At 44.4% G+C, this 72,089-nt stretch overlaps 2 protein-coding genes, 1 long non-coding RNA gene and 1 pseudogene across 4 annotated transcripts; 1 reads left to right on the plus strand and 3 right to left on the minus strand.

The window, feature by feature from the left end:
* Positions 1–16,547: 16,547 nt before the first annotated feature.
* LOC136454469 (endoglucanase 16-like) lies at positions 16,548–20,639 on the minus strand (annotated as a pseudogene).
* A 2,670-nt stretch (positions 20,640–23,309) lies between these two features.
* Positions 23,310–28,599, minus strand: LOC136449746 (syntaxin-22-like). The gene is made up of 7 exons (XM_066449910.1): positions 28,046–28,599; positions 27,425–27,518; positions 25,380–25,519; positions 24,466–24,540; positions 24,072–24,229; positions 23,871–23,971; positions 23,310–23,751 (listed from the first exon to the last, which is right to left on the minus strand). The coding sequence occupies exons 1-7, from the start codon at positions 28,267–28,269 to the stop codon at positions 23,686–23,688; spliced, it is 858 nt and encodes a 285-aa protein (XP_066306007.1). The 5' UTR covers positions 28,270–28,599; the 3' UTR covers positions 23,310–23,685.
* An 8,163-nt stretch (positions 28,600–36,762) lies between these two features.
* Positions 36,763–39,243, plus strand: LOC136449747 (uncharacterized). The gene is made up of 2 exons (XR_010758114.1): positions 36,763–38,766; positions 38,858–39,243. It is a non-coding gene; the product is annotated as an uncharacterized lncRNA (long non-coding RNA).
* A 5,259-nt stretch (positions 39,244–44,502) lies between these two features.
* LOC136451867 (protein ALP1-like) lies at positions 44,503–48,163 on the minus strand. 2 transcript variants are annotated; one of them, XM_066452554.1, is made up of 4 exons: positions 47,702–48,163; positions 46,771–47,280; positions 46,457–46,682; positions 45,750–46,366 (listed from the first exon to the last, which is right to left on the minus strand). In XM_066452554.1, the coding sequence occupies exons 2-4, from the start codon at positions 47,278–47,280 to the stop codon at positions 45,927–45,929; spliced, it is 1,176 nt and encodes a 391-aa protein (XP_066308651.1). In that variant the 5' UTR covers positions 47,702–48,163; the 3' UTR covers positions 45,750–45,926. The 2 variants fall into 2 exon arrangements, with proteins under 2 accessions (XP_066308650.1, XP_066308651.1); XM_066452553.1 differs by lacking the exons at positions 45,750–46,366; positions 46,457–46,682; positions 46,771–47,280 and adding exons at positions 44,503–45,304; positions 45,409–45,742.
* Positions 48,164–72,089: the final 23,926 nt, after the last annotated feature.

The following is a 72,089-nucleotide window of genomic DNA, read 5'->3' on the forward strand; positions in this document are numbered from 1 at the left end:
TTCTACTGTTTGTTTCCAACTCGTACTATCTCGGGTAGGCTATGCATTTTCTTCTGTCAAAGTTTCGACGATTATTTTGTTTAATCAAAGTGTGATGTGTTTAATAAATTTCGACGATTATTGTGTGCCAAAGTGGAATGCCTTTAATCAATGTTTATATATAAGTGAAAAATATGAAACTGAAGTACCGATCTTGACTGAGTACTCATCTTTCTAATTTTGATCAGTCTTGTAGTTGGACTTGTTTCCATTGGGTCAATGGTGGTACTGGTACCGAAGATTAATTGTTTGAATCAGTCCAGAGAGGGAGGAAGTGGATTATGGGAATTAGGGGGCTTAAACCCATAATGTCAGATAGGGGGACATATTACAAATGGTAATAAGTAATACACACGTAGTATATTGCATATTTCAGTTAGCATCATATGATATTGCTCTTGTAGTGCATCCAAACAAGTAGATAGGTTGTATTTAAAGTTTTATATGTGATATCTATTATTTGCTTGTTTTGGTCGTGCTATCATCAATTATATCACCAAAATATGGGAGATTGTATGGAAAATGGGTCTGTGATCCATTAAGTTGGATTTTGGTGTTTGGTGAACAACATGACCATTTGGATTAACAACATTTTCTAGTATAAAAGGTTAAGTTCAAATAGATGCAAGGTTGGCTTGGACTTAGGCAACATGAAAATTGAAGTGATCAACACCTCAAGCAAGACATTATAAGCCATGTTGAAGACCTGCAAAACATGCTAGAAGTCTAAGACACAAGAAGTAGAAGCCTTGATGTGAAGACACAAACGAAATTGAAGCCGAGATAAAGAGATGATGGCTAATGAGTTTGAAATATCTATGATTGAGGAGCTGAGTTTCTTCCTTGGTCTTCAAATCAAGCAATTGAAGAATGGTACATTCGTGAGTCAAGGCAAGTACATCAAAGACATGCTCAAGAAGTTTGGCATGAGTGATAGCAAAGCCATTAGCAGACCAATGGGGACAAATGGTAACTTGGATAGTGATGCAAGTGGCAATATGGTGGATCAAAAATTATATCGGTCTATGATTGGAAGCCTACTCTATGTGACCGCATCAAGGCCGGATGTCATGCTAAGTGTATGCATGTGTGCAAGATTTCAAGCCACACCAAGAGAAAGTCATTTGAAGGCTACAAAGAGAATATTGAGGTACTTTAAGCATACACAAAATGTTGGTTTGTGTTATCCCAAAAGAGCAAAGTTTGAGCTAGTTGGTTACTCCGACTCAGATTATGCGGGATGCAAGGTTGAAAGGAAGAGCACCTTAGGCACATATCAATTGTTGGGAAGATCACTAGTTTTATGGTCATCAAAGAAACAAAATAGTGTTGCATTATCAACCGTCGAAGCCGAATACATATCCGCCGGTAGTTGTTGTACACAAATACTTTGTATGAAGGCCACCTTGGATGACTTTGGAATCAAGTTCAAGAAAGTGTCATTGCTATGTGACAATAAGAGTGCAATCAAGTTAACCAACAACCAGGTTCAACATGCAAGAACAAAGCATATTGATGTCCGCCACCATTTCATAAGAGATCACCAACAAAAAGGGGACATTTACATTGAAAGTATTGGCACCGAAGATCAACTTGCTGATATATTCACCAAGCCATTAGATGAGAAAAGGTTTTGCAAGCTAAGGAATGAGTTGAACATATTGGATTTCTCAAATATGTGTTGATGCACCCCCTACTCATATGACATGCCTCTCCTTCGAGCAATCCAAGGTAAAAGTTGATTGGCATGTCATACATCCTTACTAAGGACATTATTAGTGCATCTAGTCATCTTTCACATTTACTAGGCTCATTCATGAAAATCAAATGAATTTGATGATTGTATGGTACCACTATTGCTTCTATTCTTGACTTGATCTAGTGGTAGCATATGACACATTTGTGGGCTTGTAAACCTAGTGTTTGATCTAGAAAATGAGCTCTAAGTGTTTAACTCAACATGGTATAAGATAACCCTTATTTGGAGGTGTGAAGAAGCTTGTTCTTGGATCAAACCGAGTTAAATATCTTTGGCAAGTATTCTAGATTGAACCATATTTGGGAAAATGATCCTCACCCCATTGATTGACATTGATAATCTCAACCTATCTACATTTTTAAGCCTTTGTGGTCATTAATGACAAAGGGGAAGAAAAACAAAGATATAAGTGATAGGAAGAGAAATAGTAAAAATTGACATAGGAGAAGAGAAATATTGTACAAAGATAGTGAAAAGATAATAAAGGGGGAGAAATTGACATAAGGGGTGAGATATGACAAAGTAAGGGATCAATTAAAATTTTGAGCACACAAGTAGGGGGAGCAAGCTCATAAACTTGGTGGATGCATTTGAATGTGCATTTCATATGTTTGCTTGTACGGCACAAGTTTTAACTTTCAATATCCATGCTTGTGTGGTGTATGCTAGTTGTAGGTTTGAATGATAAAATGAAAAACTAGCATGCATAGGTTAAGTAACTAGACTCATGCTCATATTATGAAAACTAGACCCTTGCTTCTAATGTTGATCTCATGGGGTATTCTAGTTTTTGTGTATGCCTAGTTACTCATGGTGCTAAGAATGGTATATTGGTGCACTCCGATTGGTATCATGCTTCAAAGGTCCATCTCTTATACCTTAGCATCATTTGGTAGACATTGTCTCCAATATTTCCTATCTAAGCATATGTGCAAGGTACAATCCAAACTCTTAGCACATATGTAGGGGGAGCAATTGCTACCATTTGGGGTTCATGAAACTTGTCCATATCTTTTTACACATGGTAAATATGCTTGGGCAAGCAACATGGATTCAATTAAATTTTAATTCATATCTTTGAGTAAGGGTTGTCATCAATTACCAAAAGGGAGAGATTGAAAGCACTAGTTTGGTTTTGGTGAATTGATGAAACCCTAAGTGCTAACCTAGTTTATCAAAGTGATTATGAGATAGGTAGCACTACTCCAAGTGGTGAAGCAAATGAAGATCATGACATGATGATGGTGATGCCATGGTGATGATCAAGTGCTTGGACTTGGGAAAGAAGAAAGAGAAAAACAAAAAGCTCAAGGCAAAGATAAAATTGATAGGAGCTTTTCGGTTTAAGTGATCGAGACACTTAGCGAGTGTGATCACATTTAGGATTGATAGCCATACTATTAAGAGGGGTGAAACTCATATTGAAATACAGTTATCAAAGTGCCACTAGATGCTCTAACTCATTGCATATGCATTTAGGATCTAGTGGAGTGCTAACACCCTTGAAAATATTTATGAAAATATGCTAACACATGTATACAAGGTGATACACTTGGTGGTTGGCACATTTGATCAAGGGTGGTGAAAATTAGAGTCAAAAGGAGAAGTTTCGTATTGACTGGACTCTGAACCCGTGTCCAGTCAGTGGCGCGCAGTGAAGGCTACCTCCGGGCCCTTGACCGGACGCTGAAGAGAAAGAGGGACCGAACGCGCAGCGGGTGCGTCCGATCACCTAGTGACGTACACTAACACAAGCAACAGAGAGAGGCTGAGTTGATCAGATGCAGACCTGGGTTCAATCATGAGCCACCGGACGTGTCCAGTCGTGAAAACCGTCTCTAGAACCTTACTGGAAATGACCAGACTCCAGTGATGGAGTGTCCGGTCACTTTGAGCAGCGCGTCCAGTCACAACAAAACTCATGGCGCGAAGTAGACTAGCCGTTAAGATCAGGCACTCAGCATTTGAAGCTGATGACACATTGGCGATCATTAGAGGACCGGACGCTGGGGTCCTACGTCCAGTCGCCCTGACTTTTCAAGGAATAGAGAGCCAACGGCTCTATTCGTGGGGGCTCTCTATTTAAGCCCCATTGCCGGCTCTAGCTCACCCGCTTGGCCATTTTGCATTGAATAGCAACCTTGTGAGCTTAGCAAAATCTCTCTCACTCATCTCCATCATTGATTCATCATCTTTGTGAGATTGGGAGAGAATCTAAGTGCATTGCTTGAGTGTTTGCATCTACAGGCACTTGGTGTTCGTGTTTCACTGAGGGATTCACTTGTTACTCTTGGTGGTTGCCGCCACCTAGACGACATGGAGCAGCAAGGATCGTCGAGTGCAGGTTGGTGATTGTCCCCGGCTCCGATCGTGGTGATTGTGAGGGGTTCTTGACCTTTCTCCGGCGGAGAGCCAAAAGGTACTCTAGTAAATTGCTCGTGGCTTGTGTGGTGTAGGGTCGAGATGGCGGACTAGAGGGGAGGTGAATAGTCTTTTCTAAAATTAATCGCGTCAGCTAACCGAAACAAGTGCGGAATTAAAACGATCGGTCTAGCCAAGACTACACCCCTCTATCTATGTTCTCTAGCACCTTCCAAAGATACCAATCAAGCAACAAAGGTGCCGGGTTAGCTAGAGCTCACGTAACTGATTCTAGGAGCAAGGTCACACAAACCTATGCCACTAGTACTTTAAGCAACAAGGGAGCTCCTACACATGCTAGTAAGCAAAAGCACAAAGCCTCCTAATGCTCACTAGCAATGCTCAATAACAAGGCAACCAATGCCAAATTAGAGAGCGCAAATACTTAGCTACACAAACTAAGCAAAGTGACTAACAAGGTTACACAAACCAAATTAGCCACGCAAGGGAGCTACTTCTATGCTACGCAAGCAGGAAGGTAACTAGTAAGCTACACAAGCTAACTAATTACAAGAGCAACTACACAAGCACAATGTATATGAAAGTAATTACAAGCTTGTGTAACGAGGAAGCAAACCAACGGGAAGAACAAGGTTGACACGGTGATTTTTCTCCCGAGGTTCACGTGCTTGCCAACACGCTAGTCCCCATTGTGTCGACCGCTCACTTGGTGGTTCGGCGGCTAATTGGCATCACCCGCCAAGCCCGCACGTCGGGCGCCACAAGAACCTACCCCGGAAGTGAGGGTAGCTCAATGACACGCTTTACTAAAGTTGCTCTTTATGGCTCCCGCGGGGCGAGCACAATGCCCCTCACAAAGCACTTCTCTGGAGCGCCGCACAAGCTTCTTGCGGGCTTCGATGGAGACCACCACCAAGCCGTCTAGGAGGTGGCAACCTCCAAGAGTAACAAGCACCATCAGCTTGCAACTCGATCACCTAGTGCCACTCAATGCAACCTCACGATGCAATCGCACTAGAATTGCTCGCTCACACAATCGGATGATCACTATCAAGTATGTGTGAGATGGAGGACTCCCAAGCACTACCACACAAGCCACCAAGGCTCTAGTGTGCTTAGCTTATCCAAGCTCATGGCCAAAGGCCGACCACGGTTTCTATTTATAGCCCCATGGGCTAAACTAGCCGTTACCCCTTCACTGGGCGTTTTTCGGGTCGACCGGACGCAGCACCGGACGCTGCACCGGACACACCGATCATGAATACAAGACGTGTTCGGTTGCTATACTGGACGTGTCCGGTAGCTGCTAGATAGCCACGTGTCCCACTGTTGCCTCCAACGGCTCTCTGACAAGACGACCGGACACTCAGCACCGAAACGACCGGACGCTCAGCCGCTGTGTCCAGTCGAGTCTAGTAAGCCTCCAGGGCCGATCGGACGCGACAGTTAGAAACTGACTGGACGCTGAGCCTCAGTGTCCGGTCAAGTACAGTAAGCACCCACGGACGACCGGACGCGTTCGGTCACTCCGGACCGGACGCTGCCAGCGTCCGATCAACTGTTCCACCGAACACCGATTTGCTGATTCACACCGGACGCGTCCAGTGTGGCGACCGGACACATCCGGTCGCTGAGTACGTCGCCAAATACTGGACGTGTCCGGTCACCATACCGGACGCGTCCGGTCACTCTGTAACCAGCGCGACTAACTCGTTTTCAACTCTATCTTCTTCACCCTTGCTCAAATGTGCCAACCACCAAGTGTATCACCTTGTTCACATGTGTTAGCATATTTTCACAAACATTTTCAAGGGTGTTAGCCACTCAACTTGCCACGCCACTCGATCCTAGCGACGATGCAAAGTTAGATCACTCGAGTGGTACTAGATGACCGATATGCAAACAAGTTTGCCCCTCTTGATAGTACGGCCATCTATCCTAAACCCGGTCATAAACTTCTCTACACACCTATGACCGATAAAATGAAATGCCCTAGGTTATACCTTTGTCTTGCGCATTCCATTCCATCTCCTCCAATGTCGATGCAACACATGCACCAACACGATCAACAATGATATGATCCACTTCATATCATCACGTGATCATATTGGTTCATCGATCTTGACTTCACTTGCTTTTCACCGTTACCTTCGTCCATCGGCGCCAAGTCTTGCTCAAGCTTCACCGCCACGCGGTCCATCGCTCCAAAGCCTCCGACTTACCCTTCACGCTTGCAACCGGTCCATCAAGCCAAGTCTTGTCTTGATCTTCTCCACCTTTGATCACATGACTCAATGTCATGTCTCATGTGCAATGAGCTTCTTCATCTTCACATGTGTGAGCTTTGTAACATCTCCAAGCCATTTTCACCTTCATGGCATATGTTGCTCACACACATGTATCTGTGGACTAATTACCTGTATATCTCACATAAACACAATTAGTCCACCTAGGTTGTCACTCAATTACCAAAACCACACAAGGACCTTTCAATCTCCCTCTTTTTGGTAATTGATGACAACTCTACAAAGATATAGAAATTAAGCTCTTTTGGATTCATGTTGCTTGCCCAAGCAATTTTACCATGTGAAAATGATTTTGGACAAGTACCACAAACCCGAGATGGTAGTATTAGCTCCCCCTACATATGTGCTAGAGTGTTTGTTTTGAAGCTCGCACATATGCATAGATTAAAATTATGGGAGAGTAATTACTACAAAATGATGCTAAGGTGTATAGAATAAACCTTTGAAGCGTGTACCAATCGGAGTTGCACCTTTAAGTTTATCCTTAGCACCATGGTTAGCTAGATATCACTTGGAAATAAAAACACTAGATACCTTGTGAGATCAACATTAAAAGCAAGGTACTAGCATTACTTGAAAAGCATACCAAGTGTCTAGCTATCATCCTATACATGCTAGTTATCAAATCATCATTCAAGTTCTATAATTAGCATACACCACACAAGCATGCATATTGAATTTAAGAACTTATGCAATGCAAGCATGCACATGAATATGCACATATCAAATGCAATCAATCAAAGTTCATGAGCTTGCTCCCCCTACTTGTGTGCTTCTCTTGTCCAAGAATTTTGATCCATCTCTTTTCTTCAATGTTGCTCCCTCTTTGTCCATGTCCATGTCCAACCTCTACTTCTTTGAGCTTTTATATCTTATCTCTCCCCCTTGTACAATCTCAATCTCAAAGCTTTCATATCTTTGTACAATCTCTCCCCCTTTGTCATCAATTTCCATAAAAAGTGTGCTTCTCATTGATGCAAAGGTATATGTTTGGGGTAGATGGTTGAGGCTTGAATCTTGCATTTTTTATGGACATCACTTGATTGTTGGAATGACACCACTTGTAACTTGTACTACTTGTATCTTGTGTAGGGCTTCTTGAGATACCACACATAGAATCTTTGATCTTGATATCAATTTGTGTGACACCTCCTCCTATGTGATAGCATGGGTCATCCATTTGATACACTTGAGCTCTTGTAGGTGAGGGATGCATTCTTCATTAGATGATCACTTAAAGTTGAGGATCACTTATGGAACCATTTTCTTGCATGATATTATGTGTAGATGTGATATCACTTGAAAGAATCTTCTAGTATGGAACCACTTGTTGGATTTTTTAATAAAAAACATTTCTTGAACATTTGCTATCTTCATGAGTACCACTTATAGGATATCACTTGTGAGTTGATCTAGACATTACTTGTAGATTCTTGATGAAATACTTGAGTCTAGATACCACTTGTAACAAACAAACTAGATACCCACTTGCATTGTTGTCTTGTGCTTGTACTTTTATCACTATCATGAGCTTCTATGGTTAGCTTGAGCTAAATTGATTTGCCTAAGCTTTCAAGTACGGTTTGAACCAATGACAAGCTTCTTCACACCTCTTGCAAGGGTTATCTTGCCAATGTTGTACTTGTCACTTGTTAGCAATCCAAATTAGATCAAGTACTTGGGATCACTAGTTCATGAACAAATTCATATACTAACCACTAGATCAAGTAATAATTCAAGCAATAATGGTAGGTTATGAATTTAAATATTTCATTTGTTATGCATGATCCTATAAAGCATGTACTATATGCACTAACCGCATACTAGTAAGGGATGAAATGATCATGCACATTACAATGATACCTTTGCTATGTTGGAGTAGAGGATAGTCACATAGATTTCAATTCATTACTCCAATAGCAATGTGAAGTCCAATTATAAGCTTGGTGAAGACCAATAGATACCATGTTGAATTCCATTCTTCACCCATATGAAATGAATACCACTTATGATCAAGTGCACTTTCTTGTTGTGGTTGGCTTGCTTCATCTTTTGATCAATGCTTGCATGAGAGCATCAACGTGAGAATACCACTTGAAATATTATGACTAGCTCTCTTTTGGGTGTTGCTTGCTTTTCTTGATCAACCCTTTGATTGCTTCAACTAAGCATCTCAAATGTTTCTCGGATCACCACTTCCATGTTAGCCTTCCAAGTACCACACTTGGTTCACCTACACATAGGCGGCAAGCCCCTACACTAGGGAGAAGTGACCTCTCTCTAAGAATCATTCTTGATACTCACTTGAAATGACTTGATTGATTGATCCAAGTGATGGACTTAACTTGGTGAGTAACCTTGATTTCTTCTTGAAGTCCTTTTCTTTCTTCTTGTTTAAGTCCCTTTTTTACCAAATGATTTCCAATAGTCACTAGAACTTAAACTTCAACTTCATCTTGAGTTTGATCTTGATCTTTCAATTTGAGTACCGAATGTGTGCAAAGTACACTCCACAATCAAATAGCTTTGTACTCTTTGCTTGTCATGCTTCTAGATCATCTCAAAACCAAACTTAGGTACCTCAAACACTTGTAAACATGTTTCCAATTCGAGGACCTTTCAATCAAAGTGACTCTAGATCAATCCAACATTTGTCACTTTTCTGACAGATTTTGTACCCTTCAAAGAAATAAGCATATCTCCCAAAGTACAAATCCAAATACCACTAAATTTGGTGGAGGTGTGCAATACTAAGTTACCTAGTGGCTGTAAAAATTTTAGCTTCATTTGACTTCTAGATTGCTACCAGATTTCAATCCTTCCACTACTGCTACATGCTGAAAACAGCTGCACTATAGCTGACAAGATCCACTCCAAAACTGAAGCATTTCTTATCCAATTCTCATGAAAATTGTACAGAATCTTATACCATAAGTCTAGAGCATGTACACCAATTTTTATGCCAATCCAATAAGTGTTGGTTACTCAAACATGGCTAAGATCACAGCTCACTCAGATTTTCAATATAGGACAGATTTCAATCACTTGAGCTATACTTCATCAAATATGAATCAAACTTGAAACTAACTCGTTTGAATACTTTTACAAGACATAAATCCATTCAAACCACTTACTAAAAGTCATCTCATAAATTTATCCAATACAAATCAATCCAAGATTGATTACTAATCAATTATCCATTCAATCATCTCATAGCAAGCAACATTGCATATTTATCCAATTCAATCAACTCATATGCACCCAAATAAAATGATCAACAAGAGATATACCTTGGTTAGCTCATGATCATTCAACTAGCAAGCTTCAACTCAATTATTTGCAAGTCGTCAAATATATCCAATGAATCACTAACAACTTGAATTATAGCACTTGTATGTTGATAGCACTTGGACTTCACTCAATTTGCACTTAGCATTGGGTTTGGATGCGCACTAGGCTTCATATCTTGACTCAACATATGATGATCAATATGAAATCAATTGAATCAAGTCTCCAATGCCGATGGTACCTACAATCAGTCATCCACTTTTTGATGGTACCCAAACAAGTTTGGGTCCTCTCAAGTTAGGAGCAACATACTTAGGCATAGCCTTAGTATGAATAGCGGGATGTTTTGCAATAGCAACCATAGAGGTACCATTACCACCCTTTCTAAGCACATTATTATCAACAATTGAAATATGCTTAGAAATATCACCTAGGGGACATGAATGTGCCATGTGTCCCCTTTCCCGGCATGAGTAGCACTTTCTCTTTGCTTGAGCCTTCTCTTCTTCTTTTATCTTCTTGAGCTTCTCAATGTTAGGGCAACCACTTGCAAAGTGTCCCACTTCATGACACCGGTAGCATATGGTATGAGAGAGCTTTCTTTGTTGTAGCTTCTTCATCTTTCTTTCTCTCTTTCTTTCGCCCTTTGTCATCTTCTTCTTGAAGCCAAGGCCACACTTGTCACCATAGTTTCTTTGAGTCTTCAACATGTGCTCAAAGGTGACTTTTGAGTTGTAGCACATCTCTAACTTATTGCTCAAATTCTTCACTTCATTTTTGAGCTCATTGTTCTCCTTCAAAAGGTTAGTCTCACAAGATATAGAAGTAGAACAAGCATCTATATGTGAAGAGCATGGCATATCTAATAAATCATCACAAGAGGTGGATACATGCTTCTTGCCTACATCACAAGGGTTAGGAACAATTTGTGATTTATCATTTGATCCATGTGATGAGCTCTCAATATTTTTAAGTTTCTTTATAAACATTTTAATGAGAGAAGCATGTTGTTCTAATAATTCATCATGAGATGCAAGTAGTGTCTCATGATTCAATTTTAGCTCATCATGTGAAGATTTATAAGCATCAAGTAATTTCTTATGTTCTTCATAAGAGTTCTTTAGAAATGAGTTTTCATTTTCTAATTTCAATGTTTTAGCTTTCTCATTTTCTAAAGACATGGTCATGCTAGCAAGTCTACTAACAAGCTCATCATATGAATCAACATGATCAACCACATTATCATTTGTTACCTTGGTGTCACCTTGTGACATGAAGCAATGTGGTGATGTAGTTGGAGAGCTTGTAGTAGCATCTTCATCAAGGCTTGAGCATGAACCATCATCACCATCAAGTGTGCATGGGGTAGCATCATCACTTGCAACACTTGTGGCATCATCATCAACCTTGTCAAGTGAACTTGTGGTAGATCGATCATCATCATCATCATCACTTGACCATGAGGTGGAGCAATCTTCCACAATCACCAAATTGTGGTTATACTCAACACACTCATGTGCCTTCATCTTGGACTCATCATCATCATCAGAGACTGTTCCATATTTCTTATTGAGATAACTCCAAATCTCATGGGCGGTCTTCATGTCAATGATCTCTCCAAATATACAATCATGCAAAGATCTATACATGATATTAGTAGCATGGATGTCGAGATCTAGGCATTTCTCTTGTGCTTGAGTTAGATTATCTTCATCCAACACATGAGAAAAGCCTACATCTACCATCCACCACATTTGAGGGCAAATAAACTTAAAATTGCATATCATCCTATTTTTCCATCGTGTAAAGTGTGTGCCATAAAAAATGTATGGACAATCAACACCTAGCTCATAAGTCGCCATCCTCTCGGGTCGGTGAAGACCACAAATGAGGGACCTAGCTCTGATACCACTTGCAGGGTCGAGATGGCGGACTAGAGGGGGGTGAATAGTCTTTTCTAAAATTAATCGTGTCGGCTAACCGAAATAAGTGCGGAATTAAAACGATCGGTCTAGCCAAGACTACACCCCTCTATCTATGTTCTCTAGCACCTTCCAAAGATACTAATCAAGCAACAAAGGTGCCGGGTTAGCTAGAGCTCTCGTAACTGATTCTAGGAGCAAGGTTACACAAACCTATGCCACTAATACTTTAAGCAACAAGGGAGCTCCTACACATGCTAGTAAGCAAAAGCACAAAGCCTCCTAATGCTCACTAGAAATGCTCAATAACAAGGCAACCAATGCCAAATTAGAGAGCGCAAATACTTAGCTACACAAACTAAGCAAAGTGACTAACAAGGTTACACAAACCAAATGAGCCACGCAAGGGAGCTACTTCTATGCTACACAAGCAAGAAGGTAACTAGTAAGCTACACAAGCTAACTAATTACAAGAGCAACTACACAAGCATAATGTATATGAAAGTAATTACAAGCTTGTGTAACGAGGAAGCAAACCAATGGGAAGAACAAGTTTGACACGGTGATTTTTCTCCCGAGGTTCACGTGCTTGCCAACACACTAGTCCCTATTGTGTCGACCGCTCACTTGGTAGTTCGGCGGCTAATTGGCATCACCCGCCAAGCCCGCACGTCGGGCGCCACAAGAACCTACCCCAGAAGTGAGGGTAGCTCAATGACACGCTTTGCTAAAGTTGCTCTTCGCGGCTCCCACGGGGCGAGCACAATGCCCCTCACAAAGCACTTCTCCGGAGCGCCGCACAAGCTTCTTGCGGGCTTCGACGGAGACCACCACCAAGCCGTCTAGGAGGTGGCAACCTCCAAGAGTAACAAGCACCACCGGCTTACAACTCGATCACCTAGTGCCACTCGATGCAACCTCACGATGCAATCGCACTAGAATCGCTTGCTCATACAATCGGATGATCACTATCAAGTATGTATGAGATGGAGGGCTCCCAAGCACTACCACACAAGCCACCAAGGCTCTAGTGTGCTCAGCTTATCCAAGCTCATGGCCAAAGGCCGACCACAGCTTCTATTTATAGCTCCATGGGCTAAACTAGCCGTTACCCCTTCACTGGGCGTTTTTCGGGTCGACCAGACACAGCACCGGACGCTACACCGGACGCACCGATCGTGAATACCGGACGTGTCCGGTCGCTATACCGGACGTGTCCGATAGCTGCCAGACAGCCACATGTCCCACTGTTGCCTCCAACAGCTCTCTAACAAGATGACCGGACGCTCAGCACCAAAACGACCGGATGCTCAGCCACTGTGTCCGGTCGAGTCTAGTAAGCCTCCAGGGCTGATCGGACGCGATAGTTAGAAACTGACCGGACACTGAGCCTCAGCGTCCGGTCGAGTACAGTAAGCACCCACGAATGACCGGACGCGTCCAGTCACTTCGGACCGGACGCTGCCAGCGTTCGATCAACTATTCCACCGAACACCGATTTGCTGATTCACACCGGACACGTCCGGTGTGGCGACCGGACGCGTCCGGTCGCTGAGTACGTCGCCAAATACCGGACGTGTCCGGTCTCTATACCAGACGCGTTTGGTCACTCTGTAACCAGCGCGACTAACTCGTTTTCAACTCTATCTTCTTCACCCTTGCTCAAATGTGCCAACCACCAAGTGTATCACCTTGTGCACATGTGTTAGCATATTTCCACAAACATTTTCAAGGGTGTTAGCCACTCAACTTGCCACGCCACTCGATCCTAGTGACGATGCAAAGTTAGATCACTCGAGTGGCACTAGATGACCGATATGCAAATAAGTTTGCCCCTCTTGATAGTACGGCCATCTATCCTAAACCTGGTCATAAACTTCTCTACACACCTATGACCGGTGAAATGAAATGCCCTAGGTTATACCTTTGTCTTGCGCATTCCATTCCATCTCCTCCAATGTCGATGCAACACATGCACCAACACGATCAACAATGATATGATCCACTTCATATCATCACGTGATCATATTGGTTCATCGATCTTGACTTCACTTGCTTTTCACCGTTGCCTTCGTCCATCGGCGCCAAGTCTTGCTCAAGCTTCACCGCCACACGGTCCATCGCTCCAAAGCCTCCGACTTGCCCTTCACGCTTGCAACCGGTCCATCAAGCCAAGTCTTGTCTTGATCTTCTCCACCTTTGATCACATGACTTAATGTCATGTCTCATGTGCAATGAGCTCCTTCATCTTCACATGTGTGAGCTTTGCAACATCTCCAAGTCATTTTCACCTTCATGGCATATGTTGCTCACACACATATACCTATGGACCAATTACCTATGTATCTCACATAAACACAATTAGTCCACCTAGGTTGTCACTCAATTACCAAAACCACACAAGGACCTTTCATGTGGTCCTCATCTTGTGTTGGTTGTGTGGCACCCTATTGAGGGTTTGGTGTGTGATGCCAATTAGCGCGTGAACCTCCAAGTGAGTGAATCACCACAACGAGGACTAGCTTACCGGCAAGCAAGTAAACATCGGTAAAAAATCATTGTGTCATCATTTGATTTCGAGGTGATTGGTCTTCATTGGTATTCAATTCTTGTGATTGATTGGTTCATTCCTCGACTCAGCGGTATAACCTTCTTGCTCTCTCTCTTTATATTACCGCAAACTAGTTGTCAAGCTCTTTAGTGTAGCTAGTCATGAGAGCTTGTTAGTTTGGTTAGTGTGGCTCTTTAGTTAGCCTTTGAGAGCACACTAACTTAGTATAGTAACATAGCCATTATGTGGATAGAGACTATAAGAAACTAGAATTGTGTTAGGTGGCTTGCCTTTTAGTAGGCTAGCACAACACTCACTTCGCCTTATATTTGTCTAACCGGTTTGCTAAGTGTTGTTGTAGAAAATTTTAATAGGCTATTCACCCCCCCTCTAGCCATTAGGACCTTTCACAGGGTCAAACGAATACCCACCAGGAGAGAACGACAACGTCACACAAGGCACCTCGTGCGTGGTCCAGGGCTTCGAGCACGGACGTGATCCCCACGTCGAGGCTCTCCCGCTCCATGCTCTCTGCGGCGTCGTAGAGAGTGAAGAGCGTCGACATCAGATCCTCTGGACTCGCCCACCGGAGCAGGGGCTCGCCCAGCACAGGCAAGTCGCTGCCCACCGACATTAGGGCTAGGGATGGCTCCCCGCCGACCCCGATCGCCATCGACCCTCCTCACCGTGATGTCCCCGCCGGGACACTCCCTCCAGCGACGAAAGGGGTCAGTGGTACGGACGCTGACTCCACTCCTAGCACCACGACCTCTGGGGACCCCTCGGTCGCATCCCCCTCTGTCCAGCCCATGCCAGACGCCGTCACCTGGGCCGCTGATGGTGTGGGTCACGCCAGTTCCTCAGGTGCCGCCACGATACAACCTGGCTATGACCCGCCTGTCACAGCCGCCGCCACCTCCGCCTATGTCGGCGGGGTCCTGACCGGATGCGTCGCGCCCGCCACTATCGGCGCCACGAGCACGGTTGGCAGCGGTATTGCCGCCATCGCTGACTGTTCCGCGACCTCCGAAGGCGTCCCTTGAACCCCCGTGTCCGCCCGTCCCACCGAGGGCACAGGCACCACCATGGGCGGTGCCTGATCGGCCGGCGATGCAGTCACACTAGCGTCGGTCCCGCCCAAAACGGGTGCAATGCCAGCCAATGGCTACCACCTCGCTTGAAGGGCGACACTCTTCTTTGGTGCCAGCGCCAAAGGATTACGCTGCCTCTCGACGCTACAAGGGACGAAAAGCATAAGTCATGATGAAATCTAACCAAAATAGAGAAAAACAGAGGAGCTGATGACTCACCTCAGTGTTGTCGGGCGGTAGATACGTTTGGGTGGCGACCCCCCGACCTTAGCTCCGCCTCATCGGGGCGAGGCCGTTTCGAGCCCGCCCCCTGCTCATGGCTAGAGGGACTCGCTCCCCTTGGATCTTGGGGCACGATGGCAGAGCCACCTGCCTCTGCTAGTACCTCGGGCATGGCGGCAGAGCCGGCCGCCCCTATTGGCTCCTGGGATAGGCTGACAGTACGGCTCATCTTCACGCGGCTCCCTGAACGTGCCCTCCCCTCCATGGAACAGGAAAGGTCTTGACTCCTGCAAGGATGAACTAATACCTATTAGCACATCCTCGTTCTCTAGGTCACCCCACTCGATGTCCTCGACTACCTTGTCATCGTCCTCATCATCATCATCATCGTCGCTGTCGGTGTCCTCCCCTCGCCCCCGCGCCTGCAGCTTCCACCGCTTCTTCTTCCTCTTGTACTCGTTCGCCTTCCTCAGCCGCTCGCCCTTAGCACGATTAGCCGCCCCACACGGACGAATCCCTTGGCAACGGCGCCAGATGATCTGTGAAGATGAGGTCCCTCAGCTGGTCCCGTCCCTCTCAGAGTTAGTATCAAGAGGTCGGGAAATCAATTGAAGAGGAGGTATGAGGAGGGGAAACTTATGAAGACGACATGGCCTGGTTCTGGCCGCATCGGAGGATGTCCTGGGACCGGGTAGACGAAATCGAGAGGGCGCCCGTGTCATCCCATGAAGGCTTCGTCGCCTCCTTAATGTGTTGCGTGACCTCAGAGTCGGGGAGCGCTCCCTCGGCAAGCACTATTCTATCGAATGACGCCTCGGGCGTCATCGCGTACAGCGGGAGCACGCACATCATCAACGGCGCCACCCTCCTTGCATGGTAGGCCCCGATGATGCCTGACCCCTTTAGGCTGCTCTCCCTCAGGATGTGGATGGCGGCGATGTGGTCCCAGATCTTCTTCTTGTCCTTCTCTAGAATGCCCCACTTCCTCTAAGACTCTAGGGCCTCTTCGATCTGGCATTCGGTGAACTCCGACAGAGGGGCGGCGGCGTTGTTCTTGAGGTAGAACCACTGAGAATGCCACCCCTTGTTAGACGTTGACAGCCGCATCGACGGATACTCGCCGACCCGGTTGTTCCGGAGTTGGATGCTGGTGTACCCCATAGGCATGTGCAGGTCCTGCCTACCGCTCTTCTCCCTCTTCTTCTGGAGGGTGATGGCGAAGAAGTACCTCCACAGATTAAAATGGGGGATGATCCCCAGGAATCCCTCGCATAGGGCGATGAACGCCGCTATGTGCTAGATCCCATTGGGGTTGAAATGCTGCAGCTCGATCTTGTAGTAGTGCAGCAGCCCCCGAAGAAATCTGTGGGCAGGGGTCATGAACCCTCGCTCATGGAAGTGGGCGAATGACACTATGTAACCATCGGGCGGTGATGGCAGATCCTCCTCGCCGAGCAGCAGCCACTCCTCGGCCGAGGTTCGCACGCGGAGAAGACCACGACGGACGATGCCCTCCATGCGCTGAAAGGTGATATCAGAATGGCACCACAGATCCATTGGAGGTGGGGATGGTTGGATGCGGGCTCGACGGCGACGGGGAGGCGGAGGCAGGAAACCTAAGCGATTGGCGGCGGCGGTCGTGGCTACGGAGGCAAGGATGCAAGGTATGGAACCCTAGGGGCGAACCCTTTGGTTTTATAGGAGCGACGGATACGAGGAAACCAACCGTCTGCCTGGATCTCCGTGCCTACCACGATCTACCACAACATCCCATCGCGGGACGTTCGTAGGCAATCTCTATCCATTCCCTCGGAAAACTCGTCGGATGTTTCGCCTCTCCGGACAGGACACGACTCGTCGCGGGTAAGAGAAATATGGATCTAAAAGCGTCTCTGTGGCCCGAGTGGGCCAAGGAGTCCGCAGGTCGGCCCATCGACGGGTTCGACAACCGCTCCAGGCACCTCTAGAGTGATAGGTGGAAAGGGATGGGCCCGCTAGCGGCCAGAACCTGGGCGCGCAAGCGCCGCGGGCATCCCAGCTCACGTTCGAGTCTCGACCGGTTACGATCCGTGGTTTTTCCTCGAAGAAAGGCACATATCCATCAGGACCGGTCAAACAGACTCGAGAACTATATGGATCGACCGCTAAGAATCAGGAGTCGATCACCGAACTGACCCAAGTCGGATCCCCGCGAACGGGATGCTGGGGACCCCACTCAGACAAGCCCATTAAACAACTCACCGAATGCCATGATTCGTCCTTAGAGGAAAATCATGGCACGGCTCGGCCCCTCCGTTTTTATAAAAAAACGCTTGAGGGAAAACAATCGCAAAGACGAACCGATCCTCGACCAGGCCCCTGCTACAGGAGGGGGCTCGAGGAAAGGGAATCACCGTCCCCAGGTCACATTGTGGGCGACAATGGAAGGCCAAGGCCTTTAGAGTCCTTCCGTTCGAAAAAGCCTCCGAAGGAGTATTCTAGTTCTCCACAGGCTAGGGGCTACTGTCGGGGACCAATACTAGGGTATCCGAAGAGAAGCTAATAACCATCAACATTGATTCGTCTGAGCAGTCAAGAGCGCGACTACAGCTCCAACCGACCCCTGAGGGCTGGCTCCGACTGGCCTGACACCGAGGCCGTGGGCTTCGCCTCGCCCGACCCCTGAGGGTTGGCTCCGTCTCGCCCGACACCGAGGCCGCGGTCTCCGCCTTGCTCGACCCCTGAGGTGCGGCTCCGCCTCACCCGACACCGAGGTCGTGGGCTCCGTCTCGCCCGACCCCTGAGGGTGGCTCCGCCTGACCCGACACCAAGGCCACAGGCTCTGCCTCGCCCGACTGCCGGTTGAGCATGGCGAACATGTCGACCATGGGCGCCGTGTTGTACGTGCACGCCTCTGTCAGCATGTAGTTCTCCCTCTGGTCCCTGAAGCGGTCCCGTCGGTCGGGCCCGCTGATGATGGCGCCGACGATGACGTTGGGCTTGGCGCCCTTGCGGATGAACCAGTCGTCGAACCCCTGCGTGCAGCCAATGAACTCCTTGCTGTGCTTGTACAGCACGATGGAGGCGGCGCGGTGGTGCACCCTGGCGGGGAACCGGGTGCCGTACCCGACCAGGTAGCTCATCCTGCGCGGGTTGCAGCCCAGCACCTAGTCCACCTGCGCCCGTGCCAGCGCGAACGCCTCGCCGCCCGCGACGCACGTCACGGACTGCTGCTCGCCCCCGCTGGCGGACGACGACGACGAGCAGAGGTAGCCCGAGTAGACGGACAGCAGGAACGCCGCGCTGGTCACGTACTGCATGTTGTTCCACTGCCGCACGTACAGCATCCCGACAGGGCTGCGCTCCACGTTCCCGTCCGCTGCGTTCTTGCCCAGGCACGCGCACACGCAGGGGCAAATTCAACGGTGGGGCGGGGGGCTCGAGCCCCCCGCCCGATACTGGAGTAGTGGAGCCCCCTGGAGCCCCCATGAATTTTTAGATAAAGTTCTATGATATAGGTAAGACTGAGACTTAGATCGAGCAGCAGACGGAGATATACGAAGGATCTGCCCCCTAAAATTTATGGATCCGCAGCTGCGCACACGTAGTGCTCCGCCTTCGCCCTGCTCCAGCGTCTCCCTGTGCCGCGGCGAGTGCTCCCCACTGAGGAGCAGCTGAAATAAATGAACCACGACGACGACACGTAAGCACTTGTACATGTTCCTTTCGTTTTTTTATACAGTATAAATAAAAACAAAAAATATATACGACGACGTATGTACGTACCCTGGCGGCGAGGATCTGGACGCCGGCGTACTTGACGTCCCAGCTGAACTCGGTGATGGCCCAGCCGGTGCCGCCGAAGTCGTCGGCGTTGTCGACGACGTAGTCGGGGACTCGGGGTACCGGGCGCGTCCGGTGGCGCGGTGGAGCCAGAGCGCGGCCCAGAGGAGCTCGTCGTTGTAGCCGCTGACGGAGGCGTAGTAGCTCTTCACCTCCGCGATGCTGCTGTCGTACTTGCGCCGGTACTCGTCGGCGAACTCGAACAGCTGCAAGTACAGCGCATGCAATGAAGCAGGTCAGTTTTGTTTTTTTTTTTGCCGATGGTTCCATCATTATTCGATTGAGCTAGCTTAGCTTCGGTGGGTGATTAGTGCTACTCACTGTTCACACACCATGCCAGTACTAACCAACCGACTAATATTCCAGTAGTGGCCTGGCCTAGCTAGCTGCTAGCTCTGCCTGGACGACTGTCCTGCCACGATCGTTCGATCGATGATTCATTCGTCGTCGTCATCATCATCGCTGCATCGTTGTAATGGTCTTGTTCGGCTCGATGAAACTTGGCTGAAATTGGCTGAAAAGCACTGTTATAGCTGAATTGGTGTGAGAAAAAAAACACTGTTCTGGTAAAAAAAATGCTGAATAATGCCGATTTTGAGGTAAGCCAGAGGCCAATAATGTGACGACATGGCTTGCTGGCTGGCTAGCTTTGCTGGAGATCGATATCATCGATGGATCCCATCACAACGTGACCGAATGGGGTGGTTACGTTGAGCCGCTTAATCAGTAGTTTCTGCTCACCTAACCCAGACAGTAACATGATGCTACGTTGTGATTATTCCTCTTGCCCACGAAATCAACTCGATCCGTGGGACCCCACATGGCAGCCTCTCTTGACCGACAGGACAGCAAGTTTTTTAGACACGCACGCGCACACAGGGTTCAAAGTTCAGACACCCCTTGACCCGACGTCACGCACGGTGACAAGTTGCCACGTGCGGCGGACCGGCTGCTGCACAGGGCTAGCCAGTACACGGCACGGTGTGAAACCAGGAGAAGAAGAAAATCGTGCGGCTCCGACCGGTCAGATTCCGCAGCACGACAAAAAGCTCTGGTCAGTTCTGAGCCAATCGGGGGCGCTGACCGTGCGGTGCGGTGACTAATCCCATCATTAGCATGTGATGGCAGCGGTGATTAATTAAGATCACTGTCATCATCATCAGTAAATAAAGTATGTACCTGCAGCGCGTGGTGGAGGAGGAGGCTGGCGTAGTGGATTTTTTTAACACTTTTTAAAACTAATTTTAAACCTAACATTGTTTTTTTTCAAAACTAACATTTTTTGCTCCGCCTATTTCCCTGGCGCGGCAAAATACCTATGCCACGCTATGCATGGTGGCGCGGCGAGAGGGATGACGTGGTGACGACCGGGACGCTGACCGGTGACGTGGCAGGGTCTGCCGTGCCACCGATTTTGGCGCGGCGCCGCCGCGCCATCCCTCACGGCGCGCAGGAGAGGCTAGGAGAAGTCGACGCCTAGGAGGCCAGGAGAGGACGACGCAACGTCTGCACTCCAGAGACTGCAGACGCTCCTCGTGAGCGCCTCATGGCTAGGTCCACGTGTCAGATCCCGTGTACGTGTCGCCATAAAGAAAGACACATCGTTCGGTCAGATTCCCTGGTGACCATAAATAAGGGGGTGTTTGGTTCTACGAACTAAAATTTAGTCCCTGTCATATCGGATGTTTGGACACTAATTTGGAGTATTAAATATAGACTAATTACAAAGCTAACTGCACAGATTGAGACTAATTTGCGAGACGAATCTATTAAGCCTAATTAGTCCATGATTTGACAATGTGGTGCTACAGTAAATATGTGCTAATGATAAATTAATTAGGCTTAATAGATTCATCTTGTAAATTAGTCTCCATATGTGTAATTAGTTTTATAATTAACTCATGTTTCGTCCTCCTAATTAGCATCCGAACGTCCGATGTGATAGGGACTAAACTTTAGTCTCTGAAATCAAACACCCCTAAAATAATATGGACCACGACGCCTGCTCAACCACGTGGCCACAACTGCTATCGCTTGCTGCAGCTCTGATGAGACGACGCCTCCCTCGTGAATCGTGATGGTGGTCATCCGTGTACACACACAGAGACACTCGCTCGTGATGCACATGACCTAACCATCTGTGTCCATCCCGTATGTGAGCGCAAACGATCACTGCTCATATATAGTTGCTCCTCGTGTGATTTTGTCATCCACTGCTCGTAATATAATATAATATGTCATCCACTGCTCCTCCAACGAGGCTCATCAATGCTTGGGCCAAGCCATGCTATGACCATCACATGGATTCATGACTATTATATTGTATTATATTATATTATATTATATTATATTATATTATATTATATTATATTATATTATATTATATTATATTATGAGCAGTGGAGGACAGGATCACAGGAGGAGCAACTATATATGAGCAGTGATCGTTCGTGCTGTATTTAAATTTTTATATGTGATATCTATTATTTACTTATTTTGGTCGTGCTGTCATCAATTATATCACCAAAATATGGGAGACTATATGGAAAATGGGTCTGTGATCCATTAAGTTGGATTTTGGTGTTTGGTGAACAACATGACCATTTGGATTAACAACATTTTCTAGTATAAAAGGTTAAGTTCAAATAGATGCAAGGTTGGCTTGGACTTAGGCAACATGAAAATTGAAGTGATCAACACCTCAAGCAAGACATTATAAGCCATGTTGAAGACCTGCAAAATATGCTAGAAGTCTAAGACACCAGAAGTAGAAGCCTGGATGTGAAGACACAAACGAAATTGAAGCCGAGATAAAGAGATGAATGAATTGGTCTTCTCTCATGATTTTGGATTTGCTCAAATTGATATGATATCAGTTCAATGCTGTAGATATCTTCAATAGCTTTTCAAAATATCCAAGATGATCAAAATCAAAGTTCGGAGCTAAGAGTTATGATTATTTGTCACCGAAGTAGTGGGCTGAGGCTAAAAAAGTAGGCTTAGCCAACCTTCAAGATTGGGATAGCCGACTCTCCTCGGAAAATTGTCGGTTTCGACGATTATCACCGCTGGTTCGTAACATGATAGTCGACCCATTTTCACCGCTGGTTTGTGTTACGAAACCCTTTTATAAAGAACCGAAGCCCTGCCAAACTGGCCCTAACTATCAAATAAACTACTACTGTCGGCCTAAATGCCTAAATGCACAACTATATATACGCTCTATGATATGGTACATAAGCCTTTGAATATATTGGTTGTCTCGTGGCAGCAACACTCTATGGTATGGTATACAAATCTTAATAATATGAATATATCATGGTGGTCGTAGACGGGCTTGGACAAGGGTGAGCTTGACCCTCTTGGTGAACCATCAAGCAAGCGAGATCTCGAGACTTATACGTTCTTCGTCCTGATCAAACCCAACCAAATCCGACGCCCGCCCATGGTGGCTTTGTCACGCTCACCACACCGGCTCTTATGCTCTTAGTCGAATCATATCCGACGGCATATCCGACGCCCGTCAATTCTGCGCCCAGCCGCCCACGGTGATTTTCACCATGTCCACCACACCACAACAGCAAACAGGTTACCAGACCGGCCAACCAATCCAAACTTTCTGCAAACAGGTTACCAGACCGGCCAATGCAATCCAAACTTGCTAATACCTTCTTGTACCATGATTTTCTCCCGTTGCAACGCTCACGGACTGCTAGTTTTCCCAGCAATCATAGTAGGATTTAATAGTTCATGTTTCCCTTTTCAATAATTATAAATACATTAGATTATAGTAACACCATTTTATCCTCTCATGAACCAACCTTTACCTTCTGTAAGCAGAAAACTATGAAACCACATAATAAGCGAGCAGATAACAATGATGGACCTGGTGGATACCAATACCAACTAATATCATGTAGCCCGAGATGAAAAAGGAAAAAGAAGTTGACATATAGCAAAGTGTTTCTGATGGAATCGAGAAACTTCATACCACAGATAATCCAACCTTGTTCTACAGCACGCACTCATACATTACAATATATAAACAAAGCGTGCAAATGAGACAAGAGGCACTACACTGGCAGGAAAGAGTAATACTTTTATGTGAACCACCCATGCATTCCAGATACATCATCACCACATACACACACCACCATACCACAGGCAGAGCGCCAATCACCGCCTGGATACCTCCAGGCGGATACCAGGATTCATTCCTGGTTGCACAGCAAAAATAACTTATGAAAGAATTTGTCATGATAAGCTCGATCAGATTTCGGAACCTTAGCTGCCTTCCAAGCTTTTAGGCTGCAAGTACTATTATCACTATGAGCAGGACCACTCCGAAAATAACCAGCAGCAAGCATATCTGCAGCAAGAAAATTGGTCACTAAACCTGAACAGGAATGATGCATGATGGAGGATGATGTTCCTAAAAATGGATCTAGGATATTAATTAACGAATTGTAAAAGAGCTCGTGAAACTACCAGCGAAGAGTTTGACTTCTGAGTTTTAGCAGCTTTTGAAAGCTGGCCTTTAGCCTGCGAAGTCGCGACGACGGCATTCTCTATATGGGAGTCAACGTCATCTGGTTCACAAAAGAAGAAACACAGTTAGATGGGGAAATAGGCAGCCCTATGCTTGAGCGTATCGAAATGTAGATCCAATTTGCCAGAAAGGTCACATACCTATCATTGCTCCTTGATCATGGACTAGCACAGCAAGATCTTTGAAGATTTCGTTTACTTCAGTGATTTGGTGCTGAATCTCTTGTATTCCTTGATCCCTCTCCTCAATGATGGCCTCATTGAACACGATTTCATTATCCAAGAAGACCAACTCCTGCCTATGGTAAATCAAAAGTTTGAAATTAGAACCTAGAGATATTCAGAAAAATGACCTGTGCAAGGAGGGAAAAATGTCTCGTTCTTGACATGCAAACAAAGGGTGCTATGTGTTGTCCAAGCAACGTTATACAATCAAGAAGGTATATGGGTCTCCAAATTAAAACCTGAATACAGAGCTAACAAATCTATATAGAACAAGTAGTTCCACAAAACACAACAGACAAAATCAACTTACCTTCTAGATTCTAGAAGTTGCGTGCGCTGCTCTGCCAACTTATCAGCACCATTGTTCACTTCACTTGAGTTGTAGCTGTAAATAATGGTAACTCCAAGGTTAGGCATATGGTGGCAATAGACTGAACAATTTTAGTAACATTACTATTAACAGAATTAAAACGAGGGAAGTGAGAAGAAAAGAGCAATTCTCAAAATTCATCGTTATTAATGAATTACAGAAGGGAAACAATTATAAAATGAGTTATAGAAAAAAAAAAGTCCAACGATCATATTTACTGTTTCTATTGAATCACTAAAATAGACTATGCTAGAGGAAATATTTTATCATGTGAAATCAAGACTAGCACACTTTCCCTCTCTTCTTGCAACACATGTATTCCAAAATAGAACACGAGACCGACAACTGGGACAGGGGCTAGCAAGCCACAGCAGCAGTCATGAACCAAATGCTAGCAACAATTGAAGCCATGGCTTATGGCGCAGACGCGGAAGAACACATCACACCAAGTCATCCACATCGTTTGAACTTCAAATAAGTTTAGTTCGTTAATTTGGTTTGTTATCTTTTGTGTTGGATTGGTTAGATGAGTTCGTAGGATTTGGCTATAAAGCCAGGAACATTGATCATCCAGATTAAGTAGGAGATTGAGTTATCTCTCTGCTTGCTTCTTACGCTCTTACTCTCGCTCTCTGCTGCACACAGCACAGCTCCTCAACGCCAGGGATTCAAGCCCTGGCCACCAGTCACCCACTGCTACAACCTACGCAATGCCCCATGTCCTATCAAGGACTACCAGTACCAACAAGGCAAGAAATGAATACCACCAAACAAATGTATAAGAATTCATTTTGTTTGGAAGAAGAAAAATCCTTGTAGAAATGCAACAAAACAAATATCTGCCAGCAAATTACCTCTGTGGCAGGCCCGCTTGAGAAATAAAAGGTGCATATGCAGCTTCTCTCTCTACTGCCAATCGTTGAGCTTTCTGGAATTCTTTTAGGACTGCTTGGAAATCTTTAGCTAGCTTTGCATCAGCAATCTTCTTCGTAGCCTGCAAGTCAATACGAGATCATGACCACAATTGTAAGAAGAAAAGGCCAACTGTCATCCACAAGGAAAAACAAAATTCCCCAGATGATAGAGGAATAGGCATGGACAAAAAAAAAACATAAAGGAGCTGGTATGAGATTTGTCTTAAATGCATGATAAAGTGCGTACCCAGTGCAGAGAACTCCCGCTCTGTGCGGGGTCTGGGGAAGGGTGTCAGTGGCAAGCCTTACCCTCGCCTGTGCAATGCGAGGAGACCACGACTCGAACCCGGGACCTTCCGGTCACAGGCGGTAAGACTCTACCGCTTACACCAGGCCCGCCCTTCATTTGTCATAAATGCATGATGATAATTTCAAAACTTGCTACAATTTTTTTCTGACACATGGAATGCCACCATGGCAGAAGAGAAGCATGCTGTAATAATGAAAGAAAATTACTGTAGTTATAAGAGGCAGACCAACCCATAAGGCGAGGTCAGGCGGCCGCCCTACCTCACCTACAGGCAGGACCCCCACCCCCAAGTGGTGCTTCCGGCCCCCGGACTGCCGACCAGCAACGCCGAACTCGAGGAGTCGAGGTTGAAGACGACTAGACGAGAGCAGTCGAGCAGGTCGTCATCAGCGGCAATCAAACCAGCGGAGTGCGCTTCTGGCCTTCTATACTGGGCTGTTACATTACATGGGCCTTGTTTAGGCATTAGAGCAGGCTGGCTTGCAGCATCACTCCCGACCCCCAGCGGCTATTCCTCGGCGCAGCGGACTGGCCATTCCCCGGCATGGAAACCTCCCGAACCCCATTCCTCGGCGCGGGGGGCTGGCCATTCCCCGGCATGGATATCTCCCAAACCCCATTCCTCGGCGCAGAGGCCCGGCCAATCCCCGGCACGGTGACATCCCAAACCCCAGCGCCTGCCCGTCTACGGCCTGCCCCTGTGTGCTTCTGGGTGCTGTGGCCCTGTCGAAGGCTTGACATTTGAAGCGGTGATGATTGGGTTTGGAGACAAGATAAGCTGTGGGCGCCTGGGCAGAGGAGATGAAGTCGTCCCATTACATCCTACGCCATCTGCTGCCGTCTCACGAGGTACTCTGCCACACAGACGTGCCTCTTTTCCTTCTCTTTTCTTTGTGCTGTGAGCCTTCTCACTTCATGCCTCGATCTTCTAATTTGTCCATCTGTAATGAACTGTGCCGATTCATTCACTGGAGTAATGATAATTGATCAAGTGTTGCTTCGACCTCTAGTATGTTTATGCTTGATTGCAATTTGCAACAGATTGCCGAGCCATAGATTGTTACGTTACTGTAACAAGCTGTTTAAGATTTCCCCATTGAAGGGTATTGTTTAAGATTTTGTTGTAAACGGTGATGTGATTGCTATTGTTTTTTAGGCAAAATTTGTAGCCTAGGTTCGCCCTACATCTATTCTTGTGCTGGGTCCGCCACTGCATACTTACATCAACTATTACTTTATGCAAAACTAAATTTGTACAAAACAAAACACACCACATTAGGTTTGATCCTCCCAATCAGAATGCATGAGTTGTCTCTGTTCAATAACCCCCTTCTTCTGTAATTGGAACAGAGAGGATAAATATCTGTGCTTCAGGTTCTGGTTCAAAACACAGCCCCAAATGTTTTGCAAAATAAGATAACATACTTGCTCAAAAAATCCCAAACCAGAACCAACACCAACGCTACATTATGGAACAACAAAAGTAAGGGTGTGAACAGAGCATGGTTCCGAATTTCATCATATCTTGGTGTAATAGGAGGAAAAAGGAATGAGGTAATGCTTTGTACCATCAAAGAGAACAAGAAATTTATACTTAAAATGAACAAAATGGCGCAGGAAAGTTTAGTTAAGAATACTCATATAGTTATATCGAGAATTCAAGATAGGTACATACGCTGACTTCAACGCGATGATCCGCCTCGCTAGCTTGTTTAAGCTTGTCTGATGTATCCTTCACTAGTTGTGTTATGTGTTGCCGTGTTTTATGTCTGCAATCAAAAGCAAGTGATAGTTAGTAGTAGACACATCAAGATGATTGGAACTTGCTAGCCTATAGTTGGGCATCATTAGAGTTACTATTAGTTCATTCAATTTCAAAATATAACACAAAATGGGCAAGGACAGCATAAGAATTGATTCAGATGAGCAAATGAATCCATGTAGGTCATATGGCTTGATTCACTCAATTCAATGGCCGATGACTATCAGTCAGGAGCGATAACGTATGGAATTAGCTAATAGAGTTACCGAAGCAATTCTCTAAAAAATGAGGGAAAATTAAACCCCAAGCAACCATTGGCAACCGTAATCGATGTATCAACCACTTGCGACAGGAATCGATGCATCCACAACAGGGAACGAAACCTAGGCCGTAATTTTACAGGCGGGTCAAAACCAGAGCAGACCGAGTCAGCCAAATCAAAACAGATGGGGGTTAAGGCAAGGCAATCGAGACAGATTGGGGGTAAGGTAAGGTAAGGTAAGGTAAGGCGGGTAGGCGGGGCGGCGGACGCACATCCTGTCGCGGAGGTCGGGGGTGTCCTTGGGCGTGCCAAGCGTGTTGACGAGGCGCTGGAACGTGGCGACCGCGGTGTTGATCTGGAAGACGCCCGACGCCACGGCCTGCGACGCGCCGGCGCCGGCGCCCCCCGCCGCCCCCGCGGGGCTCCGGCCGTTCCTCCGGCCGCCGCCGAGCGGCGCCCCGCGGACGTGGCCCGCCTCCAGGTCCTGGAAGCTCATCCCCTCCTTCTCCTTCCCCTGCCTCTCTCTGCCTGGCTACCACCGGCCCGGTCGAATCGTCGCCCCCCGCCGCTCGAATCGAGGCTCCCTCCTCCGAGCAGGAGATGGGATCCGAATCGGGGTCTCTCGGCCGCGAGAGGGGCGAATTGGGATTTGGGGAGTTTGGAATCGGGGGACCGCGTCGCGTCGCCCTTCGGCCTTCTCTCTCTCTCTCTCTCTCTCTCTCTCTTGTCCTGTGTTTCGTTTCGTGTGGCGTCGGATTGACTGGGGATTCCGGAATTCACTCGCGGCGAGCAATAAGCTTTGTCGCGGGCTCGGCGTAATTATGCTGTTGGCTTGCCCGCCGGGTCGGGCTCGGCTGGATCGCGTACGCGCCGCCTAGCCTTGGCTGCTGGCTCTTCCCTCTTTCTGGCTGGAATTGGCCCTCGTGGGTCACGCACGCCGGCGGGTGTGGCAGGCAGGACAGACATGGTCGCCTCTGGATTGACGGCCAGTTAATTAGGCTACGGTATCAGGACTAATGTACTACTCGGAAACGGATTTGTTCAGGGCCAAACCTGCTACTCCTACTCCTGCTACCAAGCCGGGCTTGGTGGGGCTGGGAAACGAGCAACTTGGCATGAGGATTAACGCGCGAGGGGAAGATTGACACTTGACAGAGTAATTAACAATCCACCGCCCACCGGTTAAGAGAGGGAAGGAAGGAAGGAAGGTTGGGCAAACGGCAGCGTCGCCGTAGGATCGAAGGAAGAAAGAAGGGGGCGGCGAGGTGAGATCGACAGGGACGGGCAACCTCACCAATAACCTTTCCCCTGATGATCAACTCCCCGATCTGCTGTGATGTGAACGGCACGGCGAATTGCATTGGCGACTGGGCTTGGCTTGTATTTACGCTAAAATACAATATGAGTATATGATTATAGGAAGTAATTCTATACGCGAAGCATTTTCTGTTCAGTTGAACGTACGCGTCATGTGTCCTCTTTTGTGGCAGTGGCACCTTCCCAGCCTGTACTCTCTGTCGCGGTACCACATCGGGGCATGGAGAAGTGATGATGGGCGCGGCTGGGCGGCTCGTGCTCCAGCTTTCCTTTTTCTTGGTCTTCATCCTTTTTGTTTCTCTTTTCTAGAGCATTGGATTGGATCCTTCCATGGTTCCATCATGTCATGCATCATGCATGTCTTGCCTGTTGGCGCGTGTGTTGGCTTCGTGCTGGAAAGCTACTTTTTGGAACCGAGTCTAGTACGAACGCAGGCAGGCGAGCAAGTCCTACTGCAAGCAGCGAGGGAAGGAGTACACAGTGCTTCCCTACTGCTGTGTGTGCTGCGGCTACCGTCAAAGCTCGACCGGTCGACGTCGGCACGCTAAGAATTCAGAGGGACTTCGTGGGAAACAAACCAAGGCCAGGAGCCCAGGACGGCAGGACCATCCATGAACACGCGCCGGCACTGGCCTGCTGCGTTTGACCCGGTCCACTCATTATAAGCCATACTTTTTCAGCCAATAAATAATATTTTTCTCTCACAATAAATCGATCAACCGTACTTTCAGTCATAGCTTATCAGCCAAGCGAACATGTCATTAGATCTATGGTCAATTGTGTTTGACTCATTGGGCCACCAGCTGGTCGAGTTCGAATTGACTAATTCAATTAGCAAGGAGATGCCCATGCATCAATGTGTGGTTTTGGTCTGCGATATCCACGCATACTGTTAGACTTGATCGCTAATCCACAGCTGAAGCTGAGGCATCCACCAACTTTGACCAAGCGCGTATGGCAAGTCAAGTGCATGCTTAGCTTAATACTCGTAGTGCGTAGGTGTAATGAGGGAGGGTAAGGTAACAAGTCAGCACCTGATCGATCTTCTGGTCCACGAATTCAACCCTGACGGCTGACGCAATCGAAAACCACATTTCAACCGCTCCTATAGTCCCGTTTGGAAATATTCTACAATCCGGACTCTGAATAAAAATAATCTCTAAAATTTCTTGTATTTTGCGCATGTATGTTAGAATCCTGTAGAATTCTAACCTATTTGGATGAGATTTTAGAATTCTGAATTTTTTTATCCGGATTCTTAGATTCTCAAGGGGAACAAACGCTACCTAAGATTAATCTAGTAACAGGTGCAGAGCTCCATCGGTTACGCGTTACTCCCTCCGTTTCAAATTATACATCGCTTTAATATTTTTTGGTACATCCATTTTGCTACACATCTAGATATAATAATATATCTAGATACATAGCAAAATGGATGAACAAAAAAAGTCAAAGCGACCTACAATTTGGAACGAAGTGAGTACCTAACAGAGCCCGAACAAACTGCTCACGTCGATCAACTGTACCGAGGCAACGGTGGGGCTGGGGGGCTCTAGCCCCCCCTACCGATCCTGGGCACGTGGAGCCCCCTAAGCCCTCTCTTGAAATTTTATGCATATATGTATTAGGTAGGATGGGCTAAGGTTAAGAGAAGATAAAAAAACCTCTATTTTTTTGTTCAACCCCTCCTAAATTTTTTTCTGGCTTCGTCACTGGGCTCGGCTATATGAGAGAAGAAGGGGTGAGAGAGAAAAAGAGCTCCGGTAAACAATGCGTAAACAGTGGATGCATCAGAGAAGCTAGATCTGGTAGGAGCTCTACAAAACGGAGCCTAGGTGACAAGGTCTACTCTGTTTCGTTCCAAATTATAGGTGGATTTAATTTTTATTAAGTATCTACAACATCGAATTAGTTTTATTATTTTTCATGAAATATATCTTGATAGTACACTTATTTGAACTTTTAGACGTTAATTTTTTTTCTAAAGGATAGTGACTAAAGTTACTCTCTTCATCCCCAAAAAATGTGATTACTGTTTTTTAATGAGTCAAACAATTTCAAGTTTCACAAAATATATTAAAAATTACTAACATTTATAATACTAAATAAGTATCATTAGAATAACTAGGAGTATATTTTTCATAATGAAACTATTTGAAGAAATAGGTATTGATACTATTTTTATAAACTTTGTCAAAATTAAGAAAGTTTAACTTATTTTAAACCTAGAATTTGAAGGAGGAGTAGAAAGGTTAGACTTCAAATGAAACTAAGGTAACCAACAATTTTAGAGTAAAGCGGGTATGTAGGAGGAGAAAAATAGTTAGATACCTCCTCCGTTTGGTTGTTTCATGTTCTTATTATTCCATTATTATTGTTAATATTTGCTTTTTGAAAGCTTGAAGGAACGAGTGAACCCCAAAAAACAATTGGCTGTTCATCGCACAAAATCATCTATACGCCACAAGCCACCTGATCTAGCTCGGTTCCTTCACATAGATTTGCCGTGACGCCGATGCTTTGTTCTGATACCATTTGACCCCGTTTGGTAGCTGGAATCGTTTTGGTTTCTCAAGAGAAACTACAGAATCACTGTGCGAAACAGTGAAAGGCTGGTTTCACTTGATTCGATTCTTGCCTCCCTCTCTGTGCTAGCAAATGTTTTCTTTTCAATAAATTATTTTTAGTGCAAAAGTTAAAATGAGTTGTATTTATGTTGTTCTTTGACCACAAAAAAATTAGAATTTTTAAATCATAATTTTTATTTATATGATTTTTCATATAGAAAACTTTTATGTGAGAATCAAAATGTAGCCTAACAGCCAAACAATTTTATAAAGTGATTCCAATTCACCATTTGAAAATGTTTCTAAAGAGAATCCGGATCCAAAACATTTCTACCAAAATCTAGATCTCTACCAAACGCACCCTTATTTTGCTTTTGCTATTCTAGTTTCTACTCTATTCTAATTTAACCAAATTTATATAAAAATAAATAAACCTGTAAGGAAAATGGACCATAGGCCCATTTACTTTGGATTTTGGTGTTTGATGATCAACACAACTAAATTGGACTAATGTATTTGCAAGTGTTTATTTTACAGTTCAATAGGATGCAACGTGGGCTTGGATTAACTTTCGAACATGAGAAAAATGATCAACACTCAAAAGAAGACATCGGAGGAGGTGTTGACAGTCTAGAAGTGAAGTAAGGAGTCCAAGACGCGAAGATTTCGAAGCCCGAATAAAGTTACGCAAAGAAACGGAAGCGGACGGTGGCTGAGTGGGCACCGCCGTAAGGGTGGCGGTGCCACCAGAGAAGGGCTGCTGCAGCTGGAAGAATAGGGGGGCACCGGACAGCAACGTGTGCACCGCCCTGGTCACCGCCATGGGGTGGCGGTGCACCGGATAGGGGGTGGCGGTGTCACTGACCTAAAATTCCAGAGAGCAGCGACTTTGGGACTTGGGCACCGCCCCTAGGGTGGCGGTGCACCGCACCGGTGAACAGTACCCCCACGGTCGGTTGTCAGTGACCAACGGCTAGCTGACGTGGCTGGCACCGCCGTGTCGGTGCCTGGCACCGCCATGTCCCGTGCCCACGCAGAAACGTGGAGCTCGGCCCCAACGGCTATATCTTCACTTGTGGCCTATATATATGACTCCAATCGGCCATTTAAACTGTGAGAGAGCTGAGAGAAGATAGGAGGGTGTTGCTACACCTCATTTGTGCTCTTCACATGCATAGAGCTTAAAGATCACTTGGCGATTAGCGTAGGTGCTTTTGCGAAGTGCTTAGGTTAGTTAGACCACGCTCATATGCGCTTGCTTTAGGCTTAGGTCTAGTTGCTAGTGAGGTTTGGAAACCTCTAAACCCAAAGTGCTTGCGCGCACCGTGTTTGTACTCGGCGGGGCTTGTAGTCTTGCGAGACCACACCAACCGCGTTTGTGGTGTGGTCGCCACCGTGTACCGAAGGGAACAAGGCCCGCGGCATTTCGGTCGGAAGCTTGATAGTGAAGACGGCGGAGAGCGGTCTAGGAGAGGCATGTCGGAAGGCACACCCGAGACCCACGTACCCGACGGGGAGCTTGGCCATTGCGAGGGATTCCTTGCGAGGGGCTCCAACGAGGACTAGGGGAAAGCTTGAATGCTTCTCGATACCTCGGTAAAAATACCGGAGTCATCGACGGGGGGTTACATCTCTACCTCATCTTTACTTTCTGCATTTACATTGTTACCTAGGCTGTGTGCTTTACTTTCTTAGCTTAGTTGATAGGCTAGTTGATAGGGTTAGAACCTAAGTTGCAAGACTCTTTTGCGGTAGAGATAGCAACACGTTATTAAAATCGTAGTTGCACATTTAGATAGATTATTTTTTGCATATGTTTTGCTAAGGTGGAATTAGAGGCCATAGTTTAGAGTAGATTTTTAAGTTACCTAATTCATCCTTCATCTTAGGCGTCACGGTAGCCTACAAAACCAAACATCTACCACGTTGCAGTAGTTTTATTAAATTATATATTTTGGTAGTGCACCTATTGAGCTTGTAGATTTTTAAAAATAACTTAGTTAAATTTAGAGACATTTGATTTAGAACAAAGTTAAAATAGACTATAGTTTGGAAGGGAGGAGCAAGACTTTTAAAGTATTTTTATTAAATATTTTGACAGTGCACCTATTGAACTTGTAGATTTTTAATAGTTTTTAAAACAATTTAATTAAATTTAGAAACATTTTATTTAGAACAAGGTTAAAATAGCCTATAGTTTGGAAGGGAGGAGTAAGACTTTTGGAAAAAAAGGTTAGATACTAATTCGATCATTTTTCTTTTTCTTATTCTATTACTAAAAATGGTTACTGTTTGGATTTGTTTTTGAAAGTCTATATCTAATGATAAAGAAGCAAAATTTCTTTTATTTTTTATGGTCTTCCGTAACTAACTATATGAATGTGAAAATTATTTCCATTGATCTGTCTACCGCTTAATATATATTTATATATTTTTGAGGCCTGGATAGTTAGAATCCTAATCAAATAGATCCATGGGATGAGTACCCAAATAGAAATAGAAATTCTAATCTAAATGCAAGAGGCTAAAAGTTTTGAGGGAAGACTAATCTAAATAGATCTCTATGATCTAACCAACTTGAATAGGAATATTAATCCTGATACAAAGGACGACTGTTCATGTCCGTGTCCTTTCTCTCTCGGAATCTTTCTTCCTTCTTTAGCGCTTCCTGTCCGTGTTCTTTCTCGGTTTTTTCTGTTTCCGTTTTCCCTTTCCACAGGTTTGGTTCGGTGACTTTTTTCCCGTTTTCTTTTTCTTTTCTATATATCTCCCTTTTTTCTTACACAAACAGGAAAAAAATGAATAATAATTATACTGCTGTTACGAGTCATTGAATCTTTAACCCTTTCTCTGATAAATAAATGTTCTAATTATTAATTGGTGATCTAATTTTGGTTACAAATAAAATTTATCTATATCTATATATATTTATACAAAAATTCTTTTTCTGTCAGCTGTAGAGCGCGTTTGGTTGGGTACTGCAACCTGCTAGCTTCCGCACCATGCCCAAGGTTTGACGCACCTTCCTTCAGAGCCGAAACTCGAGGCATGCCACGGCCTCGCCGCCATGCTATACTCCGTCTATCCCAAAAATAGAGTCGCTATAGAAATCATGCTGGTCAAACTTTCTCAACTTTAACTATGTTTGTAGAAAATACGTGCAATATTTATATCTTCAAATAAGTTTATTATGAAAGTATATTCGAAGATCTAGCTAATGATACTAATTATATACTTTAAATATTAATATTTTGTTAAATATATTTGGTCAAAGTTAAAAATTATTGACTTTTTGGAAAGCGAGAATGACTCTTTTTTTTGAACGGGAGTAGTCCATTTTTGACGCCACAGGCTGCTGCAGGTGCGGTAGATGAATCGTTCGCTATAGATTTGGTGCAGCCGCAACGGCGGCCGACATGCAGCGGCACGAACAAAATGCGCCCATAGAAACTCACCTCACGTCTATCCTCAACATGCAATCAATCTATGTGCAATGTTAAATAGCCAAAATTTATGCCTCCCACATTCTCATGCCATCCGCTATAGTCCTCCACTCCGTTCTGCACTCGCACGCACCACGGGCGGAATCAACCATTTTGATTAGGGGAGGGCGGGTAAATATGATAATATGTCTAAATGTGATAAATATATGTCTAAACGTATTTCTCAATATTTTTTTAATATTTTTACATATGTAATTAGTATTTATAGAGAAAAAAATCACAAGATTATCATAAAAAATAGCTAATTTGATGCATTGTTATGCTGTAAAATAAATATTTATAGGGATATTAATATATTTTGTACTGTGTTAGGGGGGGAGGGGGCACGGCCCTGCTAGCCCTCCATCCTGTTCCGCCTCCGGCCCCGCACGTAGGAGCCGTGTCCGCATTTGCTCACTTTGTCGATGTGCAGTGCCGGCCAAGTCTGCACAGTGGCCGCTGTGCCACCAACACAGGCTGCCTGGCCATCGCTCGTGACACCACATGCGCGTGCTGCCGTGGCCGCGCGCCATCGCCGGTTTAAGCCGCCTCACTGTGGCTGCTTTGCCCACACGCAGCTCTGTCGTGCTGTCGTTCTCGTCGTTGGCAGTGCTGTGAATTATAGTCTCGTTGCAACGCACGAGTATTTTTTTTAACTGGGTGTAATCTTATTACTCAACCGCTAACAAATCGTTAGCAACAATTATATGAACATTCTCAGGGACAGAACTTAGGATCGGCTCTTCCCATGATTACCCAAATGACCCAGTTTTGCTAGTTTAGAATAACCAGGGAAGCTAAATACGGCTCTTTTCAATTGTCAACGTGCCGGTCGTTTGCCCACGGAGGCCCATGAGGCACGACACAAGTTGGTCGTGCCCACCAGGAAAGCGCTCAGCTGAACCGGCTCGGCGGCTCCGGCTGACGCTAATTAGTAGAGCTTCAACGGTGAATAAATTGGAGCACGGCCAGCTCATCCGCGTGTCATCGGCCTATGGCTGCCTTTCACGTGGCTTTTTTTTTACTGCTCAGTGCCAGTCAAAACTCTGCTTATCTACAGTCTTAACCGGTCACGTGTTGGAAAAGGACTCACGAGTCTGCCAATTAAAAATATGTCGATTTCTATTCATCTATCGGATGATTTGTTGTGTCTTAATCAATCAGATTTATATGGCTAAGATTCTGTTGAGATCCATGCTATCTTGTGTGGGTTTATTTCTTTTTGGGCCACTTTAGTTTGTTTTTGGGCTAGAGCACGGCCAGCCCATTCGCGTGTCATTGGCCTATGGCTGCCTTTCACGTGGCGTTTTTTTTACTGCTCAGTGCCAATCAAAACTCTGCTTATCTACGGTCTTAACCGGTCACGTGCTGGAAGAGGATTCACGAGTCTACCAATTAAAAATATGTCGATTTCTATTCATCTATCGGATGATTTGTTGTGTCTTAATCAATCAGATTTGTATGGCTGAGATTCTGTTGAGATCCGTGCTATCTTGTGTGGGTTTATTTCTTTTTGGGCCGCTTTAGTTTGTTTTTGGGCTTATCTTCCCCGCGTAACCGGCTTCTAGTGCTGTTTTTTTAGCTTATCCATTCAGATATTTTGTTCTGTGTAGGTGAGAGAGGGAGAGAGAGAGAGCGCTTGTTGCTCTCCGGAGGCCGAGGCATAGGCGTAGGTGCCGACGCCAGTGCTGGCGTTGGCGGAGGCGGAGGTGGAGGTGCAGGTGTAGGCGGAGGCGGCGGCATAGGCGGAGGCGGAGGCGGTGGTGCCGACGACAACTCCGGCTCTGGCGTCATTGTCGGCGAAGGCTGTGCTTCTCTCGTCGTCTCCGTCCTGAAGGCTCGTGTTGTCATTTGTGTCTTCCATTTGATTTTGGATTTCATTCCTTTTTTGTTCGGGTGCGAGCACGAGTCCTGGATCTGCCTCCTCCCCACCTTCCTCACCTAGATCCCCGGCATCATCTATGCCGTCTACACCATCACCAAGTAGTATCTTATTAGCTTAGCTACTACTGCTTGCTCGCCATATGTATGGTATGCATGCCGATTCCAATACCTGCTAGTACCTAGGTAGCACCTGCTCTGCTCTTCTATGATTTGTATCTATCTGTTGATATGCCGATCGAGCCGACTTGTGTTTCAGTGTGTGGTCTTCGATGAATCGAACAAACAGTTATTTAGCTGCTACTAGTATGTTCATGGGTATGCCCTGCTTGTCTCAAGTTGCTTCTGTTTGTTTGTCTCTATGCATCATTTTAGCAGGTACTAGTATACTAGCACTAGTGTTTTGCTACCCACCTAGCTCATCTACTATCGTGACGCAAGAACAATAAGTTCAGAGATTGATTCATTCACTACTCTGCCTCCTCTCTTTATGTAATACTATTCTTACAAAATTTACACACACATATATAAACGTATATCTCATCAGTTTATTTATTCGATTTTTTACACACACTAAAGTTGTTGTTGTCAGTGGTTCAGTTTATTCCTAAGTGGAGTCGATTTTAATGGGCTTTGTGCTAATTGAGGTGAAATGGGGTTTTGTCGTCCATGATGCGGTTCGTTGCTGTAGGTGAGGGCTTCCAGATGTTGTTGAGTGTCGACGGACATTGCGATTGTGTGGAATGTGCTTCAGAAAGAATCTCCGAGTCGATCGACGCATTGGGCAACAGTTTTGTTCGCTCAGTTAAACTGAATCTCAAATCTGAATGAATGCAGACTCTTGATTCTGCTCACAGATTATGAAAAAGAGTATAGGAAGAGGGAAGAAATGAATATTTAATTTAGTGCTTGCACTTGTGTTTCAGATTTCAGCTTATGTTAGTTTAGAGTTTGAGGTTTAGTGTTTGAGTTTTCCGTTCAAGGTTCAGTGTTTTAGATTTCATTATATTAGTTTTTCAATTTTCATTTCTAAATATTTATTTTATTGCTTGCACTTGTGTTTTAGCAATATTCAGAGTTTCAGTTTCTGAATTTTGTTGAGTTAGTTCAGTTAGTAGAAATTATGTTTCATTATGTGCTCGGTTTTTTCAAGACAAGTGTTACTTATTTTTCATTGGGAGAATCAGTTCAGCCTAGTGGCCTTGTTGACAATTTCTTTATTGCTGATTTTTGTCGCAAACTGTTTTCTTGGACTCATACTATGATAGAGATGACCATTTCCAAATCTTCGTGAGGGACATGCTTGTGTAATATTCAGCAAACAATTTCTATTCTAATCTTTTTTATGCTACTTTTGTTGATATTCTTTTGTCTTTTTTTTTCTTTTGGCAATACATTTTTTACATCACATCATTTAAGGAATGTTGGTACGAGCTGACGTTAAACTAGACCTTGAGAATTTATCTATCCAATATCCACCGGTCCCAAAACAATCAAATATGTAAGTTTTTATATTCTTTTTTCTGTATTAATTTTTTGTCGTGTTGCTTATATTTTTATTGTTTTAGCTGTGACGGTGGGATATTTTCCATTAAATTCATGGAGTTATAGGATAATAGCCTGGACATGAGGCAGCTGTTCACCCAATCTGATATTCCTAATATAAGGATCAAGCTTGCAATGACATTATTCTTCAGTAAAACAAATTCCGTAGACAAGTCTTTAGTGAGCAAGTTCTATGATGCGGTATTTTTTTTTCTTTTTTAAGCCTTTTATTGTGTGAGACCACAATAATCATGATCACTTTTTTATTTATCATGTGTTATTTTTTCTGCAGGGCATCAGTCCCCATCTTTGTAACTAAATGAATAGAAGGCATAAACAGTTGGAATATTTTCGATAGGTTAAAAATGTCATAGTACATGGGATAGTATATGTCAGCCATATTTTTGTTAGTATGTCAGGTTATATAGTATATTTTAATCATCTTTTTGTTGGTAGGTTGTGTCCCAAAAAGCACATCAGAGTGTCCCAAAAATGTAATTAGATATATACCAAGAAGAGGAGATGTTCATCTGTTAAGTTTCTGCATTATCAAAGTTTGTAACAGATGTCTTCCTATTCTAAATCTTTGAATCTTTCAGTATTCAGTTTTGTCATATTTGAATTTCTTTGACATTTCTTTTGCTTCTAGTTTAATGTATGAACTTCTACTTGAGAAAATAGATCTTTATGAATTCTTACCACTCAGTTTTCTTTGCTGTTGATCTGACCTCAAAGTTTGAAGCATCTTGCGGGGTTAAATCAGTGAAGGTAAGTGGTAGCCCAGCATATCATGTCAGCCATAATTATATTAGTTAATATAATTGTAGTTACAACTAAATTTTGCAATTAAAATACACGAACTGAATATCATTGTTTAATGTTGTTTGTACCTCTTCATAGCTGCCAACACTATCCATTGCTGATATCTTTGTAGCATCTTCTTCTGTTGTTGCTAAGCTTTTTTCAACATAATTTAGAATACTTTTGCTATTTGGGGTCAGCTGGATGGGTGAGTTTGTTTAAATACAATGGGTCTTCCTTTGCGCATCTTGTAATTTGGAATCCTGTATAATTATTTTCACAATGACAATAGTTCAAATAGGTGAGCTTGTTCGCCCACATATAATTGAATATCCATATATAACTGTTTACTGTTATCAATGTTTTTTTATATTCCAAACTTGTGAATCATAGGCATTGTAGAGGGATGATAGCTCTGTGTTGATGTGGTCTTGTTCATTTCATGATGATTCTCCTCCCATCACAACATCCAGCCTTTGTGTGGTCTGAACCTTGTGTTTAAAGCAGGAAATGACCCCAGTTATTGATACAGATAATATCGAGTAGGCTGTAAAACAGACTAGAGAAGAGGCCATATTGTAATTATGTGTTTTTAAATCTGTGAATTTATCATATCTATAATCCATCGTGATTCAGGTATTCAGTTACTAAGGTTCAGTATATTCGTGCAGCAGCAGTTCAGTATATTCGCTATTGTATTTTTAGTTTTCCTGATTTAGTAGTCAGGGATTCTTGCTTGTTTGTAGCAAACCATCAAAGGTTTTTTTTTTCTGTTGCCATGAAAACTGATTTTTTGTTCACATGTTACTGTAATAGTTGCCTCATTGTCAGTCTACTCAGATTAGATTTGCTCATGTACCAATTTGAAGATAACCATGTTGCAATGGTGGTCTAATTTATATTTGGAGATGGATGATAATTGATCTGTGCATTCTATATGAACATAATAATATTACCTCATTAGCCCCAGACCCCGCACAGAGCGGGAGCTCTCTGTACTGGGTACGCCCTTTTTTTTAGTTTGGCATGCAAAGATGGATGTTTAGATCAGTTCATATCCGTTTGCTCGTGTATTGCAAGAGTTCATATATTCAAGTAATTTTTGCATTTAGTTTAGGTTTTCTATAGGAGTTTACATTGGTTTTAGATTTGTGTTACTTTTAATTCAGGTTTTCGAAGTTGTATACTGTAGTTCCAGGTTCAGTCATGCTATTAGTTCAGTATTATGTACTTTCAGTTTAAGTATTTCTTAATTGATTCCTTAGTTTTTTTTGTTGGCGTGGAGTTTCTGTAATCCAGCCTGGTGCATGTTTTTTATTTTATTTTTCAGTATTATTTAGTTTCAGTTGAAGTATTTCAGTCCCATTGTGATTCAGGTACTAAATCTCAGTATCTAGTCTGTCAGTTTCAGTCTTAGCTATGTTTCAGATTGATTATGCTCATGTTCAAATGCATATATGCTTGTATTGATCTGGCCGCAACCTCACATCAAAAATGAAAATTAAAAGGTTACCTTCTCATAGCTGGCATTATCGCCCATCTTTGCACTCCTTGAAGCTCCTTCGTCTTGTTGTACTAAGTTTTTTTCCACATTGGGGATACTTTTATTCTTTGGGGTCAGTTGGATGGTTGGTTGTGTATATACAATTTGTCTCCAATAGACCATCATTTTTCATTTGTCTCTATAAAAGCTTTTGTCAGAATTGTAGTAGTATAACTTTTGCTGAGTTTTTGCAACTCATATGATGGGTAGCCAATTTTTAAGTACTGCATCGTGTTCATATTTTTCCATACATGTGAATTATACTACTGCAGTGTGTTCATATGATGGGGTGTATCTTAGAAGAAATTCTACCTGCTCTCTTGCTGCATCATCTTGCTTGAGTATTGCTGTGATTCTTGATGCCTATGTATCAGTAATAAAGCTGTGTTAGCTTTGCATATTTGATGATTTTTCATCTCAGGTGTTGCATAGGGGAAATTAATGGATTTTGCTCAGAAAACTGAAATTGATGGCCAGAGAACTTGCTGATTTTAATGCATTCAATTCAAGTATTTGGAATTTAATTAGTTTCTTGAATGCGGCAAATTTACCTTTGTTCATTGTCTGATGACCATCTTCTTCCTTTTCCTCTGATTTAGCCTTTGGTTTCCCCTTCCCCTTTGTCCTCATCGTCTCTCTTTAAGATCTTGTTTTTGTTTGGCTTCTTCTTTTTCTGCAGTTCTGTGTCATGTGTTGTTTATTTCTTTGAAGTGAAGTTGAATCTTTCTTATGTCACATGAGGTGCTTCTTTTTGCTTTTCTGCTTCGTGAATGCATCACATCTGGTATAGGTAGGTACTGACGTGGTCCACGTACTGTTTGAGATGTGGTTGTTTGCTGTTTTATTTTTTCAATCGTTTTTTTGTTATGCTTTTTTTATTAAAATCTGCGCCCTGTTCGCTTGGCTTATAGGCCGTATTTTTTCAGCCAACGAACAGTATTTTTCTCTCACAATAAATTAGCCAATAGTACTTTCAGCCATGGCTTATCAGCCAAACGAATAGGGCCCGGTTGTTTTTTCTTGTATATCATCTAGATTTTTGATTCAGTTTTAGTTATGACGTGTCATTTTTTTGTTTGGTTCAAAATCTGGTTGATAGAATAACACAGAATCAACCGAATGTTCTGTAGTCACTCCCATACTGAAATAGTGGTCACTGGAGACAGTCAGGCCCCTATATGCTCCTATCTGTTGCAAGTTAGTATACTGCCACATGCTCCCTCTGTCATTTTTACGTACAATATTAAATAAATAATCTTCAGTTTAATAAAATATTTATAAAAATATATAATTATTTATGATATTAAATATGTATCATTCTAGATTCATCATGTAATATTTTATAATATATCTATTTATAATCATATTAGGTGATACTACTTTTTATAAATTTAGTCAAAAGATAGTTTGACTTGGATCAGAAATAGAAGTGTTTTTTTTTTTTTGATAGAGGGAGTATGTGTCTAGAAATTATACAATCGAGTTATTGAATTGAATCATGCATAGCTTTGCCGGAGCATGGCCCGAGGTCACTCGCTGTCGCATAGGTGCCTTGGCTGCGGCATGGGCCACAAGTAGGGATGGATTCAGATCAGATTTGAATGGAATCAAATTTGAATAGCACTATTTACCGTATTTTAATTTGAATTCAAAAACAGTATGGATGTTATAGAATAAGGATAATAAAGACTCGGAAGGTTTGAATCTGGACTCGCATTCAGATGTCTACTTGATTTTGAAGGTAACAAATATCTATTTGCTTTATTCATTGTTTTACCGGAACAAAACCATTATACAAATAGGGATTGAACTATGAGTATATAACCAGTGGTAGACCCAAAAAAAATTAGGTGGGATTAACTTAAACTAAAGACGTGAAAACACAACACACACACTTTTTTGCAATCACACAAATTATAGTAAAATATTGAGCGAACAACAGTTTTTAGGTAATGCTACCTCTAATATTAAAAATAAGTTTTGTTTTTCACAAAACCATTAAAAATCCATCAAAAGAACATGATGAATATTAGAAGATATTCATGCATCCATGAATACCCGTGCTCCATCGACGGTTGATCATTAACCGTCTGTTTGGTTGTGGGATCAGTGGATTGGAGTGGCTCCAACCCATGTTTTGGGGACGGCTCCAACCCTTGTTTTGTTTGGTTGCGAGAATGGGTTCGATCCGTCTTCTGTTTGGTTGGAGGATTGAGATGGGGTCGGATCCATCCCATTTTCTGTTTGGTTGGATGGATTCAAACAGAACCTGCATATGGTCACCTTTGCACTGAAATGGTGAGGTTTTTCCTAGTCATCTAAAAGTTACATGTAGAGTACAGAGTACTTTCTCCTCTAATACTACTAGTTTTTTTTACTAGGGCCAACTTTCAGAGTACTTATCCATCTTATCCCACTAGTTTATTTACTTTTAAGAGACCTCATAGGAGTTGGTCAAGCCCAAACCTATGAAAAGATAGCAACAACCAACTCGCACCCACTCAGACATGTCCCACCAGGCCACCATAACCCATCATGTGTAGTTTTTCCTAGTCATATAAGAGTTACATGTAGAGTACAGAGTACTTTCTCCTCTAATACTACTAGTTTTTTTTACTAGGGCCAACTTTCAGAGTACTTATCCATCTTATCCCACTAGTTTATTTACTTTTAAGAGACCTCATAGGAGTTGGTCAAGCCCAAACCTATGAAAAGATAGCAACAACCAACTCGCACCCACTCAGACATGTCCCACCAGGCCACCATAACCCATCATGTGTAGTTTTTCCTAGTCATCTAAGAGTTACATGTAGAGTACAGAGTACTTTCTCCTCTAATACTACTAGTTTTTTTTACTAGGGCCAACTTTCAGAGTACTTATCCATCTTATCCCACTAGTTTATTTACTTTTAAGAGACCTCATAGGAGTTGGTCAAGCCCAAACCTATGAAAAGATAGCAACAACCAACTCGCACCCACTCAGACATGTCCCACCAGGCCACCATAACCCATCATGTGTAGTTTTTCCTAGTCATATAAGAGTTACATGTAGAGTACAGAGTACTTTCTCCTCTAATACTACTAGTTTTTTTTACTAGGGCCAACTTTCAGAGTACTTATCCATCTTATCCCACTAGTTTATTTACTTTTAAGAGACCTCATAGGAGTTGGTCAAGCCCAAACCTATGAAAAGATAGCAACAACCAACTCGCACCCACTCAGACATGTCCCACCAGGCCACCATAACCCATCATGTGTAGTTTTTCCTAGTCATATAAGAGTTACATGTAGAGTACAGAGTACTTTCTCCTCTAATACTACTAGTTTTTTTACTAGGACCAACTTTCCCCATCATGTGTAGTTTTTCCTAGTCATATAAGAGTTACATGTAGAGTACAGAGTACTTTCTCCTCTAATACTACTAGTTTTTTTACTAGGGCCAACTTTCAGAGTACTTTCTCCTCTAAGAGTTACAGAGTACTTTCTCCTCTAAGAGCAAAAGAAATTTCAAAGAGGGTATTGGAGAACTTTTTCAAATTTCAATGGTACACAGGTCATTTCAATATTTTATAATGGCACACAGGTAAAAAACTCAAATAATATAACAGGCACATATAAAAGTCTTGGCCATATTACAAATAAAAGTCTTAGGCCATATCCATAGGCACATTACACACTAATATCAAGTCTGATGCTTGCACGATGCATCAAGTTCAAACCTTACACAATATATAGCAAGTTCAAGGCTTCCACATAGCAAGACACAAGCTTACTTAGACCACAAATATAAAGTTCTATATGGTACTAACAAAAGAACCATCCCATGACTACAACTTACCCTTACTGCCCAGGGTAGTTGTCAGCAATGTGCTTTGCAACCCAATTGAATTTATGTTCAAAAGGCAAGGAGTTGAAAGCTCTAGCTATGTGAGGATGTTGGACCAAGTAGGAATGGTAGAAGGATAAGTGAGTCGAATTGAAACTACCACTCATAGCCATCAAGTTGTCATACAAATCATCCGGCACATCATTGTCAGGTTTCCCCGCTTCCTTTATCGCCTTGGCTAACTTGGTACTTCCCCATTTAATTGCAGCAACCAATGGATCTTGGTCAGTCATGGCCCTCTTCTTGCCCTTGTCCCTCTTCTTAGGATTGGTGGCCTTGGTAGCCGATGAAGTTGCCGCATTGTTGTCTTCATTTGCATTCCTATCACTCTGTACCTCCATCCTCTGTACCTCATTGTCCCAGTCATCTGTACTGTCTTCCTGTGTACCTAGAGGCACACCCGAGTCCTTTGCAAACTTGCCTGTAGCCATGGTACTTCCAAATATTGTGTGCATCTCCTCAAAGTGTTGAATAGGCTTGTTTAGAAAATCAGCATCAGACTTGTGATCCTGCAATATATGTACATTTTTAGCAACTACTATTATGTGACAACTAATAATTCAGCAACTATTATTAGATTATTATATGTGAGAACTAATAATTCAGCAAATACCTTAATATGATTGTTGTAGTGCTCATCATCAAGAGTTATAGTGAAGGTATCTTCATCCCAACCAGCAGCACTCAAACCACGAAGGTCACATATTTTACGAAACTTCTTTTGCCATGTCTTAAGGTGATTCTTAACCTGCTCACCACTGCGCACAATGCCAAATTTCTCTTGAAGAGCCTTTGCACACCCATTGTAGTGAACCATCTTGAAGGTGGATGAAGTCTTGGTGCCATTAACCACTAAATTGGCAAGGTATTCGAGCATGCAGGCTGACCAAGTTGAAGTCCAAGTAGCATGTCCACCAGTCCCTGCACTACCCTCTGCTTCCATTCCCCTACAAAATAAACAATGCAATATATGTCCTCAAATAATAATGCCAACAAAGTAGCAAACAAAGTAGCAAACAACGTGGCAATCAAATATCTGTAGAAATATGTCCTCAAATACAATTTCAGCCCTCAAATACAATTATTATATTGTCCAAGAAAAAAATACAACACAAATTACATTGACTGATACTAGTTTCCATGGCTTTGACGATCTGCCCACATTTGGGCAGCCAGGCCTTCCCTAAAAGCTAGCATAATGGCATTCTCACTTGCTGTCCCAGCATATGTGGTGTGCTGGGTGTCCTCATCGTTGTCACTTGGTATATTGAATTCATCACTCCCATCTTCAATCACCCAATTATGAATGATGCAGCAAGCAACAACAATATCAACTTGAGTTTCATAAGGAAAAAAAGGAGAGGCATCATCAAGTACTTTGAATCTCCTTTTTAGTGCTCCAAATGCTTGCTCTACTATGATTCTCAATGAGCAGTGCCTACGGTTGAACAATTCCTTCTCATTTTGCACCGGATTCCTCCCCCATTCATTCAAGTGGTATCGTACACCCCGAAAAGGGGGTAAAAATCCTGGTTTGGCTCCATATCCAGCATCAACTAGGTAATATTTACCTAACATATGATGCATAGTTAGGTTACATCTCAATGATCTATTAATTTTGATGAACAAATTTATGGACAAGACATAGGTTCTTGTATTACCTTGTGGCACACGAAGGCCACCCTCACGTGTTAAAGCATCACGTAAAACTAGTGCGTCATGTGCTGTCCCCTCCCATCCGGCCAACACATAGGTGAACTTTTGGTCAAAATCTACGGCTGCCAGTACATTTTGAGTACAATGCTTGTATCTACCACGAAAAGCATGCTGCATTTCCTTTGGAATAGTGGCTCTTATATGTGTACCATCAAGTGCTCCTATACAATCCTACGTGATGTTCAAAGAAGTCAAGATTAGGTCAATTAGGTTTGGCAAAAAATAAACTTAGAATATGACATAAGGTTGAGCTTCACACCTTAAAGTATGGATACCACCTTGGGTCTCCTTCAATTTTAGCTGGAGTGTCCAATGAAGGGGGCCTAATATAATCATCTCGTAGCTCACCAATAGCATGAAGTACTTTGTTAAAATAACGACTGACCGTTTCTCCGGATCTACCAAAATTGGTTGCAATTACTCTATTCCTAACATTGTGCCCCACAGTATGCAAAAACATTGCCACTTGCTCCTCAACACACATATGAACGGTATCTTCAAGTAAACCACGATCTCTAAACAACTTACAAAACCTAAAGAAACGTGCTTTGTTCATTCTCAGCATGTTTACACAAGTTGTGTCATCCTTCCAGATTTTGTCATTGAGGTATTCCATTCTCTTCCTATCCCTTTCATATATTGGTGCATAAGTAATCCCTTCCCTTCTTGCAACTCGTTTTCTTTTCCTAGAGCGAACAACAATTGCCATGACACACAACAACCAATGTGCAGCAGCAGCAAAAACAAATGCCTTGAGCCTGTTATTCATCTACATACAGCAGCACAATCAAGCACAGCAGCACAATCAATATAGATCAGGTAGGTAAAAAGCAAATATTCAGAAGCAGACCCCATCCAATTCCATATAAGAGGTAACATGGTCTTAAAATTCATGTAGTTTGATTCAAAGTTACTTACAATTTAAGTCTGAGCACAATATACTACTGAAAGACCATCCATAGTTTGTTTCTATTCATAGGAAAAGGGTGCTCCTAACCATCTAGGCGTTGTACGCAAACGGCGGCCCCGCTGGCCGGTCAGCGGGCGGGGGGTCGAGGGGGGGGACGCCCCCTCGCGGGTTTCAGGGCAGCGCCCTGAAACCTCTCGGCATTTCATCAATCGCATCAATGAAATCGCTATGAAATCGCTATGAAAAAGTAACAACAGAACAAGACTAAACTAGTACTCACCTGCAGGGATCCGGGGCAGAGGGCGGCGCCGGTCCAGGGCAGAGGCCGGCGGGCGGGCGGCTCCTCGGGCGGACCTGGAGGCGGGCGGGGCGGCACCTCGGGCGCGGCGGGGCGGCTCCTCGGGCGCGGCGGACCAGGTAGGGTCGGCGCGGCGGACCAGGCGGGGCCGGCGCTGGGCGAGGCCGGCGCTGCGCAACCCTGGCGGAGATGCGGGGCTCGGCGCTGGGCGGCGGTGGTCTGATGGAGCGGTCGAGTGGAGGGGAGGTGAAGGGATAAGGTTTGGGGTTCTCAACCCGAGCGGAGCGGCTCCGTCCGCCAGATTTCGACGGAGCAATCGAACCCGCATATTGGAGGAATATTCTCCTGGGGTCGAACCCAACCCATCCCAAACCTCCATCCAAACAACCAGAAAATGGGTCGAACCCATTCGGGTTGGCTCCAGCACTCCAACCAAACAGACGGTAAGAGGCTCGGGTTTGAAAAATCAACTCACCGTAACTCCGACTTGAGGCGTCACCAGTCGGCCTCGGCTCCTAGCCATGCGGTCGCTCAATATTTCCGTTGAGGAGAGAAACGCTGCCCGAGCATACTGCTTTTTTTTTGAGTGGGCCCGAGCACTACTGCCGTGATTATGCTATGAAAAAGGTCTATTTTTCCTCCCTTATCTTTTGCGAAAGTCCGATTTTCCTCCCTCAACTCAGGCCCCGTTTAGATTAAATTTTTTTTGGATTTTGGCTCACTGTAGCATTTCGTTTGTATTTGGTAATTAGTGTCTAATTATAGACTAATTAGGTTCAAAAGTTTCGTCTCGCGATTTCTCGACCAACTATGTAATTAGTTTTTTTTTCGTCTACATTTAGTACTCCATGCATATGCCGCAAGATTCGATGTGACGGTTACTGCACAAAAATTTTTGGATTCTAAACAGGCCCTCAAAAATCAAACAAACGTCCTCCCTCGTCTATCGAATCCGTGCACAAAACCCCCATAGCTGGTTTGGGCTCTGGTTTTTGCACAGCTAGCGCCATGTCGGATTTGGGCCCACGCTGACTCAGCCCAACACTATTATTGAAGAGAGCTGGCCGTCCCGTTCATCTCGTCTCCTACGGTCGTACCCCGTGAAAGCTCTAGTTTGATTTTGGATAATTGATGAAACCCTAAGTGCTAACCTAGTTTATCAAAGTGATTGTGAGATAGGTAGCACTACTCTAAGTGATGAAGCAATGGCGAAGATCATGACGATGGTGATGGCATGGTGATGATCAAATGCTTGAACTTGGAAAAGAAGAAAGAGAAAAACAAAAGGCTCAAGGCAAAGGTATAAATAGTAGGAGCCATTTTGTTTCGGTGATCAAGACACTTAGCGAGTGTGATCACATTTAGGTTAGATAGCTGTACTATTAAGATGGGTGAAACTCGTATTGAAATGCGGTTATCAAAGTGCCACTAGATGCTCTAACTCATTGCATATGCATTTATGATCTAGTGGAGTGCTAACACCCTTGAAAATATTTGTGAAAATATGCTAACACATGTGCATAAGGTGATACACTTGGTGGTTGGCACATTTGAGCAAAGGGTTAGAAACTTCACCGGCGGACACTCCGCCCATAGAGTGCGGACAGTCCGACGGTGCCACCGACGTCCTATACAGAAAAGACAGGGGTTTACAGAGTGACCGGACGTTGGTGGTGCAGTGACCGAACGCTGAGGTCTAGAGTCCGATCAGTGACAGCAGAAAGCACACTGTCTCGGTCTTGTGACCGGACGCTGGAGTGTAAACTGACCGAACGCTCATGGTCTGAGTCCGATCAGTGCTGACGTACGCTGGCGTGAGGCGCACAGAGGAAACGTTGAGTGACCGGACGCTGGGTGTGTCCGGTCGAGCATGACCGGACGCGTCCGGTCGTGAATTTTCGTGTTTGAGACCTTACTGGAAATGACCGGACGCTGGGGTCCTGCGTCCGGTCACTTTCTAACAGACGCGTCCGGTCATCACTTAACCGTTGAAATCGGGCGATCGGCGTTTGAAGCGATGACACGTGGTGCACATCGCACGACCGGTGCACCATCGCATACGGCCAGCCACACAAACACATCACAACTTACCAGATTGCTATGGAGGAAGCATCAGGAGTGGAGCAGTTCTAGATCTCTTTGGAGTAGGCTTGGACTTGGACTTGGCCGGTTCTTGAGCCGACACATGAGCAGATGCAGTCCCGCCAGTTAACTGTACATGCACACTGCAATTAACATTGGAAGTTTATTTGATTATGTTTTGTGAGTTTGTTGCCTTTGCCTACATTAGTCAGATGAAGCTAGAATCAATTTCAAATACAAGCTGCATAAGTTAAAACTACGAGATGTAGGTAAACATACCTTTTTTCTGCTCTGTGTACTAGATACATCGGCTGTGGAATTCCTTTTTGTACCGCTTGTGCTGCTCCTTTGTGTATTGGACAGCACAACAATAGCATTTGTGTTACCTCCTACAACTGACTGAGATCCTATTGGCTGTGAGCTACCTCCTCCCTTTGAGTTCAGTGCTGAATGTGTGTTGCCTGCTGGTTCTGAGGTACCTCCTGCCTGTGAAGTTCCTGTTTCACTTCTCTTGTTACATGTTGACCTGTTATGTCCAGGCAAGTGTCATTTGCTGCATCTGATAATTGTATCAGTTTTTGGCATTTTAGTGGCCATTCTCCCTTCTGTTGCCTCCCTTCTCCTCTCAGTCATTGGTCTGCCAGGCATATTCACATAACTAGGAGCTCTAAGCGGTACCCTATCAGTTTGATGGCCAGCTGTTCATACCCTCAACTGGGTTTAAGCAGTGACTGTATGTTTGCTTGAAGTGGTGAACAGAGTAGCAGTCGGCCACATATTCATCTAGGGAGTTGGTCTTGAATAGTATACATGAAATGGCATGGCAACAAGGAAGTCCAGATAGTTGCCAATACCGACAGGAACATGTCTTTGACACCAACCTGAACCAAGCTCTGCTCCAATGCTGGGAATGAGTGTTCAGTATAGCCTGTGCGCCTTCTCTGGTTTCTCTTGCTAGCCTCGCTCTTGCCAAGTAGAAAAGCATAAGGCATGGTGCTTTAGCACACCTGCAAAAAATTTTCTGGTAGTCCTTCTTGGGAAACTCTTTCTTCCAGTTTACATAAATGTGCCTAGCACAATTCCTATGTTCAACTTCTGGTGCCCATTTGCTGATAGCATTAAGAATTCCTTGCACAAGTTGCAAAAACTGTAAAACATCTACCTTCACATGTTTTAAATTGTAACATAAAAAAAGTTAAACAACATGTTACCTTTTGCATCCAAAACTTTCTTCATCACTAGTGCTTTTGCTCTCTTTAGCTTGGGCATAGAAACATGGGCAAACATTTCTTCTTGAACTGTCTGTAACATATGCCCAAGTTTCTAGCATGGGTTGGCAAAAATAAATTTCTCATATTTTCTAGCAATAACAGTTGCGGTGACTAGTTTGTTGTCTCTTCTAGGTGGACACATGTGATTATTGGTAAATATAGATATTTGCCAACTATCAGACCTAGAAGTATTTGACAACAGACATACCCATGGCAACATTTCTAGTCACATATGGCCCTCCCCCTCTTTGGATCATCCTTAGCAAACCGAATAACCTTTCTCTCATCCAAGCCATGTTTAATTACAACCTTTTTGAATTGCTTCTTAGAACTAAACTTCATTCCCAACTTAAACTTGACAACATGATTCTTCTTGTTAAATCTTGGATACATGCTACCTTGCCCTACACCTCCTAACTCATCAACAAATTCTGCATCACTACTTTCTACATATGGAGTGCAGTTGCCATCATCCTCATCCTCTTGTCTAGTTTGTGGCCTAGATGAAAAACCCTCATATATCACATCATCTAAGCTTGTTGCCTCACCCCTCTTCATCTTCTTCTTGAAATCCTTAAATTTCCTATATATATGGGCTGCTTGTTCATCATCACCTAAACTACGTGAGTCTCCAGGCATGTACTCACTGTAAGTGTCAAACTTCTCATCTCCATTTGTCTCTCCTGGCATGCTATTTGCTTGTTCTTTCCCTTTATTTGGACTACTGTAAAATTGTCTGACAAGGGCAACTTGTTTCTCTACTTCTCCTTTGCTTTCACTTTTCCAAACAGTCAAAAGTTGTAGATCTTCGTTTTCTATCTCATTATCCTTTGGATTATCTTCCATCTCTTCCTCATAGTCACTTGCTTTAGCTGTCGCATCCTGCTCATGATTTTCAGCATACACATCTGCAACACCACCTTCAACAATGCAGTCGGACATGTACCGGCACACCTTGTCATCAACCAAAGCTCTTAGGCCTGTACACATGTCTCTTCTTGGAAATAGCCAATGCAACGTTGTGCCTTCTTTGACATTGCAATGGTCACGGAGATGACCAACAACTTTAGGTAGTGACAACTTGTCTCGGTCTATATAAGACATAGCTTGAGTACCTCCAACATAAAACAGTTCATTGCTATTCCTCAAGGACTCCCCATGAAAATGAAACCGAACAGGGAGGAAGTCGCAAACATCCATTTAATCACCTGATGCCCACATGCAAACCATACACGCTCTGGGTTTTAGACTTTTAGTACTAATAAAATAGGTCCACTAAAGAACAATAGTGCTTAAAATATGACTACAAGTGCAGCATAAAGGTACCTACTGGCCTTAAAATATGACGAACACTCTAAAGCATAAGCTATAATCAAGGTCAGATGTACCAATTACTAGTTAAATTACACAAACTCCAAGAGAATCAAGCATTCCGAAACAAAAACAACTAAAAACTACAGGGATCCATGTGTGGCTTAGCACTTACCGTGGTCACCACGAGGAGTCGACCTGACCCAATGTCAGATGAAATCCAAATCGACAGCGGTGCCCGTGCGTGGAGTCGGGCGACGCAGCCGTACGCCGTCGCGCAAGCCTCTGCTTTGACGTCCGACGCCTCCGCAACCGGTGCGGCGATGTCCGTTGCCGTGCCGTGCGAGCTAGGGTTCTGAATTGGGGGGATTTTTTTTGGGTCACAGACAACTGAATCTTGGGTACGGGCACCTCTTTTCTATTTACCTTGGGCTGAGTCAGCATGGGCCCAAATCCGACGTGGCGCCAGCTGTGCAAAAACCAGAGCCAAACCAGCTATGGGGGTTTTGTGCATGGATTCGATAGATGAGGGAGGACGTTTGTCTGGTTTTTGAGTTGAGAGAGAAAAATTGGACTTTCGCAAAAGATGAGGGAGGAAAAGTGGACTTTTTCCTTACGCTATCTGCCCCTTCTATTCTGGGCTAGAGCTAACTGGGCTACCAGCTAATTGGACTATCCACTGTCTAGTTATCTTAATTTGCTTGGCCCATAAACAGACCATTACCACCTACGTCAATAGCAAGCCCAGGAGGAGGCTATTTTCTCCAATCGGCTGGCCCAGGAGGAGGCTTTCTTCTCCAGTCGGCTGGAACGGATGCCGCCGCCGCCACCGCCGTCGCTTCTTCAAGCAAGCAACAAAAATCATCACCAGTTTCAAAAAAAAAAAAAAATCATCACCGGCCATGGATTCAAGGGGAAAAAAAGTTTGTTCGGATGGTTTGTGGGGCTGATAAGCCGGATGATGTTGTTTTGATGTGAGAGAAAAATATTATACCATGACTGATAAACCGGGCTGATAATTTCAAGCGAATAGGCAGGTCTCTTGAGGCTCGACGGCCAGTAGCTCCGGCGGCCGCCCCACCTACAGTACAATATGGGTCCGCCCTAGTCTATCTATATTATATATATGCCTAAAATACGTATCGTCCAAATCAGAATATTAAATCAAATCTTTCTAAATCTGATTAAAAAAGAAAATATCAAACCAAATCAAATGAAATTGAGAAAAAAAAAATACAAGTCAAATATGCGTACCGCCCCCACCCAGCTCGCCCTAGATTTTTTGCCTGGCTCCTTCGAATCAGAATCGGATATCAAATCAAATCAAATCAAATTGTTCCAAATGCGAATAAAAAAAAAGAAGAAAATATCAAACCAAATCAAATGGAATCGAAAAATACAAATCAGCGACCGCGCGCGGTGCCGAGGAGGCTGAGGTCTCCGCCCGATGCGGACAACCGCTTGTTGCTGTAGCTGAACTAAGGATGGCAATGGGTAAATCCTCATTGGGTATGGCCACCCTAGACCCATCACCGCCATAAAAATTTGGTACCACCAGAATACCCATACCCGTCATGGGTGGGGAATTTTCCTCAGACCCATACCTGGCCGGGTAAATCATTCCCGGCGGGTCACCCGTACCCGTCAATAATTTATTCACGCACATGAAAATTAACAATTCAACAGCCGATCGGTCCACCCTAGCTATCACGGCTAGTACTCATTTTTTTTCAATCTGTATGACATAATAAGAATGAATGTTAATAAAAAAAAGATATGCTATAAAAAATATCAAACATAACAGGTATGGCAGGACATGGGAAACAAGCAAAATCTGTCAATTTGTTCTATTTGAACTGCTTACATATGGCAATAGGGGAATTGGTAATTGCACAACACGGCAGTACAACTGAGGAGCTAGGATAGCTATGTCACTAAAAATAGGAAAAAATAAAGTTATTTTAGCGGTATACTAACTGAATGCAATGCTATATTGCCTATATGCATGCATGGTCATGATGTCCATAGTAAAATGTTTCTGTATGTCAAGATGAAATAAAAAATTTAGGCATGCCAATAAACAAAACCTGAAAGCAAAGACATGGTGATATGGTGGGTTTGACAGACATGGCATGATATGCTTTGGTTCATTTAAACTAGAAGAAGCATATACTCAGAATAAATACAATTTGGCACTAGCACTATTGTTCTTGGGTTTACTTACATCAGTGGCTGCAGCAACTTGCGGCTAGTACTAGGAGGCCGAGTATTAGTTACTGCACCACCTCCACCCGAAGATGTGGCTGCAGAAGAGGAGCAGCGGCCAAAAGGAGCAGCAGCACCTTCCCGAGATGAAGCCAGAGAAAGAGGGGGTCAGCCGTCCTTTTGCTTCGTCTTCTCCACGGCCGCAGTAACCCCGGTCCTTTTCTTCTCCTTGGTGGTGGTGTTCTTGGACTTGGATGTATGAGCGGCGCAGTTCCCGTTCTTGGGCTTGGATACAAGAGTACTGGCGGCGCTGGCGCCGTTCTCCGCTGCAGGAGCGTCGGTGGTGACTTCAACTTGGACCTCCGGATCTTGCAGCTTTAGAGTGTTCACGGCGTCGACGAGCTCGAGATCTGGGCGGCTTCAGGTGGACACCATCCTCCAGGACCTCCACGAAATCCCTTGACGCCGGAGTGAAGGAGTTGGTTAGTGCGGGGGAAAGAGGCAAAGGAGCGCGGAGGGTCGAGCGCCTCTGCAGTGCTGCGCTTGCAAGTGCAAAGAATATGATATGAAGGGGATTAGGGGAAGGGGAACAGGGCAATCACCGTTCTTGCTCAAGTTGCTCCGTCGCCGGCATGGCGTGGCGAGTTCCTGGAGCTTCGATGCGATGCGAATACGTGAGACGCCGAGACGAGGTCACGAGGGGCGGGCGGGCGGCGTAGTTTTTCGGCGGTGGCGGCGTTTTTTTTGGTGAGTGGTGATTGCGGTGCTAGGCTGCCAGCACCGAGACGAGGTAACGACGCGCTTTACTCACGCGCCTATTTTTTCGGCGGCGGGAGGCCAGGTGTCGAGCCTCCCTTGAGCGGTCGAGGGCTCCAGCGGCCAAGTCGCCAAGCGGGACCGGCGGGTGAACCTAAGGTTTTACATGGGCTGGTGGGCTTATTTAGTTTTTGGCTGGGTATTTTCACCCATGGGTAAACGGGTACGAGGATTGCTGGAACATACCCATACCCACGTACCCGATGGGTGAAGGGTTTGGTTCATTTACGTACCCATGGATAATATGTTTAGTCCATATTTAAACCCTAATGGAGTAAATACTCGTTGGGTATCGGGTCATGGGTCCCGTTGCCATCTTTAAGCTGAACTCGAACTCGACCTCGCTCGCCTGTGCGAAGGCTCATGGACCGCCAGGCTCGGGTCCAGCGTCACTATAAAAATAATAAGAGCAGGTACAGTAACAGTCTGGGCGGCTGCCATGTGAGCCATATGCACTCAGAAGAGGAGAGAGAAAGCTATTTCTTGGCACTGGATTCGTGGATCAGCTCGTCGCGCATGCCAAGACGCTTTCTCTATACAGAGGTTAAGGCTGCGTTTAGTTGTAGGAATTTGGATTTTGGGCTACTATAGCACGTTCGTTTTTATTTGGCAAATAGTATTCAAACATGGACTAATTAGGCTCAAAACGTTCGTCTCGCAATTTCCCACCAAACTGTGCAATTAGTTTTTCTTTTTGTCTACATTTAATGCTCCATGCATGGGCCGTAAACATTCGATGTGACAGGTACTGTAGCAACTTTTTGGAAGTTAGGGTGGAACTAAGGCCCAGTTTAGATGCAAAATTTTTTGCAAAATGAACGCTGTAGCATTTTCGTTGTTATTTGGCAATTAGTGTCCAATCATAGTCTAATTAGGCTTAAAAGATTCGTCTCGTGGATTTCGTCTAAACTGTGTAATTAGTTTTATTTTTTATTTATATTTAATGCTTCATGCATGCGTCCAAAGATTTGATGTGACGGGGAATCTTGAAAAATTTGGCAAGACGAGGTGGAACTAAACATGGCCTAAACAAGGGCTAAATCTTCCCTTCCTATCCTTGCATATTGAATAAAAAGCAATATTTAGACCGCTAGGCTCCGGTAGAGCGCCACTATAAAAATAATAAGAGTGGGTACAATAAACCGTCTAATTCAACTGTCATATAAGACATGCACGGAAAAAGAGGAAAATAGAAAGCTATGGCCTGTTTGGCTGGTATTAAAATTGGCTGAAATTGTTTTGCTATGAAAAAAAATACTATAGATTCTAGCTGATAAGCTGACTGATAATTTCAAACGAACATGCCTATGCTTGGCGCTGGTGATCAGCTCGTCATGCATGCCGAGAGGCTTTCTCTACGCAGAGGTTAACACTTTTCTTCCTATCATTGTATATTGAATAAAAAACAACATTTAGACTATAGAAAGAGACTAATTGTTGTATGTGCTAGACTCTAAACTTGTCTATTGATGATTTGGTTTGGCTTATAGACAACTTTTATTGGGCTTGCTCTAAAACCTGCTCTCGCACATAACCTGATCCGGGGCAAATAAAAATACACTCATGTAGGACTGAGTTAGCACACAAGTGTGCCTTGTCGCTATCGATATGAAACGGAACTATTATGTATGGTTGGAGGAAGTTGGAGACAACTTTATATTTTTCTATAGAGTTAAATGCATGGGTGGTCCATCAACTTGCGCTCTAGTTTCACTTAGGTCCATCAACTCTGAAAGTGGGTTTTTGGGTCCATAATCTTTGTTAGTGACGTATTCCTAGCCCATACATCATTTGTTTCAATTTTTTAACCCACGTGGCACCTCCGGGTCCAGGTGGCACACGCATGCAGGTGCATGCACATGCACGTCGGCGTCTTGGCGAACGGCCAGCAGCCGGCGCAGCGGTAGCCTAGTCCGGCAGCCCACGCTGGCACGTCGGCGTCTTGGCGAACGGCCAGCAGCAGCAGCAGCCGGCATGCGCGCCCACGCGGCACGGCACGAACGGCGAGACGCGCACGCCCGCGGCGCGCAGGTCCACGACGGCGGCGCCTGCGTGATCGGCGTGGCCCTGCGGGAAGTAGTAGACGGTGGCGCCGACGGGCGGCACGGCACACAGGGAGCCCGCGCACGCCTGCCATAGCTGCGGGTGCGCACCGCGCCCCTCGGGCTTCGCACGGCCAGCGGCGCCTCCGGCGATGGGGGTGGCGGGGGCATCTGCGCCGCGAACGTGAGCGTCGTCGTCCTGAGCCGCGTGGGCGCGCAGGCTGCAGCAACAGACATGACTGGGTCATCGGCAGGGCGCAGGGCTTCTACGTCGCCAGCTCGCAGGACAAGACCAGCAAGACCATCGTGCTCACCGCCATGTTCGAGGGCCCCGAGGCACCGCATGGCGGCCACACGCTCAGCTTCTTCGGGGTCCACCGCATGGCCGCGCTGGAGTCCCACATCGCCATCATCGGAGGCACCGGCAAGTACGAGCACGCCAAGGGCTTCGCCGCCATCCAGACGCTGCACCCTGGCGACGAGCACACCACCGACGGCGTCGAGACTCTACTCCAGTTCAACGTTCACCTCATTTAATAAGCCGCTCCATTACCATTAGATCGACAATTACCAGTTCTTGTCCTTCCAGCAGTTTCGTGCAATGTTCGGCCATGTATGTAATGTACTAATAGGTGCTATGATCGCATCAGCATATTGTGACATTGTACGAGTAAATCAAGGATGTTTTCTGCTATTCTGAGATGGCTAGTCCTAAAAGAAATGGCATGATAATATGACATCATCCTACGTAAAATGGGGCTGGATGGGTTTCAAGAACAACATTAGGAAGATGGACATGTAGACCTCTCACTGTTCGCTGAAAGGCTACCATGTAATTCTATGGCGAACTTTATGTATCGAAGAAACCGTAACCAAAGAACAGATGTCCTGTCACAAAAAATAACTCGCCCTGGAGGAAGAAACTTTTGGCAATTAGTCCTTCATCTGAGCTCTGTCAAGGGCTTCAAGGCACCAAAAAGAGCTCTGTCAGTATGATACAGTATGCTGAGACTCGTAGCTTGTGCTCCTCAATTCTCATCCATGATGCGCTTCTGGAAGTCCGAGACCATACGCGGCGTTGACGAAGGGGATGTTCTTGTTGCCGCCGTTGATGGGGTTGCCGTTGTTCTGGACGACGGCGGAGGACGTGCCGCCGAGGCCCGCGACGTAGGGCACGTTGTTGCTATTGATGAGGTTGCTGGCGCCCTGCGGCAGCGGCATCGCGCCCTGGATTGGGAAGATGTTGGTGTTGGGGCGCGCGAACAGGAGCTGCCCGTTGGCCGTCGCGCTCGCCACCACGCTGGTCACGATGCGCCTCAACGGCTACGAGCCGCCGAGGATGTCGTGCATGAAGAACGTCAGCGGGTGGTTGGCCATGCCCGCGCCGACGGCTCCTGCGTTGCCTGTCGTGGCGGCACCAGCACTCACTGCCGTCGGTGGTGTGCTCGTCGCCAGGGTGCAGCGTCTGGATGGTGGCGAAGCCCTTGGCGTGCTCGTACTTGCCGGTGCCTCCGATGATGGCGATGTGGGACTCTGGCGCGGCCATGCGGTGGACCCCGAAGAAGCTGAGCGTGTGGCCGCCATGCGGTGCCTCGGGGCCCTCGAACATGGCGGTGAGCACGATGGTCTTGCTGGTGCCGTCCTGCGAGCTGGTGACGTAGAAGCCCTGCGCCCTGCCGATGACCCAGTCATGTCTGTTACTGCAGCCTGCGCGCCCACGCGGCTCGGGACGACGACGCTCACGTTCGCGGCGCAGATGCCCCCGCCGGCCCCATCGCCGGAGGCCGCCGCTGGCCGTGCGAAGCCGGAGGGGCGCGGCGTGCACCCGCAGCTGTGGCAGGCGTGCGCGAGCTCCCTGTGCGCCGTGCCGCCCGTCGGCGCCGTCGTCTACTACTTCCCGTAGGGCCACGCCGATCACGCAGGCGCCGCCGCCATGGACCTGCGCGTCTTGACGTTCGTGCCGTGCCGCGTGAGCGCGCATGCCGGCTGCTGCTGCTGCTGGCCGTTCGCCAAGACGTCGACGTGCCAGCGTGGGCTGCCGGACTGGGCTGCCGCTGCACCGGCTGCTGCTGCTGGCCATTCGCCGAGACGCCGATGTGCATGTGCATGCACCTGCATGCGTGTGCCACCTGGACCCGGAGGTGCCACGTGGGTTAAAAAATTGAAACAAACGAGGTATGGGCTAGGAATACGCCACTAACAAAGATTATGGACCCAAAAATCCACTTTCAGAGTTGATGGATCTAAGTGAAACTAGAGCGCAGGTTGATGGACCATCCATGCATTTAACTCTTTTCTATATAATTAGATTTACAGATTTCTTAATATGTTTATCTAAGCCATAACTCACGTATGTCGATGTAGTTGTACGTAAAAAAATCGTGATTCCTTAGCAATGCACGGGCATATATCTAATATAATAGATATACTCCCTTCGTCCTATAATAAGTATACTTTTAGAGTTTAAAATTTGTCTCAAAATAAATCCACATCTATATATGAGACAACCTATTTCTACTTTCTCTTCCCAAAATGCAATGATTATATCTTTATAGGGTTATATACGTAATTTCTCACAAACATTGATCTCTTCACCAAAGCTCTAAACGTGCACTTATATTGAGACAGATGGAGTAGATAAAGACAACTTCATAAAAAATAACATATTTGTCAATAAATATCATCAATATAATAAATCAACTAATCAATAAAATATACAAAATACTATTATTAATACGTAAATAAACTAAAGTATTTTAAATAATATGATAATCCATAATTCCATATTAAATTTGATTAAAACTAACCTTTATTTATCATTATTAATGTTAAAAATAACATAATGTCATTATCCATACAGATAGCTTTTAAATAGTTCATATGATAAATATCATTTGTAATATTAAAATTAAAATATTAGTAATTAGCCATATATATAAGTTTTAAAGGGTTTTAGCGGGTACTTTGTTCTTTTTAGATACAAATAATATCATATATTAATATCTTTTCATATCTAATTGAAAGAAAGATAATGAAAAGAAATATTAGAATTAAACACGAACACAAATGTTTATATTAATATTTGGATCTATCTAGGTAACAACTGAATGTTTTGGCCTCTCCTAACAACTGAATTTTGTCTATGCACTTACACTGTCTTATAGCTATAATTACACTGTCTTATTATTATATTTATAATGATTTCTTCAGTGTAGTTTATTGGACATAGTGATATAATTTAGGTATTTATATGGATTGCAGATCTCATAGACATATATGCCTAATTTTTCAAAAAAAATACAAATTATTTCTATGAATTACAGATATTTAGAGAATTATATGTCAAATTATTCATAAATTTCAGAATAAAATTACAAATTATTCACAAATTGAGGTGGGACCCCACCCTCCCAGCCTCATCCCATCCCTTCCGTGAGCCGTTCCCCACGGGGTCCGGAGGAGATCGGTGTCCCAGGCGGCGGCGCTTGGCGTCCGCGGGCTGCGCTCGAGGAGGAATACCCGGGCCCCCGCCGAGCCCAGCACCCCCGAGGCCTTCTTGCCCATGTGAGCGAAAATCGGTTGACGGAGATTGTGAAAACAACTGACAGACGTATAGCAATTCTGTAATATTTTAGTGGATACAAATATCGACTAATTTAGATGTGCATACAGCCAAATTTATAGGCGGATGGTCACCCACTACTATGTAGTCCGTGTATCCGCGATAATGAGGAAATCGAGAGTACACCTGTCTAGTCCTAGCCTCCCAGGGAAACCCCGAAAGTTGACACGCCCTCGCCGTCCTGCCGCCTATGGTCTACAGCTGTCCACTACACGTCCAGTCCCAGCCTTCCATGGAAACCTCGAAAGCTGACACACCCTCGCCGTCCTACCGCCTACGGCCTACCGCTGTCCGTCAGAAAACTCCCCATAAATCAGCATAAACTCTACTCTCTATTTCGCACGTGCCGCCCATCCGTCACCGTGAGGTCACCCAAGTAGGCACAGAGATGGGGGACGAGCAGAGGTCAGGTTCCTCTTGCCGTTTCTGTTTGTCTGAATTGCAATAGGGATTTCAGCCTATGTTTAGTTCCAAAAACTTTTCCCAAAAAGTGCTACAGTCAGCTTGTTCGGTTGGCTGGTTCGTATTGTTGCTGGTTCGTGAAGAAGTACTGTTGGCTGGTTTGTGTGAAAGAAAAATACTATTCCGGCTGAAAATTTACGATCGTTTACGACGAGCCACAGCCAAACGAACAGGCTGAGTATCCATCACATCGAATCTTGCGATACGTGCATGAAGCATTAAATGTAGACGAAAAAAAACTAATTGCACAGTTTGGTTGGAAATCGCAAGACGAACGTTTTAAGCCTAATTAGTCCATGATTGAACACTAATTGCCAAATAAAAACGAAATTGCTACAGTAACCAAATTTCCAAATTTCACCCAACTAAACACCCACTCAGTTTACAGCCGCCCACTCCTTAGAGCAGCCACAGCGTGTGCCAAAAACGATGCTCTGACTTTCTCTTTCCTCCCCAAGCCTCGGTACGCACGTTGCAAAGCGATGCCGGAACCAGAGCAGCTGGCATCGACGACTCTACTCACCTCGATGCTTTCATCAATAAAATATTTCTCTGATCTCTCTCCGTCTCAAAACAGAAGTCGTTCTCGCTTTTCGAAAAGTCAGCATTTTTTAACTTTGACCACTTATGTGTAAAAGAATATTAATATTTATAATACATAATTAATATCATTAGATAGATCGTTGAATATACTTTCATAATAAATTTATTTGGAGATATAAATATTACACATATTTTCTACAAAACTAGTCAAAGATGAGAAAGTTTGACCTGCACGTATCCCGTAATGACCTCTATTTTGAGACGGACCTCTATTTTGAGACGGAGGGAGTACCATGCTGACGTAGCTCGTCGTGCTCAGGGTCACTTGGTAGGGCTTCACTTCTAGATTCTCCAAAGAAGTAATTATAGTGGGGAATATGCAATAATCAATTTTGAACGGATTCCTATGGTAAATAAATGGGGAGCCGCGGAAAGCGGTGGAGAGCGGGTTTTTTAATCTCCCAACTCGTAATGTAAAAGAAAATGTTCTTAACTTCTTGCTACGGAGAGAAATACTTTATTTATTTGATAGTGGCCATGCCCGATCGATGCCAGCACACTGCAAAGAAAAAAGTTCAAGCATCGTGGTTGATGTGGTTATAAAATGACATTTCAACCTCGACTACATCGCTGGTGCTCAGAGCAACTCCAGCAGGTCCCTATTTAAGTCGACATAGCCAAATATGGGTGCTCAGGCTAAAAACATCACTCTAGCATGCCCCCTGCTATACAGACATCATATTTGGCTGGGCACCCAAATCCTCCTTCCAGACCCATTCTTGTTGGCCCAACACCCCGGCCCCTATCCTACTATTGGCTCCATTGTTTCCCATGTGTTCGGACAGAGCTCCACCCAACTCTGTCTCCCTCGACGCTCTTCCTCCGTCTTCCTCCCACGCGACTGCCTTGCTCCCTCCCCTTCTCACCGACCGGTGCAGCTGCCCTGCTCCCTCCCCTTCTCATAGGCTCCCCTTCTCTCCCACGGCCAGCGCCACCTCCCTCATCGTGCCAATCTTTTGTGGCTCCTCCGGTTCGCACGCACGGGCGACGAATCTTCCTCGGCTTCTCTAGCGCTCCTCCTCCCTCTCACCGCATGGATCTCCTCCTCCCTGCCCCCTTCTCGCCCGAAGCTAGCCACGCCCCACTCCACCTGTAACACCCTCGGTGTTACACTATACAATCTTTTGCTAAAACACTACATGAGCATCACATTATGTGTGAAAGCATCTAGGCCCCTAGTAGGATTTTGGTGATTAATGACAATATAAGATTACTATAACTAACATGTGTTTTGCAGAGACAATTAAGTTAGGTCATGGTAATGGAGATCGATTGGGCAATCAAGGTGGTCATGCCCCTACGATGGAAATCGTTTCGGTTTTCAAAGGATGGACGATAAGGTTAAGGATGGACTAGTTCTAAGTGTCGATTGGAGTTGAAGAGACACTTAGAGTAGTTTAGGACTTTGTTTTTCCTTTGGCCATACTATTAAGGGGGGTATGGACGGGTAGCTTGACCTAGGTGAGTCTAGTGAGTTAGGTGTGGTGCACACTTGTTAAAACTAGCACTAGGTAGCTCCACAACAGCTCTATGATCCAATGGAGCAAACTTCATTCATGTTTGATCGAGAGTTAGAAGTGAATGGAGGGTCAAATACTGACCGGACGCTGGCTTCGGTGTGATCGAACGCTGGCGCAGAGTCTGGTCAGTTCATTTGACTGAGGTGAAATCGTTCGGTGTGACCGGACGCTGGAAGGTCAAGTGACCGGACGCTGAGAGGCAGCGTCCGGTCGACTCCAGTAAGGTTTTGGAGAGGAAAAATTGTGACCGGACGCGTCCGGTCAGTGTTGACTGGACGCTGGTAGTGTCTGGTCACACTGTAAACACTGGAGTTTGGGGTATACTGATCGGAGCGTCCGGTGAACATGACCGGAGCGTCCGGTCACCCCGTAGAGGCACATAACAGTTCATTTTTCAGCCCATGTTATAAATACCACCTCCACTCGTGTGTGGGGGTACTTTTGCTTATTCCAACAGCTGAGAAACACCTTAGAGAGTGCCAAGAAGAGCAAGATCCTAGCGAGGTGATTGAGATTTGAGAATCCAAAGAGAGACCTCATTAGTGAAGATTAAGAGTAGCAAAGTGTGCATTCACCATCTCATTAGGCTTATCGTGGTCAAGTGAGAGTTCGTGCTTGTTACTCTTGGTGATCGCCATCACCTAGATGGCTTGGTGGTGATTGAGAGTTCGGTGATCACCCGGCGGAGCTTGTAGGTGACCCAACTCAAGTTGTGAGCGGTTGTGGGTGATTCACCGCGACAGAGTGTCGAAGAATCAACCCGTAGAGAGCACTTGATCCTTGCGCAGATCAAGGGAGAGCTACACCCTTGCGCGGGTGCTCCAACGAGGACTAGTGAGGAGTGACGACTCTCCGATACCTTGGCAAAACATCGCCGTGTTCCTTCCTCTCTATTTACTTTGAGCATTTACTTTGTGCAATTTAATTCATGTCTTTACATTTTTAGAATTGCCATGCTAGAGTAGGATTGGAACTTAGGTTGTAAGTCTTTTGTGTGGTAGAACAATTAGAAACACTTTCTAGGCACAAGGGGTTAATTGGGCTAACTATAGGACTTAATTATTGCAAAGAAATTTAGAATTAGCCCAATTCACCCCCCCTCTTGGGCATCTTGATCCTTTTAATTGGTATCAGAGCCTCGTGCTCATATTTTTAGGCTTAATCGCCTAGAGCAAGATGTCTCACGGGGATGGACCTCCTCCTATCTTTGAGGGAGATGACTTTCCTTATTGGAAAATTCGCATAGAGGCGTATCTTGAGGCTCTAGATGTTGGTATACTTATAGCCGCCTCACAAGGCTTTCCAAAACCTCGAGATGCTACTAACTTACAAGGCGATGAGGTAAATTACGAGAAGTGGAATGCAAAGGCTCGAAACACTATCTTTAGAGGCCTTTGCAAAGATGTATTTAATTGAGTGAGGAACCACAAAGACGCCCATGCACTATGATCGGACGTTTGTGCGCTCCATGAGGGAACTAAGAGTGAGCGTGAGGAACACTATCATCTTGTCATGAAAAAGCTCAACTCTTTTGAAATGCTTCCTAAAGAAAGTGCTAACGAAATGTATTCACATTTGAATGTTCTTGTAGAGGAAGTCAATGGGCTTGGACTTACTCAAATGCAACCATCCGATGTTGTAAGAAAGATCTTGAGTGTCCTCCCCATTGACAAATATAGGCACATTGTGACCGTGCTACATCAAGGTGATCTTTCCACCGCTACACCAACACAAATCTTGGGAAAGATCAATGCTCATGAGATGTATATGCACATCACACCTCAAGATGGCTTATCCTCTACAAAGAAGAAAGAAAAAGACTTAGCATTCAAAGCTAGCCAAGAGAAGGGCAAAGCAAGGCTTGAGTATGAGAGCTCAAGTGATGATGAAGTTGATGATGAAAGCCTTGCTCTCATGGTGAAGAAAACCACCAAGATGCTAAAGAAGCTCAACAAGAGTGGCATCAAGGTGATCTTTCCACCACTACACCAACACAAATCTTAGAAAAGATCAATGCTCATGAGATGTATATGCACATCACACCTTAAGATGGCTCATCCTCTACAAAGAAGAAAGAAAAAGACTTAGCATTCAAAGCTAGCCAAGAGAAGGGCAAAGCAAGGCTTGAGTATGAGAGCTCAAGTGATGATAAAGTTGATGATGAAAGCCTTGCTCTCACGGTGAAGAAAACCGCCAAGATGCTAAAGAAGCTCAACAAGAGTGGCATCAAGTTCGATGGCAAGAAGAAGAAGTTTTTCATAAGCTCAAGAAGAAAGCCAATCTCTAAGATGGATTGCTACAATTGTGGCAAACTTGGTCATCTAGCTCACCAATGTACAAAGCCCAAGAAAGACAAGTTCAAGAACAAGAACAAGGGAAAGAAAGATGACTCAAGCAATGAATATGAAGATGAGAAGAAAAAGAATAAGCCATACAAGAAGAGAGATGGCAAGAAGAAGGACTTCCACAAGAAGAAGAAGAGTGAAAAGGCTTACATTGTCGGTGATTGGCTCACGGACATTGATTCATCTAGTGGATCATTCGATGATGATAGTGACGATGAGAAGGTGGCCGCTATTGCTATTGACTCATCATCTTCACTGCCACCACCACTATCATCCTCTACTCATCTATGCCTTATGGCCAAGGGTGAACGCAAGGTATCACATGATGATGATAGTAGTGGTGATGATCATGCTCATAATGATGATAGTGATAGTGATAGCGATGATGAATATGAGTCACCCACTTATGATGATCTTGCTAAATTGCTAAAGAAATACACTAAGATCATTATAAAGACTAGAGCTAAAAATGAAAAGCTTGAGATTAAGAATGATTCTCTTTTAGCTAAATGTGACATAGCCGAAAAGACTAGTGTTGAGCTTAGAGAAGCAAATGATGCTATGTCATCCAAACTCAAGGAGCTCAAATCTTCTAAGAAAGAGCTTAAAGATAAACATGATAAACTTGAGTGGGTGCATAAAGAGCTCATCACTAGCCATAACAAGCTAAAAGATGAATATACTACTCTCAAGATTAATCATGACAATCTTGTTATTGCTCAAGAATTTTTACCCAATGAGCCACATGATGCTACTAACAATGTTGTTAAGATTGATATAGCTACATCATGTGATTATTTAATTGATGAGAGCATTGAGCAAGGATCTAGTGGCAAAGGCAAGCAAGTGGTTGAAGCCGATGACTATGATGAGTTTGTCAAGCTCAAGAATGATAATGCAAAGCTCAAGAAAGATCTTGAAGAACTCAAAGCCACCAAGCCTATTGTGCTAGAAACTATTGTTCATGATGATGGTTTGATCCTTGAGAATGAGAAGCTCAAAGATGAGAAAAAGAAGCTCAAGGAAGAAAAGAACAATGATGCTCTCAAGGAAGAAAACAAGAAGCTCAAGTTGGAGAAAGAGCATCTTAAGATTGGATTGAGCAAATTCACTAGAGGCAAATATCTTCAAAGTGAGCTTCTAATGAATACAGTTATGAAGATAGATAGAAGCGGCATTGGGTACATGGCAAACAAAGAGAAGAAGGCTCAAGCTCAACAACAACAATCAAAGCCAAAGCCAAAACCAAAGAGATGCTTTGAGTGTGGACAAGAAGGCCACTTTGCTCATGAGTGCCAAACTCCACCACCACAACCCTTGCCCAAGCATGCTAGACCCTTTGCTTTCAATGCTCACTACATGCTTAGAAAGGATTCTAGTGGAAAGATGAAAGTGATGTTCTTAGGACCTCCAAATAAGAATATGCCTAAGAAAATTTGGGTTGCGAAGTCACTTGTTGAGAAGGTGAAGGGACCTCAACAAGTTTGGGTTCCTAAAGCTTGATCTCTTGTGTGTAGGTGAACTACAAGACCGGTGGAAGTCATTGGGTTATTGATAGTGGTTGCACACAACATATAACCAGTGATCCTCGTATGTTCACCTCACTAGATGAAGAAGTAGATGGACAAGAAAGAATCATATTTGGGGATAATTCAAAGGGCAAAGTTAAAGGATTGGGCAAAGTAGCAATATCAAATGATCATTCAATCTCTAATATGCTATATGTTGCTTCGTTGAGCTTCAACTTGCTATCCATTGGGCAATTGTGTGATTTTGACTTCCAATGCTTGTTTACCAAGAAGAAAGTTGTTGTATCTAAGAAGGATGATGAACAAGTGATAGTCAAAGGATTTAGATACAACAACCTATATCTAGTGGACTTCACCTCCGAAGATGCAAACTTGAAGACTTGCCTATTCATCAAAACAACACTTGGGTGGCTATGGCATAGAAGACTTGCTCATGTTGGGATGAGCTCACTCAAGAAGCTAATGAAGAATGATTTGGTGAGAGGGTTGAAGGATGTGAAGTTTGAGAAGGACAAGCTTTGTAGTGCATGTCAAGCCGGCAAGCAAGTTGCAAATACCCATCCAACAAAAGCTTTTATGTCAACCGCAAGAGTGCTAGAACTCCTCCACATGAACTTATTTGGACCAACAACATACAAGAGTTTGGGAGGAAATCTTTAGTCTTGTGATTGTTGATGATTATTCAAGGTATACATGGGTATTCTTCCTTCATGACAAATCCGAAGTTGCATCTTGCTTCAAGAAGTTTGCCAAGAGAGCACAAAATGAATTTGAAGTGAAGGTCAAGAAGATAAGAAGTGACAATGGGAAAGAATTTGACAACACAAACATAGAAGTTTATTGTGATGAAGTTGGAATCAAACATGAAGTCTCCGCAACTTATACTCCTCAACAAAATGGTGTAGTTGAGAGGAAGAACCGGACATTGATCACTCTTGGAAGAACAATGCTTGATGAGTACAACACTCCTAAAGCTCTATGGGCGGAAGCAATCAACACCACATGCTATGCATCTAACCGCCCATTCCTTCAAAAGTTCCTTGGCAAGACACCTTATGAGTTACTCAATGGGAAGAAGTCGGATGTCTCCTTTAGGGTGTTTGGTTGCAAATGCTACATCTACAAGAAGCGGCAACACCTAGGGAAGTTTCAAAGATGTTGTAATATTGGTTTTCTTATTGGTTACTCATCAAAGTCCAAAGCATATAGAGTATTTAATCATGCCACCGGCTTGGTTGAAGAAACATATGATGTGGAATTTGATGAATCTAACGACTCCTAAAGAGCATATGAGAATCTTGATGATGTAGGTGACGAACCATTGAGGGAGGCTATGAAGAACATTCCTATTAGAGACATCAAGCCTAAAGATGATGAAGATGATGTACAAGTGATTGATCCACCTTCTTCATCAAATGTGCCACAAGATGATGAAAAAGATGGGAGAGTAGAAAATGAAGATACTCATGTCTCCCATGAGCAAATGGTGGTACAAGCACAAGATGTTGATGCTCCACAACCTCCTCCTCAAGTGGTCAATAGAAGAAATACACCTCTACTACAAGATCATCCACAAGATCTCATCATAGGGAGTCCATCAAAGGGTGTAATGACTCGCTCACAAAAACTTGCTTCATTTATTGCTCATCACTCTTTTGTCTCTTGTTTTGAGCCTACTAAGGTTGAAGAAGCTCTTCAAGATCCGGATTGGATAAATGCTATGCATGAAGAGTTGAACAACTTCACTTGCAATGAAGTGTGGACTCTTGAAGAGCGGCCAAAAGGAGCAAGAGTCATTGGAACAAAGTCGGTGTTCCGAAACAAGCAAGATGATCAAGGTGTTGTTGTGAGGAACAAGGCAAGACTAGTTGCAAAGGGGTTCTCTCAAGTTGAAGGTTTGGATTTTGGAGAGACCTTTGCACTAGCTGCAAGATTAGAAGTCATTCGTATCCTCCTTGCATATGCATCACATCATGAAATGAAATTATATCAAATGGATGTGAAAAGTATATTTTTAAATGGCTTTATTAATAAACTAGTCTATGTTGATCAACCTCCCGGGTTTGAAGACCCTAGATATCCTAATCATGTTTATAGGTTGTCCAAGGCACTATATGGGCTTAAGCAAGCCCCAAGAGCTTGGTATGAGCGCCTTCGGGACTTCCTCATTGAGAAGGGCTTCACAATTAAGAAGGTCGACACCACACTATTCACCAAGAAGCTTGATGGGCATATCTTCATTTGTCAAGTGTATGTTGATGATATCATCTTTGGATCATCAAATGAAGACTCTTGCAAAGAATTTGGTGAATTGATGTCGAAGGAGTTCGAGATGTCCATGATTGGTGAGCTTACATTCTTTCTTGGTTTTCAAGTCAAGCAAATGAGAGAAGGGATCTTCATCTCTCAAGAGAAATATACAAAAGATCTTCTCAAGAGATTCAAGATGGATGAATGTAAGCCAATCAAGATACCAATGCCAACTAATGGACATCTTGACCTAGATGAGGGAGGTAACAAGGTTGATCAAACTCTCTACCATTCTATGATTGGTAGCTTGTTATATTTAACCGCATCTAGGCCTGACATCATATTTAGTGTGTGTATGTGTGCTAGATTTTAAGCTAAACCTAAGGAAACTCATTTAATTGCCGTAAAAAGAATCTTTAGGTATCTTAAGCACACACCAAGCATTGACCTTTGGTATCCCAAAGGAGCTAGATTTGAATTAATTGGCTATTCCGATTCGGATTATGCCGGGTGCAAAGTTGACAGAAAAAGCACATCCAGAGGGTGCCATTTGCTTGGTAGATCACTTGTGTCTTGGTCCTCCAAGAAACAAAATAGTGTGGCTTTGTCCACCGCCGAAGCGGAATACATTGCCGTGGGTGCTTGTTGTGCACAAATACTTTACATGAAACAAACTTTGCTAGACTATGGTGTAGTTCTAGATAAAGCACCTCTTTTGTGCGACAATGAAAGTGCGGTAAAACTTGCAAATAATCCGGTTCAACACTCTCGCACCAAGCACATAGATATCCGCCATCACTTTCTAAGAGATCATGTGGCTAAAAATGATATATCACTAGAAGGTGTAAGGACCGAGGATCAATTGGCGGATATCTTTACTAAACCGCTAGATGAGGCAATATTTTGTAGATTGCAGAATGAACTAAATGTGCTTGATTTTAGTAACTTCACTAAAAATTGAGCTTGTGTTGTCCCTTGCATTGCATTGTAATATACAACATGTTTTAATGCTTTATATTGCATATAGGGCTTGTCTAACATGGTTAAGATAACCGTCGAAAAGCGTATGAAGAAGCTTAACCTTGGATCAAACTTGACAAGCAACTAGATTTACATTCAAGTATTGCATATGCATGAATGTTGTTTTGTCGTTTGTCTTCAAATCGCCCTCTTTGCGCCTATTTTCTTAAAAAGAATTATACCTAAGGCAAAATATTTTGAAAAACTTGAGGGTTTGAGAGATGTCACTCACATCAGTCTCAATTGGTGTTTATTTGGATCTTATTGGAATTGGAACTTGATTGTGAATAGGCAGCGCGAAGGACTTTGAAGATTTGCTGAAGAAGGAGTGACCGGACGCTGCACCGGACTCTGGTGTCCAGCGTCCGGTCAGTTCACAGGAGGTAAACCTACTGCCAAAGGAGTGACTGGACGCTGAAATAGTGTTTTCCAGCGTCCGGTCAGAAGGTGCTTCAGCGTCCGGTCGATGATGAAGACGTCAAGGCTAGGTGACCGGACTCTGGCTGCGTCCGGTCGGTGTCCACCGGACGTGTCTGGTCATGATCCTAGAGGATTTGGACCTCTCTAGAATCAACCGGACGCTGGGTGGTAGCGTCCGGTCGCTACCACTGGAGCGTTTGGTCAGTAGACAACGTGCGGCATACGAACTCTTTTTCATTTTCCTTCTTTATCTCGTGGGGGCCACCTTATAAGCTAATCGGTTTTAACCTAATCCACCGTCGCCGCCTCCCATGCCCACATCGCCAGTAGAGCCGCCGCGCCGCCGCTTGCCCGCGCATCACCGCAAGCTCGTGCGCTGCCGCTCCCAGCACCGCTCGCCCGTGCGCCGCCACTACCCCTACTCAGCGCTGCCGCCAGCAGCCCCTCGCGCCAGGTGCTGCTCCTCCACGCCCGTGCCCTGCCAAGCACCACCGCGCCGGCGACCCACTGCAGTTCCACCGCCAAAGCACTACTGATCCAGTGCTGGGCCGTCGATTCACTACTAACCCTAACCCTAGATTCGGTGGTTTCCTACGGATCGCTTCTCTTTTCTCCTCGGATCGCCGGTTCGTCAGGTAGCTTGCCCGCGTTTCAATTTCGTACCTAAATTACTTGCTTCCTAGGGTTTCGCATCTATTAGGTATATTGTATTTATTTGTATACCCTATCTATTCCATCGTGCAGTGAGTCGGTGCCGTTGAGATCGTGTGGCAATTGTCAGTTAACTCGGGGCTAAGCTCGCGAGTACGGATCGAGGCCAAGCCTCGGAAGCGACAGATTGACAGTTGATCTTTGTCAGCGGTAGTTTTTCT

This window comes from Miscanthus floridulus, chromosome 5 (genome assembly GCF_019320115.1).
Source record: "Miscanthus floridulus cultivar M001 chromosome 5, ASM1932011v1, whole genome shotgun sequence".
Taxonomy (NCBI): domain Eukaryota; kingdom Viridiplantae; phylum Streptophyta; class Magnoliopsida; order Poales; family Poaceae; genus Miscanthus; species Miscanthus floridulus.

Excerpts from the sequence above, each read along its gene's own strand:
- LOC136449746 (XM_066449910.1), bottom strand. The coding sequence starts at position 28,269 with ATGAGCTTCCAGGACCTGGAGGCGGGCCACGTCCGCGGGGCGCCGCTC. Across the intron at positions 27,519-28,045 it reads CCCGACCTCCGCGACAGGAT|ACATAAAACACGGCAACACA; the intron begins GTGCGTCCGCCG and ends TTTTGATTGCAG. Across the intron at positions 24,541-25,379 it reads CAAGCGGGCCTGCCACAGAG|CTACAACTCAAGTGAAGTGA; the intron begins GTAATTTGCTGG and ends CATTATTTACAG.
- LOC136451867 (XM_066452554.1), bottom strand. The coding sequence starts at position 47,280 with ATGAATAACAGGCTCAAGGCATTTGTTTTTGCTGCTGCTGCACATTGG. Across the intron at positions 46,683-46,770 it reads GGTGGTATCCATACTTTAAG|GATTGTATAGGAGCACTTGA; the intron begins GTGTGAAGCTCA and ends AACATCACGTAG. Across the intron at positions 46,367-46,456 it reads TGGCCTTCGTGTGCCACAAG|GTAAATATTACCTAGTTGAT; the intron begins GTAATACAAGAA and ends ATCATATGTTAG.